The sequence below is a fragment of the Polypterus senegalus genome, chromosome 17 (assembly GCF_016835505.1).
Source record: "Polypterus senegalus isolate Bchr_013 chromosome 17, ASM1683550v1, whole genome shotgun sequence".
Lineage (NCBI taxonomy): Eukaryota > Metazoa > Chordata > Cladistia > Polypteriformes > Polypteridae > Polypterus > Polypterus senegalus.
In genome coordinates, this window is record NC_053170.1 from 86,010,591 (window position 1) to 86,063,825 (window position 53,235).

The following is a 53,235-nucleotide window of genomic DNA, read 5'->3' on the forward strand; positions in this document are numbered from 1 at the left end:
TATTACGGGCTCTACACACATACACACATCCCTGTACCATTTAGGTGTCGACAGTTTACCTAACACACACAGACACACGTAGAAGAAACTCGGAGGAGAAACCAGGTGGACACAGGAAGAACATGTAGACTCCACTCAGATGACTTCTGGGAGACAGCGAGATGTGAATGCAGAATTATTAAGCAGCAGTGCTACCCACTGCACCAGTGTCCCACCATAATCTAAAATTACAAATTCAAAACCTATGTTAAATAAATACATTTATATGAAAAAAAACCTTACACAATGCTGCATCAGGTGGACACCAGCCAAAGGTACCCTGAAACACTGAAAGCTGTTCTTATGTTGACATAAAGCAGACATCGTGGAGATCTCTCTGCATTACACCTCCTACCCACCATGTCACAGCTGAGATAACTACGATACTTCAAAGTGCTCTCATCATGGCCATGCCTAGACCAGGTACTCTCAGGCTTGTCACGTGCCCACCAGACATCCCGCCTCAGCAATGGATGATGCACCGTGAGGAAACATGTGCCGTCTTTGCTCAGGAAACATCTGGCTGATGCTCCAGTTCTTAAACAGGTCAATGATTCAGGAGGCTGTAGAGCCATTTGGCAAAGACCACACACTAAGCAAAGTGGACTGCTGTCAGAATCAACGGAAGTATCATCTCCTTCCCTAGGGGGAAGCCCATGAGTACTTCAGAGGACCACGTGGCCCGTCTTATGGTGTGAAAGTGAAAGAGAACCTGTCACACCGGCGAGCCTCAACAAGAGAAAAACTGGGTGGGTCGCCTTAGGCTGAGCAGCATTTGTTCACCTTCCACGTCTTATGTTCTCAGCGATCGCACAATCGTGTCACTACCAGTTTTAGCAGAAACCTGAGATGCTGACAAGTTTGTTGCTGAAGTGGAATTTGCAAGACCCGTTCTGTCCAACTGTTTTTTAATCCGTTTCTACATTTCCAAAGTAGACCACTGCAGCTCCTAAATCCCATTACGATCCTCACATAATCAACCGACTTTTCTCTTCTCAAGCAGTACTCACTCTTCGTTGTGATGGAGAAGCACACAACCTGGCCAAACACAACTCTGCTTTTCTACATAAAAGAAAACCTGTTGCCATCAGAGAGTGGTTAGGCCTTAACTTTTTTAGCCTGTCATTCCAGGAAATTCTCACAAGAGCTTTCCGTAAAAGGAGTCATCTGAAGAAATTCTTCAGGTAATGCAACAAGTCAGGAATTTGTGGCCACAGAACTTGAAAATGATTAAAACACACCCGTACCACGTGATGAGGTTTCCTAACCCAATTTTTAGTGATAAGGATCAGACGGCTTCTGTTACTTCCTTATTGTGACCACCAGAGCCCCAAAGCCTTGACACAACTCCACAGACACTAGTCCTGGGTTCAAACCAAACACCTCCCACAGACTTTCTTTTCAATGACACAGCAATGCACAGTCATCTTCTGTTTCTGTTCAATTCTTCCACTTCTCCCAGGTGAGCCTCATCCTCCTCCTCCTACCTCCTGACTCCGACTCCATGAGTAAGGCAGAGCGACAGTTTTTATGCCAGATTCCTCGATATTTCACCCAGGATGCATTTCTGGGTCAGGCATATCTGTCAAAAAACAAGAAAGTCCTCTCTCAGCAGCAGGAGGAACCCAACAAGGTTGCCCTCCAGGAAAACGGGTGTCCAAAGCGAAGCTGCATAAGAGGTACACCACCACCTAGCCTACAGCTCAAACAGCGGTCTACCCATGCGCTATTCCTGCCCCCCAATTGATGCAGGGAGAAATGCTCATCCAGGTCAGGATGCCCATCCACCCTTCCCCAGTCAAAGAAACACCACACAAGATGGAGGGGACATCTGTCCCACCAGTATATTGTCCTTTCATACCAGCATCCTAGTTGTGGGACACAAAACTACACTTCTTCTGCAAGATGCCATTCCATCCACTTGCATTGTCTATCCTCATGGCCTCCTAGCCTGGTAAGGGTATACCTGCCACCAGCCCATCCATGCCACTATAAACAAGAGGCATTCTTATTTAAGTTACCACCAGTGTGGGTGACGTGATGCACGTTAGTCACACTGCCAAGTAAGAATTTCATTTTACGTAGTACGTGAAACAATAATCTTGTTATGAACAAGTGCACACAAACCAGTGAAAAGGGCAGGAGGCCTCCAAAAGACTAACAAACAGGGCTCACCCCAGGCAGCCTGAACCAAAAAGCACCACATGCAGGTTTCAGGCTCCACTGTCCCAAAATGGTGTAAAGGCTTTACAAATGCAATGTACTTAAAATTTCTCAAAATATAGAAAATACCTCTCAACCTAGAGGAACCATGAAAGCTCTGGCTTGAAGACAGAATTGAAATATCCAGAAACTGGAAAATCAATGCTTACTCAATAATGTGCGTAATACTCCCAATATAACAAATCCTGCAGGTCTTTGAGATTGTGAGTACGCAGAGGATGAGAACATGAGAGCAATCTGGATGAGAACAGGCCATTTAGCACAACAGTGCTCGCCAGTCCTATCCGCTTCATTCCTCTATGATAACATCAAGTCAAGTTTTGAGGGTCCCTAAAGTCCTCCTGTCTACCACACTGCTTGGTCACTTATTCTGTGAGTCTGTGGTTCTCTGTCTAAAGAAAAACATCCTAATGTTTGTGCGAAATTTACCCTTCACAAGTTTCCAACTGTGTCCCCGTGTTCTTGATGAACTCATTTTAAAGTCACCGTCTTGATCAGGAGTGATCCTGGTGGGCCGCAGTGACTGCAGGTTTTTGTTCCAACCTAAATGCTTAATTAGAAGCCAATCATCATCACTAACAGATCTTATATTATTTCATGTCTTGTTAGTGTTTTAACTCATTCTTAAATCATCATCTAGTTTCCTTTCTAATGATCCATGTATCATCCAAGTGATTTGAAGTCTAAAACAGGGGAGTAATTTTCAGTTCTTCACTTTCTCTTCAGTTTCCTTCTCAGCAAACAATTAAACCAAATAGTGAATGATGAAGACAGATGGGTAGAAATGGAGACAAGCTAGATGGAGAACTGCTGCTTCCTTTGTCATTTCCATCTTTTTTGCTAATAAGCAGCAGTTAAAACAACGAAGACTAAAATAAGCACTTAACGGGTTCAACTAAAATGAAGCAGAAAAATGTCACTTGAGCAGTAAGAGCTTCATCAGCAATGAGCGATTTCTCAAGAAGCAATTGGGTTGGAACAAAAACCTAAAGCCACGGTGGCCCTCCAGGACCGACGTTTCTCAGCCCTGATTTAAAGGGTCTGAGTCTTAAATAGAAGAATAAAGGAAATGGAGTAAATTAGTAACAAAACGAGTCACTAATTAAGAAAATGGTTAGAATGAAAGCCTGAAGCCACTGTGGCTTTCCAGGATTGGAGCTGACCACCCCTGGTCTCGAGTCACTGGACTAATTCCCTTCATCATTTTAAAGACTTCAGTCAGGTCTCCTCTTAATCTCCTGTAAAGGCTCAGTTCTTTTTATCTTTCTTCATAACTCATCCTCTGTAGCCCTGGTATCAGCCTAGTTGCTCTTCTCTGCACTTTTTCTAGTGCTGCTATGTCCTTTTTATAGACCGAAACTGCACACAGGACTCCAGATGAGGCCTCACCACATGCATCATAAAGCTTCAGCAGAACCTCCTCGGATCCCCACACAGATACAGAATGTGCAAAAATGGAAAAGTCAGAGCCCAGACAAGACTGCAAATCAAGGGCTGTCAACCAAACCAGCCCCACCAGAATGCACTTGTGGAAAAACCCGAGTGAGTTCATTTTGAACTTCTCCTCCTTAAGGCATCAGACAGTTAAACAGGAAAAACAAGCTGCCTGAAAACAACCCGCTTAGAAAAAAAAAACAAATCTGTATCGCTGCTGCCTTTTTGAATTAGCTGTTATTTGAAATACGCCAGGTTTTCCTGTTTGTTCCAAGTAAACTTCCAGCATGTAAACACTGGTGTTTTCGAGTTTACAAAAAGCAAAAGGCAGTTCATTTGGCAGACACTGGAGCTCTTCAAAAGCTGGATGCAATTACTCAAGAAAAAGAAAAAGATGGTGTGCTATCACAATGTTTGAAGTGCAGAAAAGTGTTGCAAAAGTTGAGCAATATGATGAAAGCACTCTCTGCGCCATATAAGTCGGTAATAAAAACTGCCTATGATTAATTATAAAAGGTCACTTTTTATCAGGAGATCCAAAAAGCCTAGAGGCACCCGGCTGATATTAAGAGTCACTTATCAGGCTATTCTGAAAACGAGAGGCTCCAGAAATGACATGAGTGCTGCAGTGAAGAGAAAAGACGAGGCCGAGCGATGTGGTGAATTTATATTTTAGTGACAGGGAGAGGGGTCAGAAAAACAGGCAAGACTCACTAACTCGAGATCAGAATTTCTTATTACATGTCTAGTATTCACCCCCTTGGAGTTTTTCATATTTTATTGTTATACAACATTGAATCCCAGTGGATTTAATTTGACATTTTTGACACTGATCAATAGAAAACGACTCTTCAGTGTCAAAGTAAAATCAGATCTCTGAAAAGTGGTCAAAATTAATTACAATTATAAAACACTAAATAATTGACCCTGAAAGTGTTCACCCCCTTTTAATACAACACCCCTGATTCCACCCCTGATAGTTCAGTGATAGATTTTAGTTTTAGATAGATTTTAATTTTAGCATAGTAGGCAGGATAAGGAAGATAGATAGATAGATAGATAGATAGATAGATAGATAGATAGATAGATAGATAGATAGATAGATAGATAGATAGATAGATAGATAGATAGATAGATAGATAGTGTGGAGGATGGCCGGTCGTTTATCCCGGCCAATACCCCCAAGCCGACAGGTGGAGTCCTCCTTGCAGCATGGAGGTCCCCAGAAGACCAGCAGGGCATCATGGACAATGGAGTTTTTATGCACCGCACTGCTGGATGCCATGGGGGCCACGAGAGGGAGCTGCAGGGTGGACCGAGGAATTCTTCGTGCCCTATGACCCGGAAGTTTGTAATAGGAAGAGCGACGGGTTTCCGGGTTGAAAAAAAAAATACTATTTACCCTGACCCGGAAGGAATAAGAACTTGTGGACTGTTGGCTAGGAACACTTCCGGGTCAGGGAGTATAAAAGGACTGTGGGAGCTCCCAGACGGAGAGCTGAGCTGGGTGGAAGGGTGGCAACGCGTCTGGGAGCTGGAGGATTGTTTATTGATTGTATTGGTGGGATTTATGAGTATAGTGGTGGAGAGTTTCTTTTGTACACTGTGGCTAATTAATAAAGTCAACTTGAGGACTTTTACCTGGTGTCTGGAGTCGTGGACAGGGGTTCAAGGGAGCGAGAGCACCCCCTATCTACCACAATAGATAGATAGATAGATAGATAGATAGATAGATAGATAGATAGATAGATAGAAAAGCACTATATAAGATAGTGAGATAGTCATATGAAAAAGGTTGGGAACCCCTCTTAATTCTTTGGATTTTTGTTTATCATTGGCTGTGCTTTCAAAGTATCAACTTCCTTTTAATATCTGACATGCCTTATGGAAACAGTAGTATTTCAGCAGTGACATTATGTTTATTGGATTAACAGAAAATATTCAATATGCATCATACCAAAATTAGACAGGTGCATAAATTTGGACACCGCAACAGAAATATTACATCAATACTTAGTTGAGCCTCCTTTTGCTCCTTTGAGTCTCTAGACGTCTCCTATAGCCTCCATTCTTCCATACAAAATCTCTCCAGTTCAGTTCAATTTAATGGCTGCTGAGCATGGACAGCCTGCTTCAAATCATCCCATAGATTTTCGATGATATTCAAGTCAGGGGACTGTGACGGCCATTCCAGAACATTGTACTTCTCCCTCTGCATGAATGCCTTTGTAGATTTCGAACTGTGTTTTGGGTCATTGTCTTGTTGGAATATCCAACCCCTGCGTAACTTCAACTTTGTGACTGATGCTTGAACATTATCCTGAAGAATTTATTGATATTGGGTTGAATTCATCCGACCCTCGACTTTAACAAGGGCCCCAGTCCCTGAACTAGCCACACAGCCCCACAGCATGATGGAGCCTCCACCAAATCTGACAGTAGGTAGCAGGTGTTTTTCTTGGAATGCGATGTTCTTCTTCCGCCATGCAAAGCGCTTTTTGTTATGACCAAATAACTCAATTTGTGTCTCATCAGTCCAAAGCACTTTGTTCCAAAATGAATCTGGCTTGTCTAAATGAGCATCTGCATACAACAAGCGACTCTGTTTGTCACGTGAGTGCAGAAAGGGCTTCTTTCTCATCACCCTGCCATACAGATGTTCTTTGTGCAAATTGCAATGAGTTGTAGAACGATGTGCAGGTAACACCATCTGCAGCAAGATGTTCTTGCAGGTCTTTGGAGGTGATCTGTGGGTTGTCTGTATCCATTCTCACAATCCTGTGCATATGCCGCTCCTGTATTTTTCTTGGCCTGCTAGACCTGCAGGGTTTAACAGCAACTGTGCCTGTGGCCTTCCATTTCCTGATTATATTCCTTACAATTGAAACTGACAGTTTAAACCTCTGAGGTAGCTTTTTGTAGCCTTCCCCTAAACCATGAGACTCAACAATAATTGTTTTCAGATCTTTTGAGAGTTGCTTTGAGGATCCCATGCTGTCTGTCACTCTTCAGAGGAGAGTCAAAGGGAAGCACAACTTGAAATTTACCACCTTAAATATCTTCTCATGATTGGACACACCTGTCTATGAAGTTCAAGGCTTAACGAGATAATCCAACCAATTTGGTGTTACAAGTAATCAGCATTGAGCAGTGACAGGCATTCAAGTCAGCAAAATGACAAGGGGACCCAAAATTTTGCACAGCCAGTTTCATATAACTAAATACTACTTCACTAAAAATCTTTATTTAGAAAACACCCCGGTACTCAGATGTTTCTAGGAACTGAAAGACATACCACTGTTGTCTTTTTTGATAAAAGTAGAGTAAATTATTATGCAGGCTGAGAGGGGTTTCCAAACTTTTTCATATCACTGTAGATAGATAGATAGATAGATAGATAGATAGATAGATAGATAGATAGATAGATAGATAGATAGATAGATAGATAGATAGATAGATAGATAGATAGATAGATAGATAGATAGATAGATTTGCTTAGTTTTGCTCGTTTGCCAACAACAATCCCACTTACCTCTGGCAGTAACTGATTTCAGCTCCACTCTGCGATCCTTTAATAACACGTGTGATGAGAACAGGCCATTTAGCCTGACTAGATCGTTGATCCTATTCACCAAGTTTCACCAAAATAACATCAAGTCCTGACTGAAACATCTCTAAAGTCCTCTCTCACTCTCTCTCTCTCGTTTAATATAACACAAAAAAAAACAACAACAAAACAAAGCTGTATACAACTGATTGTTTATTATCAATATATTGATCTCCATCTGTTCACCCATTTTCTGACTTCAGAGAACCCCAACAGTGTGATAAGCAGAATCTCCAACCTGTGTATGGCATCAACTACTTCTAGGAGATGCTGGAGTGATGCACAGCCTAATGTGTAGCCCCTCCATCAAACATGAGAGGGTGGACTGGCTTTCTCCATAAGCTGCACCTCTCTTGCAGAAGTGTGGATGTTATTACAGTAAATTGCATACATTTATGTCTAATAGCCATTTTGATGCCACTGTATTAAGCCACATTTTTTTTTGGCCACTACCTCAAACTCGATGTGAAGGGGACTCCTGCTCGTGATCTATTCATCATCTCATATTATAAAATCCATCATAATTGATTACCAATGCCTACATGTCTTGTTTTCAATCAACATTCTAATATGTAAAAAAAAGCCGTCAAGTTAAGCAGTGAGCACAGAAGCAGTGTTCACTTGCTTTGTGAGATATATTACAAATCTATGAGATTTGAGATACAGCATTTCAGGACAGCCAGAAGCACACAGCCCCACAGCAACCCAGCCAGAACACTTCAAGCTGCTCACCATGCTTTAGAGAATACAGTACAATCTGGCTCGTCACTCCAAACTGCAGAGACAGCAGCATTTCCCACAAAACAGAAATACAAAATCTGCCGAGCTCAGTGCACTCTGCAGAATGGGCAGGCGAGTCTGACATGACTTCTCGGCCACTAGCTCCCCGCTCGCTGTTGAAAGGCAGCATAATTCTTACAGGCCTTCTTCATGTCCGTCAGGAAGGAGGGCACACCGCTCTGTGGAGGCAAGAGAGAAGAGGATCAGCGAGGATCATCGCTGCCGCTGCTGTAAACACCAAGCAAGCAAGCAAGCCACCATACCCCTGCAGCAGACTCTACTCCCTAAGGGGGGCAAAACGGGCCAAATTTCAAAGGACTGCCAAATGAAAACAGCTGGACACCCTCCACTTAGGATTCAAAGGCTGCTGCTTGGCAGATGGGGAAGAAGTCAGGAAATCCGAGGATAAAGGACAAGTCTCTGGGGGAATTGCTTGCTTTTGACAATCTTTCACACTCAAAACTGCGGCTTAAAGGGCATATTAGCAATTCATTATTTTGTGCTCCTTGTGCACTTTAGTGACAACCGATGGAAATGTAAAACATCAAAACTATCCAGGTGGTTGGACCCTTTGAAAACAGCTCTTTGGATGCCATCATGCACCTGCTTTCATATGATCATCTGCACAGAAATTCAATTTGGCAGGGAGCAATAAAAAAACTGGCACAAGAGGAAACACCGACCTAAAGTGCCAAAGTATCAAGTATGACATGGCATGTCGCTAACTGGTGGTCTTAACGGGTTTTAATGGTTTTCTATGCTTACTTTGTGGGCACAATTAGAGGTGATCACGATTGTGCGCATGTGCAGTCTCCTTTAAGCGACCAACAGCTGATTGAGGGACGTCAATTGATGCGCTTAATCTGTGGTGGTGGCTCAGGGTTAAACTGGCACACATATAGAGAGGGCATTGTAAGAATAGATAATAAAGAAATGGAGAATGAAAGTGAGGAGATGGTGAAGCCCAACAGAGATCAGGAGTGCAGACAGAAAGGAAATAAATGAAGCGAGACACTAATGGACTGAATTGGTTGTTCTCTCCTTAAGTATGGATGTCCAAACTGTTCTTTATACAGCTTCCAGTTAATTCAAAATGCTGCTGCAAGAATTATTACAAGAACAAGAAAATACAAACACGTAACTCCAGTTCTTAAACCCTTACACTCGCTCCTGGTTAAGTTTAGGGCAGATTTCAAAATCCTCCTTTTATCATATAAATCCTTAAAAGGTCTGGCTTATTTATCTGAACTTATCATGACTTACAAACCAGAGCGTACATTAAGATCTCAAGATGGCAGTGTGCTTATGAATCCAATGATTAATAAAATAACAGTGGGAGGTCGAGCTTTTAGTTACAGGGACCCTGAACTGTGGAGTGGTCTGCCTGCTACTATAAGGGATGCCCCTTCTGTCTCAGCTATCAAATCCTGGCTGAAGACTCACTACTTCAGTTTAAGGATACCCCGACTAGAGCTGCTGATTAACTGTACAGACTACATCTCTGTTGTTAGTCATTAGCACTAAAACATAAGTAACATGATAGTTAGAATTTGTTACTAACCCTCGCCTATTCTGTTTCTCTTCTCGGTACTCAAATGCCGCACTTGGCGTTTTGCCTGCCTAAGGTAAAGTCATCCTTGAAGGAGGATCGCAGGAATCATTGGGTAGAGGGGTCCTTTCATAGGATTGGCTGGCTCAGCACTGACTCAGACATGGATTGACCAATGGGGGAGGCAGCTTGATGGCCGAGGTCTCCAGGGCTCTGAACAAATCCAAATCGTATTATGTGATATCATCTACCATTTAATTCTGCTCTGTACTTGTAATATTTCTATTGTATTGAAGATTACTTGTGTCCTCTTCTGTGTATTGTTTTGTATTGACCCCCTTTTTTTGACACCCACTGCATGCCCAACCTACCTGGAAAGGGGTCTCTCTTTGAACTGCCTGTCCCAAGGTTTCTTCCATTTTTTGTGAGTTTTTTCTTGTCTTCTTAGAGAGTGGGGGACTGTCAAAAGGCAGGGGCTGTTAAAGCCCATTGCAGCACTCCTAGTGTGATTTTGGGCTATACAAAAATAAATTGTATTGTACTGTATTGTGTGGCATCCATGAGAGCAGGGGTCAAAGCTGCTGAGAGCGGGGGTGTAATGAGAACTCTGCGGGTACCGACTGGAGGTGGCAGAGAGTGGAAGCCTAGGATTCTGAGGTCGACGTAGGGACAGAGTCACGTCTGCTGACACAGAGCAGAGGAAATGTGAAGTTGCAGAGTGGAATGTGACGTGATGATGGGGTGAGATGGAGTGAACACAAAGGCCCTAGTTTTACTTGTCTGGTAAACATAATGGTTGTGATGGGGCTTCATGCATGGACTGAGGGCCTGGGAAAATTTGCTGCTCTGTGGATAGACTGTTTCTGTTCTGTTTCTTCAATTTGTTACAGCAGGATTTAATTTAATTGATTTATGTTTCTATGTATGACAATTTAGTAGTCTCCTGAAGGCTCTGCTTATTTAAGACAACCTGATTTGCACAGTGACACTCGCTTATGTCAGGAATAAACTTGCACTTTTGAATAAGTCTAATCCTGCCACTGTGTCTCTCTCTCACTTCTGATCCACCAATGAACTACTAGGGCAGGGATCCCCAACCTGGAGAACCCCCCACAGAGCCGCCAAAAGGGGGAGGCAACCACGACACTTGTCAGGGGCCCTGAGCAGTGCGAGGCTAAAGCTGCAGCAAATGAAATGGAAATCCCTGCAGTGTTCAATTCAGGTCAGCGTCACAAAAGACAAAGACGTCTCATTGAGTCTGATGGATCTGACGCAGAAGCAGATGATGAGGAATCCCAAGATCCAGAAGTAAAACTCAAAAGAGGAACGTTTTATGTTATGATGGATTTCTTAATTTCAGAATTGTCCAAGCGTTTTGAAAGCCTAAACAACATATGTCGCCTTTTTTTGTCCAATTTTAAACTTTAGGAGCACCAGCACGTAGGAGATCTCAGCCTCTTGTAAAAATTTAGATGCAAAATATTCAAAGGGTCTGTCACATCATTTGAAAGATGAGGCGATTCACGCCAGGAATGTGTATGACTTAGATGTTAAGGTGGGCATTGTGATCGTATATATCATATCATGAGATACACATACAGAAATAAAAACGTTGCAAAAAGATATGTTGACTCTGTTAGTAATTTTAATTCAGAGCTACCAGACCCTCCACGCATCATGAGACACGACATGCATTTCGATATTATATAAATTTAATTACGGTTGTGCGAAATTTTAATGTGATTGATGTTAAGCTTGAGTTTAGCATTGGCACATCACTTGATCAGCTTGGGGAGGCAAAATTATCGTAGTCCGGAGCCAGGGGGTCCAGGTGCTCAGCCATAATTGTCAGGGGCCCTAGATTTTCAGGCAACGGGACTGACATCCAGAGGGTGAGGGGGTCTGACAAAGAGGAAGGCTGCATCGCAGTTCACCAAAACAGAGTGAGGTGCATTGTCTGACATTCCCATGGTGCAATTGGTGTCTTGCCGTGTGCCGTCACTTACAGGTCATTTATTAGTTTGTGCTCCTGTTCTATGATAAGCATTGCACACACAATAGTCACCTGTGAAAGAGCTGCAGTACTAGGGGGTCCACGACAACATCTGAGTGTCAGGCATTTCCTAGCATGGTGATACCTGACATCAAATTCTGCACTGTTGTAGCCATCAGTTGGAAACCAATGTGAAGAGGCAAAGCACTCCACACCCGTTCTCAGGGGACTCCTTGCTGCAGGTCAAGCGTTCATAAAGGTGAATAACTTTTTTGTAAGAGAAAGGACTTTGGACCTTGAGATGATCCGTGGAGATGGGTGAGGTCTAGTATTGATTTCTGTGCAATGTCACACTGAATTGGATGCAACACCTGCTGCTTACCCTCAGCCCATCTCTCTTGCTGGCGGGCCCGGCAGTAGCGCAGCAATGTTAACTGTGTGGCACATCTGTTTTTGAGCTGCAGTGCAGGTGTCATCGGTGGAACAAGACTTGTCAACTGTGTTTCATTGCTTAGCGAGGGTCTCTAATCACTGATCGTAAGTCAGTTCCTCGTGGCATTTGATGCTTCATGGGATACCCCAACCCCCAGATGGAGTATCAAAGCTTCATGGTGGAGACATTTACAAGTTTATTGAGATTTATAAAGGTAAATTGCTCAATTTATATTTTAGTTATAAGCTTAACTTTTTTAACTTCAAATTGTTCACCTGCAGTAAGTACTGTATGTGGTTCAAAAATGAGAAGTTTGACTTCTTCATCTTCAATTGCGATATTACTTTTATAGAGGGGGTTCATACATAAATCAAAAATTTTCTAGAGGTACGGGGCACAGAAAAGGATGGGAACCACTGTACTAGGGAGTCCAAACAACATCAGAGTGTCGGGCATTCCCTGGCATGGTGACACTGGACATCAAGTTCTGGACCCCAATGTGAACATGCAAAGTACACCGTGCAGAATAAATCGAAGTGCTGCATCACGAGATCTTCCTTCAGCTCATTAAATAACCTGCTGAATTGGAAATGTTCACCTGGGGTGCCAATGCATTACAGGGCACACTCATCCAGCCGGTTCAGAATTTACAGGTAGCCTCAGTTTAATTCCTTTGGCATGTAGAGGGAAAGTCAGAGAACCCACACAGACACGCCATGTAGGTAGCAACCAGATGTGGGGCTCAAAAGTGAGATGCTGGATGTGTGAGAGAGCAGCCATACGCAATGCCCCTCAAATGACGAGGGTAAAATATAAAATGTATAGAATGTTTGACTGGAGGAGTCATTTAGAGAATGTTTTTTTTTGTTGGTCAGTGTTAAAAGCCAAATCAAATCCACTGAGTTAATGTTGCAAAAACATAAAATAGGAAAACTTCCAAAGGGGGGTGTAGCTGTATATGGATCGTCTCATAGTACCCATAACCACATGACAGTACAACACAAAACTAAACAGCACTGCAGGCAGTCACAAAAAAGTACAAATAAAGCTGCCTGTTTTGAGATGCAGAGGAAGTTTCATGGAAGTGGACTTTGTGGTTTCTTTCTACTGACCTTGGCTGCCCAATTTATAAGCCACGATGGGATCATCCCTCCGGGGTTATCAAAGTAGTTCATGTATACTGCAAAAAAAAAAAAAATAATAAAAAAAAAAAGACACAGATGAAATCATCCAGCCATAGTGGCCATTGTCACAAATCAAATTTGGAGTGGACTGCCTCCAATCCCAAAGACCTGCATTTTACACCAGTTAAATATTAGTGTGCCTAGGGTCACTTCTCGTCCAGTCTTGAGGGAACCGATGTGATTCTTAAACGAGAATACATGTTTGAGGACCACCGGTTAAAAAGTGTGTAGTGAGTAGCGGTGAATTCCTGCACTGCAAAGACTTCTTCCTAAGCTACTACTACGATCCATTCAGTCGTGTCTGACTCTTGGATACCCTATCTGCCATTCCTTGCCATGCTTCCATGTTTATCCACAGCTTCTTTCAGTTGTTTGATGTTCATTCCCGTGTAATTCTTGATGGCATCCAGCCAATGGGCCTTTGGTCTCTCTTGCTTCTCCATTCCGAGTAGCACCCCCTTTTCTAGGGAATTCGCCCTCATCACATGTCCAAAATAGGTCAGTTTCTGTCTGATGATCTTACCTTCCAGGGACAACTCTGAATGTATATGATCAAGAACATATTTGTTGGTGATCCTAGCTGTCCATGGGATTCATACAAGTCTTCTCCGGCACCACAGCATCGATTTTTCTTCTATCTGGATTAAAGAGTGTCCATATGTTATGAATGAGAACACAATGGCAATGATCAGTCTTTGTTTGATGGTGACTGAGACGTCCTTGCACTTCCATATTTGGTCCATGTTCACCATTGCTGCGCGCCCCAGTGCTAATCGACGCTTGATCTCTGTTGTCGAACCACCAATGTGATCAGTGAGGGACCCAAATGAAATGAAGCTGTCAATCACTTCTATTTCTTCACTGTTGGTCTTTATTTGGACGTTCTCATTGGCAGTAGTCATGATTTTGGTCTTCTTGATGTTCAAGTAAAGTCCCATCTTCTCGCTTTCTTCTTTCAGCTTCTGCCTAAAACACCCGCTAAATTTCTCCAGTCCATGTGTTTCAAAACACTGCTAGGGTTTGAGGAAGAGACCTAAAGACACCGAACAAAAGATTAAACACCTGAAATTGCTGTTATCCATTCAGGAGCTCAGTAGCACAAGATGACTACAGCCTAATAATTAATTTGCCTGTTGTAATTAGCACTGTGACAATGGGGACAGACACACACATGTAAGTAACCACTGCTACGATATCTTTGTGTCATTTTAACTATTTTATCACTATATGACACAACAACAGGAAATAGATTTTAGATAAGCTTTTCGGTCGATGGATATATAACATGTTAAAACGCTGCAGCAATCTTGTTGCAGCATGTTTGCATTTCCAGTAAAGACAGTGATGTCAGATTTCGTTAGTTACTCATTTAGACGTGCAGTCAGAATGTGGAAGTTGTGCTGCCTTGTCGGTGCTTTACTGGTGTTGTTAAGCAGATTTGTGTGTTTTGAGTACTGAAATCTGCATCTCCTGTGGCTCTTCATATTCAGCTCTCTTAACAGCCGTCCTTTTGATGGAGTGTAGCACATCGTTTACTTCAAAGGCTTATTTTTCAGTTCGTATTTTCACAAGCATAGACGTCAGTTCTTTCAACCATACACCGACTCCTATACTATCGTCGTAACAGCAAACAACAGCAAGCACACACAGCACCAGTAACAGCGTATCATTCACGTTTACCAGTCATCCATTGACGCCGTAGAATGCCAATCTATAATCGGATGCTACGGAAAGGTTTAATCCTTTGCATCAGGTTATGCTCTGCACATGCGACTCAGATTTATATGTCTTAAAGAGATTTTTACGAGACTTACTGACTGATCACCTTGAATAGAAGTTTGCTCTTCATCGGACCACTGACCAACGAGCGCACCAATGATCTCTGCAGTTCAAAATCCCCGCCCCTACTTTGAGCGCCACCTTCATGAGGCATTGGATTGGTTTAGAAATGTGCAACTCAGTGAGCCATCCAATTGTCCGATACCAAGCAAAATTCACTCCCAGTTGTCACCAGACGTATATATTATACATCTGGCCTCAGCAAGACTAGCTCTCTTGTACCCAGTCGTGCCAGCTGAGCTTTCTGTGATCCTGTAATAGGAACCTCCAAGATGAATGGTCCCCACATGGCATGATGGCACCAGAATGGAGATTAGAGGAACAGACGGACAGGCAGGATGTTTACTCACGGATGCCTAGTCAGGTACTCACCCTCTACCAGAGGATGCACACTGGCAGCAAGGACTCTCTGGGCTGGATGAAGTCACTAATGGCACCACTTTCTGTGCAGTTTAGCTGAAGGCAGCTTCCTGCATTAGAAACAGATGCCACATGAAAAAGGCAGCCAGGCTATAAAAAGGTTTTCTTTAAATAAGTGGTCCAAGGGTCAGCTGGCATCTCTCGAAAGTGATACAATAAGTTCAATAGGGATGGCACAACGGTTACTGCCATTGTTTTTCAGCTCTACAGACGTGGGTTCAAATCCTGTCTAGGTTAAGGTTGTATATTTTCCCAGTGTTCACTTGAGTTTTTCTCCATGTTCAATGTCACTCAAAAGGGATGTTCAGGTTAGCTTAAATGGAGACTCTAAACTGGCGTTGCATGAGTGAATGTTGGTACATGAAGGAGGGTGCCCTTTGTGTGGACTGGCCTCCAAATACAGGTGCCAGCTTTGTATCCAAAGTTGCCAGCTCTCCTAACCCTGAGGAAGAGTTAGGAAACAGATAGGTGGAGTACATTCAACAGAAGTGGACACTGAGAAGCCCTTATAGATCAAATGGTTTGCAATTGCACTGAAATTTAGGATAATCAAGATCAAAATAATTTAATAATTAAGAATTGAAAACCAGCAGGTCAGATGCTTTCCCACCCATTAGAGAACAAGGAGGCAACACATCCACACGGAGGTACTGGTGTGGCAACCACTACCCCACCAATACCACCATGTTTTCTCAACTCCCTTCTCCTGCAGCAAAGGTTCATTGTTCTGTCAACACCAACCTCTGGTTCCGGCCTCGCCATCGCTCTCCATCGCAAGGCTCTGCTTGTAGTCTTGGACTCTTATGACAGGGGGTTTCTCTAGACACTGAGGGATGGACACACTCTTCGCCAAAGTGACCCAGATTCTTCTTCCATTCACCTTCAGCTCCCGCATCTCACGAATATAAGTGTACTGTGATAGGCAGGTAAAGGAAGTTTGTATTTTTAAAAATTATTTAATGATATACAGTTGCTTACACTAGTTTTATTAACATCTTGTCATGCCCAATGGATGAATACCAGCAAGGCTATGGTGCCCATGAAGAAGATACAGTAGCTTCTCCCCACACACTGCTCAGCTCACAACAGTCAATGAAAGTAACATACAAGGCAATGTTGGTGCCCAAGATCTAGCAACTGCTTCCTGAGCCCCACCGCGATCAACTCAAAGTGGACTGTTATAATGACACTTCACTGGTATAACACAAAATTTATAAAAGCCTTCCAATTCATAAAAGTCTTCCAATGATGTCTATGCTAATGTCTCACAAATGAAGCAACTAAATATACCTAAACTTGCATTGTAAAGATCTGTAAATGTTTAGTCCTCATCAAAAGTTTTACTTAGCAGATAATTTTAAAGCAACTTAATTTACTGCTACTGTAAAAACAGCCACAGTAAGAATTAGAAAGACCAGTAGATGAAGGCTAAGGACGATCAAAAAGTCAGAAACAAGGAAAATCAACTCACTAAGGAGGCACAGCCAAAACGCATGACACAACTCGAAGTCAAAGAACAACCGTGAACGAGATACAAAAACTGAGAAAGATTTGCACTTAGGAAAAATACTACTCATTCAGAACATTCAGGCATCGACCATCTGCAGCCCATGATTTTACCCTCGCTCTTCTTACCGTTGCTTCACCCTTAATCCCAATGGTGGTCACCTGAACTGAGGCTGTGCTCCTGCAGCTTGCTGAATCTTCATAACACACACGGTCAGAACATTCCAATTAACTTTTCCTGGGTATTGTGTCATCTACCTTTCATTTTCAAATAGTTACAACTGTTTCAGTTATATAAAGGTTCATAACAGCTTTAAAATCGAGTCAACATTGCTTCTTTCATTAACCATATAAAACTGGGCTTTCATTTTGGCACATCAGTTGTGGACTTTGTGTTTGTGTTTAATTTGTTTTAGATGTGTAGGGGTGGTAAGGTTTTACTGGGGGATACAATTTGTTTTGTGCATTGCTTATGATTTGTTTATATCGATGCTTGTTTTTATTTTTATACACCAATCTGCCGCAACATTAAAACTACCTGACAAATATCATGTAGGCCACCCTCGTGGTGCCAAAACAACTCTGACCCATTGAGGTTTGAACTCCATAAGATCTCCGAAGGTGTCCTATGGTATCTGGCACAGAGACGTGAGTAACAGAGCCATTAAGTTATGTAAGTTACGAGGTGAGGCCTCCATAGATCGGACATCCCACAGATGCTTGATAGGACAACTTCTGAACAATTTTTGTAGTGTGCCAGTGCGCATTGTCCTGCTGAAAGAGGCCACTGCCATCAGGGAATACCGTTGCAATAAAGTGGTGTATATTGTCTGTTACTAACTTTAGACTATGGTATGTATAGTGGTATGTGTCAAAGTAACATCCACGTGATGGCCAGGACCAAAAGTTTCCCTGCAGAATATTGTCCAGAGCAGACCTATAAATACCTGGGAGTGCAGCTGGATGATAAAATTGGACTGGACTACCAATACTGATGCTCTGTGTAAGAAAGGTCAGAGCCGACTATACTTTCTTAGAAGGTTGGCGTCCTTCAACATCTGCAATAAGATGCTGCAGATGTTCTATCAGATAATAATAATAATAACAATAATAATAATATGGTTGTGGTGAGTGTCCTCTTCTAAGCGGTGGTGTGCTGGGGAGGCAGCATAAAGAAGAAGGACGTCTCACGCCTGGACAAACTTGTTAAGAAGGCAGGCTCTATTGTAGGAATAAAGTTGGAAAGTCTAACATATGTAGCAGAGCGACGGGCACTAAGCAAACTCCTGTCAATCATGAAGAATCCACTGAACAGTGTCATCTCCAGGCAGAGGAGTAGCTTCAGTGACAGACTTTTGTCACTGTCCTGCTCCACTGACAGACTGAGCAGATCATTCCTCCCCCACACTATGCGACTCTTCAATTCCACCCGGGGGAGTAAACGCTAACATTACTCAAAGTTATTGTCTGTTTTTACATGCATTTTTTATTACTCTTTAATTTAATATTGTTTTTTGTATCAGTATACTGTTGCGGGAATATGTGAATTTCCCCTTGGGATTAATAAAGTATCTATCTATCTAACTATCTATCTATCTATCTATCTATCTATCTATCTATATCTATCTATCTATCTATCATATAGTTCATTTCACATCTATCTATCTATCTATCTATCTATCTATCTATCTATCTATCTATCTATCTATCTATCTATCTATCTATCTATCTATCTAGTGCTATCTATCTGCCTATCTCTCCTCCAGGTAAATGGCTTTTTTCTGTAGTGCATCTGGCTGCCATCTCTCCTCCAGGTAAATGACGCGCACGCATCTAACCATCTAAATGATCTAAAAGAAAATATGATTCATAAGAGCAGACCATTTTCTTCCATTGCGCCTTGGTTCAGTTCTGACACACACGTCTATTGTAGGCACTTTTGGCGGTGGACAGGGGCCAGCATGAGCATTCTGACCAGTGAGCAGCTACACAGCCCCATACAAAGCAAGCAGCAATGTATTCTGTGTTCTGGCACCTTTCTCTCATGGCCAAGATTAAGTTTATCAGCAATCTGTGCTACAGTAGCTCTTCTGTGGGATTGGATCAGACCACTCCTTATGCCCATTAATGAGCCGTGGGTGCCCATAACTCTGTTGTCGGTTCACAAGTTGTCCTTCCTTGGATCACTTTTGGTAGGTACTAACCACTGCATATCAGGAACGCCCCGCAAGCCCTGTTGTTTTAAAGATGCTCTGATCTAGTCATCTAGCCATCACAATCAGTCCTCTGTCAAGGTTGCTCAGATCCTTACACTTGCCCATTATTCCTGCTTCCAACAAATCACCTTCATAAGCTGCATGTTCACTTGCTGACTAATATATCCACGCACTTTACGGATGCCATTGTAACAAGATAATGCACGTTAGTCACTTATCAGTGGCACCTATCAGTGCTTTTAATGTTGTGGCTGATTGGTATATATATTTATTAGATATATACCATATAATATATAATAAATATCATAATATATTAGATATATACCATATAATATATAATAAATATCATAATATATTAAATATATACATATATTGTCACACACGTGAGTTTAGGAGACAGTTTACAGGCTCAAATAGATGCAGTTACGAGCCGAACTAGGGGTTGGTGCTGTCCTCTAACTCTTTTTCCTCTCTCTATTGTTGTTCTTCAGAACAACTGAAGAATCCACCCAGTAACATCACTTCTGGTTCCCATCTTCAAGACCTGCCTCCTCATGATGTCACTTCCGGTTCCAACCCTCAAGATCCCACCTCTTCATAGCATCACTTCCTGCAAACTCTACTTTATACACCTCCCTCATTTTCTCTTGTGCCAGTTCCAATTTGAACTCTGAAAAGACATCATTTCCTTTTCTGGTGCAGCAGTACATGGGCGATTCCCCCAAAGCTTTGATTGTGTTCTGTTTATTTTATAATATATATATATATATATATATATATATATATATATATATATATATATATATATATATATATATATATATATATATATATATATATATATATATACAACGTGATGGATGGACGGCCAACACCCCCAGGACGCTAGATGGTGACTTCCCTGCAGCTTAGTGGTGCCCCAGATTCCCACAGGGTACTATGGGAGATGGAGTTCAGCTTCACAGCCCTGCTGGGTACCGTGGGTGCCGCCAGAGGATGCTGCAGGGAGACACTGGGATTTCTGTTTCCCATATAGGACAGAAGTACTTCCGGGCTGAAGAAAATACAAGTCTCCATCTGACCCGGAAGTGCTGAGGAATCACAAGGACAGAAGGACTAGTGGAGACGCAGCAAGAGAGCCAGAGTTGGGAGGGAGTGCGACGGAGCTGCTGGGAGGAGAATTGTATTAGTTATTATTGATTTATTGTTTATTGTGGTGGTTGTGGTGCTTTGGGGCACAAAAAAATTATTTTTAGTACTTTTAACCTGTGTCCAGTGTGTTTGTCTGTTGGGGTAAAGGTGAGCAATAGTGCCACCTAGCGTCCATGGTGTGACTATATATATATATATTATATATATATATGTGTGTAAATGTGTATTACTATGTTTTGTTAAGTATCCTTTCCTTTAATATACTCTCTCTTTTTTACTTTCACTCTGTTAATACTTCTTTATCTTGCTGTTGAAGATGGCTGATATTGGCTGAGTCCAAACATACAGTAAGTTCTGATTCCCACTGGAACTGGGCAGTGTAGCCACTTGTTTGTGTTCCCTTTTGAGTGAGCCATCATAAAATAACTCTTCTCTTTTTAAGTTAAAAATATCTTTTTGTGACTGAATTTACGGAGATCTTATGAGGGCCTCTTTTGGATCTGGAGACCCCTGTCCACCGGATAAGAATTGCACGGGCATCCTCTATGCCAGTGAGCATCATGAGTATAGAGAAGGGCAGCCACCAGGACCCAGTTTTTTATGTTTCCTTGCCCATCCCTGCTATAGATTTGCTTCGACGCTCAAACACCATGCCTGTTTGGAAGGATTGCTTCTCTGTCAACTGTGTAGCTGACGTCTCTGAGTAAGTCTCTTGTCAACTGATCATCTTCCAATGAGCATTGGCCAATTAGATCTGAGGTGGACACTGACTGGCCATTGTCATGAAAGAAGCCAATGATTCAACTGTTGACTAAAATCAAGAAGACCTGAACGCACACCAAAAAGCAGGAAGTCTGGAGGTACAACAAAACCTTCCACTGGCATAATGAAGGGAACACTTGATCAACCAGCAGGGTGCAAGAGAACAATTGTGAAACAAAAAGGGCCTGGCAGCCTCCCCTTCAGAAAAAAGATCTTCACACCAGAGGCACCCTGAGCTTTCAGCAGCGTGAACTCAGAATATCACGTAAACCACAAAAGGATACATCTCTGTTCGAGAGAGGAAAGGGATATTTGACTTCCCAGTATATTATGGTCTGTCCATCATAGACTTTTTCTGAGAGTTCTGGAAAACCAAAAGAAAAAGACCAACTTAGTCTCTCATTGGAATCACATGACAATGCATTCTGGTACAGAAGCTAGAGCAGAATTACGTTGCACTAGAAGAAGACACTTTCAGGAGCAGCCACTAGCCCTGTAAGTATTGAAATCTGCATTACTGAACAAAACAGCATAAGCAGTTGTTCATGAGTTCTCACACCATCAGTCCCCAAGTCACAAAATGCCACCGGTTGTGACTGGGCTGTTAGCTGGAAGTCTGAGCCCGTGATGGCAGATGCTTTGTTGCATTTTCTGTGCCTTTGTGTGTTGAGACCGACACAGACGTAATCCACAACAAGGAGCCTTGTGCACATCTTTGAGTTCAATGGTCGCACTCATGTTCTTGAAGATCAAAGCACATGTGACATTCAAAACTAAAGTCCTAACAGACTCATTATTTTGCTCAGTTTGTGATCATTTCTTGCAGGACTCTAATGACTGCCGCCAGTGTTTCATTCTGGTCTGTTAACTCTCTGGAACAGTAGAGTGCCAAGAGGACAGAAGTGGAACTTACTTGGAATGGATGCAAAACACTAGGCTGGCAATCTAACAGCTAAAATGGGCACCTGCCTTTGGGCTCAGAGTGGCATTCAGAGCTGCAATTCCTCCGTGCGCAAATAGAACATAAAATCCATGAACCATTGGAATGGGTTTCTATAAAAACTGGCACCATCTATCAGATGAGATGTAAAGCCGGGCACCTGACTACCTGTTGCCATAAAAGATTTCAAGGCATCTTTGAAAAAGAGCAAGGTATCCCATGACAGCCTGGCTAAATTACCCATCACAGCCTTGTACGTATTAGCCCCCTAGTCATCCGCTGTGCCTTATTGGCTAGCTATTTCTCTCACGGGGGGTGTGAACATAAAGGAGCCAAAAAGGTATCCGAGCCTAGAGAGGCGGGGCCACCTGAGGCTGCAGCTGTGGGACCGCCCCTATGCTATTTAAGGTAAAGCAGCTGTAATTATAGCCACTTCGGCACTAAGCTTGCACTTTGTGCTTTTATCTTGTTTCACCTCTGCATTGGAGTTAAGCTACTATTTCTGTTTTTTCTTTTTTCTGATTTGTTCACTTTCAAAGGCAAACCTGTTTTGTTCCTTGTTACTTTTGTGCCTGCATTTGGTTTTAATTAATTATTTATTAAAAGGGTTCAAAAGGATTAAAGTTTGGACACCTCTGGCCAAATTACATACCTTGTTGGTATTTGAAGTAAAAAAAATAGTAAATGAAACTTCAACAGTAAACAAACTAAAACAACAGCATTTTTATAAAGATGTTATTGTAGAGTTATGATTAAGATAATGAACTGAAAAAAATGAAAAAATAAATTTGCAATAGTTTGGGCATTCTTTCTGTTGTAAGTTCTCAGAACTCCTTAATCCATTCGTCTGGACTTTCTTGGCTCACTAGGCGTTGATTCTGTCTGGTCAGAAATGATCATTAGGAATTACCGGCAGATGACAATTCCAGAGCCTAGTAAATTCTTTGACTCTTTAAACATTGTGCAGACCTCCACAACCATGGACTCCTCTAAGCAACTGACTGAGGATCAGAAAATTAAACTAATCGAGACGTACCAAGCAGGGGAAGGCTATAAAAAGATCTCACAGAGCTTTCAGCTAGCAATATCCATGGTCTGAAATGCAGTCAGGAAGTTGTAGTTATGGGGGAACTGTCAAGGTCAAGACAAGGCTGATAGACAGAAGAGCTTATATACAGTACTGCAGCGTTTCTCAACCTTTAAATATTTGTGACCCGAGTTTTCATTACAGTTTTTATCGCGCCGCCCCCCTAACATTTTTTGAAAGGAGCCCACTAATACCAATTTATTCTTTTTTAATTAATGATATATCATAGATGCATATTTTACTCTACTCTATATTTACTTTTCTAGTATCAGAATGCAGTTTAAGTTAATTTGTTTTGGTTTGAATAGATGTATTTTTCACATTTTCGATTCTTGTTTTCTTTTTTTCACATCTTCACACCCCCGCCTTTTTTTACTTTGCACCCCCTAGGGGGGCCCGTTCCACAGATTAAGAGCCACTGCAGTAGTTTAATACCTCACTTAATGAAGTAGAGACGTTCCGAGAAATTACTTGAAGAGAGAGGCAGAATTAATAATGGACGGAAGAGGGATGTGTTCTTACACTACGAGAATAACACATATATCCATCCATCCATTTTCTAACCCGCTGAATCCGAACACAGGGTCACGGGGGTCTGCTGGAGCCAATCCCAGCCAACACAGGGCACAAGGCAGGAACCAATCCTGGGCAGGGTGCCAGCCCACCGCAGGTCACACACAAACACCAAGCACACACTAGAGCCAATTTAGAATCGCCAATCCACCTAACCTGCATGTCTTTGGATTGTGGGAGGAAACCCACGCAGACACGGGGAGAACATGCAAACTCCACGCAGGGAGGACCCAGGAAGCGAACCCGGGTCTCCTAACTGCGAGGCAGCAGCGCTACCACTGCGCCACCGTGCCACCCACATGTATACAATAAACAAAAATTAAAATTTATTCTAAATGAAGCAAACAACATTCATTTTTGAAAAAAATTTCTAGTATTGATTGCTTGGATTTTTATTTTCTTTCACATATGGATTCATTTTGAGAAATTCCGTTGGCCACTTGAACATAAACATTTGCGGCTTCACCCGTTAATTTAACACTATGAATTTGAATCAACCACGAGACGCCACAAACTTTTCTGTAAATTCCTCTATTTCTTGCTATTTCAAATGATTAAACAAACATAATTCTTTTTGTTGAATTAGCGCTTGACACAGAGGCATATGTCGTTGTGGCACATCAACAGTCCAAAGACGTAGCATTTTCTCCATTTTATTGTATTGCAGTACTGTGCGTGTGAGTTAATTTTGATGCGGTGACATCAGCACACTTTTCTACAGACTTTTTAACTTTTTCTGATTGATTTTGGATAGTTTTTAGAGTGGATTGAGTCAACCCCATTGATGCTGCTACATTGCACATTTTTCTTCTGGCGTCTGTGCACTTAAAAATCTTTAACTTCATTTTGAGCAAACTTACAGTTCTCTTTTGTGTTTCTGACAAACTAAACAAGTAAAATGAATAATTATTAAAACACATAACACTGTATTTATCAACTTTCAACATTTTTTCAAATGTCAACGTTTTAGACCTCTTTTGACTTTCTTGTATACGAAGTATAGGGAAAGCATTGGAATCCATATCGAGATTTTGATGAACCTCGACGTTTTAGACCTCGCTGAGTCAGAAAATACAATTTTTGGAATTATGTCTGTGTGTCTGTCTGTGTGTGAGTGTGAGTAAACATGATAGCTTGAAAACACTTCCACTTGGGTCAACCAAATTTTGCATAAAAGTATTAAGTACAAAACATAGATTTCTATCAACTTTTGGGCTATTTCTATTAACTGAAAGTGGTACTTTACCTTTTATTCATGCAACTGCAGAGTCTGATTTATTCAACTTTACTTTTATAATAATTGTTCATTATATTATTAATTTGATTGAATTTGTTGTTGCTGGTTCTTTAATGTACATAATATAAAATATAATCATTGCCTTGCAGTTTACTCCTCAAATATCCATCACCAAATTTGAGTAAACGAGAAAGTCGAGGGTAGACTGGAAGATGTTCTTTTTTTACTTTCTCGTATACAAATTATAGGGAAAATATTGTAATTGTCCAAAAAGTCCATTTCGAGATTTTGATGAATCCCGACGTTTTAGACCTCCCCGAGTCCAAAAATATCATTTTTGGAATTATGTCCGTCTGTGTGTGTGTGTGTTTGTGTGTGTAAACATGATAACTTGAGTATGCTTTCAGTTAGGTCAACCAAATTTTGCATTATTACAATTGATTTCTATCAACTTTTGGGTTATTTCTGTTAACCGGAACTGATACTTTTATTTATGCAGCTGCAGAGTTCGATTTATTCAACTTTACTTTTATAATAATTGTTCGTTATATTATTAATTTGATTTAATTTGTTGTTGCTGGTTCTTTAATGTACATAATATAAAAATATAATCATTGCCTTGCAGTTTACTCCTCAAATATCCATCACCAAATCTGAGTAAACGAGAAAGTCGAGGGGAGATCACTCCCGATTTGATACTCTGGATTACAAGGGAGGCGTGTCTCTGAAGACAAACTTTTTTTTTGATTGACCGTTGGACCAGTAGGACAGAACATTTATGTTCTTGGCATCAGCTTCCGGGGTCGTCCATTGGGTTTCCAGCGTTTCACCATTCTCTTGAACTGTAAAACCAATAAACCAATGTGTGGTGATTTGGGGGAATCAGGTTATCTCTAGCGAGAGCGTCTCTCACCCTAATTTGTGAATGTTTGTCTTTAGTTCTTGTTATGTACTTATTGTGTGTTCAATATATAATTTATTTGATTTGATGTGTTGTTGATGTTTCTTTAATGTACATAATATAAAAATATAATCATTGTCTTGTGGTTTATTCCTCAAATATCCATCCCCATATCTGAGCATACGAGAAAATCTAGGGGGAGACCACTCCCGATTTTTTATAATGGATTTCCTCTTTCCCTCTTGTGGACATTTTTGATAATTGTGACTTAAAAGCCTTTGCCCCATTTTTAAGCCTGTGCAGGTTGTAAACCTGCCTTTGGATTTTGGGGGCCAGGCTACCCGGTGGTGAGGCCTACTCTTTAGGGTGTCAGTCCCAGGGTAAAGTGCAGGTTTGGCTTTTGCTTTTTTTTTTGAGGACAGCACCAGTTTTTTGAGCTTATTAATGGCGCTTTTCCACTGCATAGTACGGCACAGCACGGTTCAGTACAGCACACCTTGGTTCGGCTCAGTTCGGCTCGGTTTGCGTTTCGACTGCAGTTTAGTACCGCTTTAGAGTGGGCGGGATTATTCACTTGTCGTTATAGTTGCGCCTCTACTGCCGTGACACCGTGGAATTTTACAACAACACGCAGACAACGACAACACTTTAGCTCGACGAGCGCAAGGGTAAGCATCTAAAAAAAGCACATCACTAGCTAACTTTTATCATTGTTGCAAAGCATAAAATGAACTTAGCTGTCAGTGTAACATTAAAATTCTGATTCTGTATATTACAGATCTTCCACATTTTGCAAAAAAGTCGCTGCAACAGACCATCTGTTTGGACATTTAACCGTGCTTCAGAGTGGTGGGATGTGATTGTTCCCGGTTTTACAAACACTCAGTGGCTGGAGAACTTTCGAATGTCTGAAGAAACATTCATCCACTTATGCAACAAACTGCGTCCAGCGATGGAGAGACGGGACACAAACTTCCGCGTGTGTGTACCTTTAAAGAAAAGAATAACCAGTGACGCAGCAATGACGATTTTCTCCAGCCAATCAGTGACCAGCAGAGTTTACACGTCACGTTTTGGTAACGGTTCGGCGCGCTTGGAACCTCGGCTGAGGTGGTACTAAAAAAAGGACCAGGTACCAGGTACTGTTACCAGTGGAAAACCCCCCAAAAGTGAGCTGAACTGAACCGTGTCGTGCCGTACTATGCAGTGGAAAAGCGCCATAAGATGCAGGTTCACAAAACTGTGGGTAGACTGGAGATTTGTTTGACATACTAATGTACATTCAGCTTTCCTCTTCCCTTCTGCGAAGTGTATCTTGTACATTTATAGCTTTCATGCATATGATCTACATTTGTATGTTGGTTTTTACTTTACACACATTGCTGACAGGATAAGAGCTGCTTAGGGAAATTAATGGATGGTTGGCTACTCTTTATCTGTTCCACCCTATGCCTTATTTGCTTGGGACCACCTTTCAACTGGGCCCCTCAGAGACATCCCTCGACTTCTGCTTCGAAATCTACAATTTAATCTCCTGATTAGCCCTGAGCGCGAGACAGCAGTCTCTGCGCCCTCAAGAGATCAGCAACACTTGGAATTCATGCTGACAGAACAAAATACATTTGGGAAGAGTCATTTTTGACTAATTATGTAAAGTGTATGACTCATGCAGGACTGAGCAACTTCTGGTTACGGTAAGTGATGGGAAATAACAGAAAACCTTTTCCATTATCTGGGGAAGCTAATTGCTGGGAGGGTCTGGAAACACTTGTGATCTAAGTGTTTCTTGTCACAAACTAAAACGGCACGCTGATACTGGGCTGTGAAATTCTCATTGGAGCTAAACAAAAGAGTTTTATCTTGAAGAGCTCGATGAACTGATGTCAGCAATTTCTTATGCCAAAGAACTTGGAAAGCCTTTTCTTTTTTATCCCTTGGACATGTCTGCTGAATCCCCAAACATTAACAGAGGATAAATCGTCACCATGCTATTGTTCAGTAATGCAGTCTTACTACCCCGTGGAGTTAACATGAATATACACCGCAATACAAAATCATGCAAGGGGCAATGAGGCTGACCTGTTTTGTGGGATTGATCCAGTTCAAACATTGGTAAAAACAGCTGAAGATTAACCGTAGATGGCAGGGGTTACGTTCAATGTGTGTACAGAGTGCAGTGCAATTCATATTGGCATGTCTGGCCAGCATGTAACACAGGGGTGTCAAACTCCAATCCTGGAGGGCCACAGTGGCTGCAGGTTTTCATTCTAACCATCTTCTTCATTAGTGACCAGTTTTTGCTGCTAATTAACTTATTTTGCCTTTGTTTTAATTAGCTTTACTCAGACTCCTTAGTTCTTTCTTTTTCCTTAATGAGGAGACAAATAATAATGAGACGCAAAACAAGCTGCCACATCAGCAGCTAACCACGTTATCTGAATATGAAGAAAGGCGAAGGCCTCAGTAAGGTTGATCTCTCAGGTTGACGGTGTTCTTAGAAAAAAAAGAAAATCAACAGTTTTGGAAATGTCTGCTGTGACAGAATGAGAGCAGCAACAAGTTGTGGAATTAAATAACGGATTTAATTAACAGCAAGAATTGGCTTCTCATTAAGGAACTGGTTGGAGTGAAACTAGAAGGAGTATGAAGCCCCAGTTTAGCTGGTCATCTGTTGGCTCGTTTCACATCTCATTTCTGTTTGGCTGCCATTTAATGAAGAAAAGGATCAATTCAGAGCACTGAATTCTTAAAAACAGGGCTATTAAAATAAAGGGAAAATGAATTAATTAGCAGTAAAAAGTGGTCAATGACTAGGGAAAGGCTTAGAATGAAAACCTGCAGCCACTGTGGCCCTCCAGGCCCGGAGTTCGACACCCGTGATGTAACATGTTCCCACTGTCCCAATTACCCTGGCAGAAGTGACTCCACAATATCAAATGTAACAGAATGGCAGTGGTGGACTAAAGGCTACCTGTTACAAGTCTCCCAGACAGCTAGGGTGTACCGTACTCACACTGGCAATTCGTTCCGTACCTGAACACATACGTCCAGATGTAACCCCACAAAGTCTAATTCGTTTGACTAGTGTGATCACTCCGTGCCGGGTCAACCGTACCGTGCCCTGGTCCACTTGGAAAAGGTGGGCCCGAAAACGGTCCAGTAGCACTCGGGAACAGTGTGATCGCTAAATGTGCCTGAGCATGGAAAAGGGCATGATGTCAATGAAGCGACAAGTTAGTGAAATTCTATTTTCCTTCAATATCCTTTGAGTTAAAAGCAGGTTTTTATTCTCACCTTACACATGAACGTGAATTGTAGCTGGCAAGAGAAGCTACAAATTCCTCCCTTAACATCATTTGCCACCGTAAGAATCTTCTTGTATGTGCAGCACGATTAAATCTCAATAAATCTATAAGAGGGTAGAGTGTTACCCCGCCCTTCACGACTCCAAAACAACCACAAAATAAGCAAAATTGGTTTGACATGCATGCTGTCAAAACGTGTTTGGATCTTGTTTTGGCTTTACACAAAGTCACATGATCATGACGAACACGTGCCAGAGCCCAGAACTTTAAGCACAGTGTGTGTGCAGGCCAGTATGGGATTAGGAAGGAAGGACGGTATGGGACAAATGTGCCTAGTATGAGTACAACCTTAGTGTGTTACATGCGAAACCCTGCTACAAATAAAGAAGGATGGGACAACTAGAGCAAGATCTGGGGACACAGACATGGGGTTTTCAGAGCACATTTCTTTATACAGGAGTATAAAGCCACTTCTTCTTCATGGGGAAAATTGTGCATGGAGCTAAAAAGTGGAGCAAGGCAAAGCAAGAGCATGACTGGTCATAGAAGAGATCTACAGAAAGAGAGACAGTGGGAGATGAAAGTGAACATGAGCAGGCTTTGGAAAACGGCATTGGGTATGTGGACTGACAGCCTAATGGATGCAAGGCTTGTGCCTGCTTAGTTAAGCCTAGAGAGAAAGCAGCTGTTTATTATATTCATTTGTATATCAGGTATTTTGCAAACTTTCTGTATTTATAAATGACTATTTTCAGGTTATCCAATATATAGGGTCTCAATGTCACGTTCACCCACAAACCCAGCGTAATAAAAGATCACACTATGAAGGATTCAGAAAAGTTTGTGCATTTTTATAAATTAGAATTGTCAGCCATACTGTCCTGTTTCAGACAGAATTTCTCCCCTGGCTGGAGTTCAAAGTTGTGTGTTTTGTCTAATTTAGTATAATTTACTATTATTAAATAACGGATTTAATTAACAGCAAGAATTGGCTTCTCATTAAGGAACTGGTTGGAGTGCTTCTCTTGTTTTTTATGTAAATTATTCCTTGTGTTTATTTGATTACGTCTCATATGTTTTGTGGGTGGTTCCCCAAGGGGCGGGGCCACCTGCCAATCACTGTCCACCCCCCCCACCCCCATTTATGGCAGGGGCCTTACATAGTACCTGACAGTTTATTTCAAACCCGCTAGGGAGTCGGGTGTCATTTGTGTGTTTGCTGTGCTTTATTGCTTTTCGTGATTTCTGAATGTTGAAACCGGTGCTCTGTTTTTGACTTGGCCTTTGGATTCTGTATTGGGATTTTACTTGTAGTGAATTTCCTTGCCTTCCCAGGCAATTCTTTTGTGCTCTTAGGAGCTTCTTGGATTACTGAGCCTTTGTTTAAAATAAACCTTTTATTTTATGAAGATTTTCCTGCGCCCATTAGTCTCTAATTAGTCTCCTGCCCCAAGCCTGTGTGGGTAAGTTTGAAAGTATTTTTGGGACTCCTGAGTCACAACAGAACGAACCACCTAGGAACTGTGGAAGATCCAGCAATATACAGGGTGGAGGGCAGTTCCTGACAGTGATTGGCAGGCGGTCCCACCCCTTGGGGAACCATCCACAACACACATGGGAGGTAATCAAGTAAACACAAAGAATATGATGCATAATAAGCGTAAGAAACATCCATCCATCCATTATCCAACCCACTATATCCTAACTACAGGGTCACGGGGGTCTGCTGGAGCCAATCCCAGCCAACACAGGGCGCAAGACAGGAAACAAACCCCGCACACACACACACACACATACCAAGCACACACTAGGGACAATTTAGGATCGCCAATGCACCTAACCTGCATGTCTTTGGACTGTGGGAGGAAACCCATGCAGACATGGGGAGAACATGCAAACTCCACGCAGGGAGGACCCAGGAAGCGAACCCGGGTCTCCTAAATGCGAGGCAGTAGCACTACCCACTGCGCCACTGTGCTGCCCGTAAGAAGCATTAACACAAATAAATGATACAAAATTAGATGAAACAGACAAAAAACACAACTTTGAACGCCAGCCAGGGGTGAAATGCTGGCTGAAAACATACATCTTTACTTGCAGATTCTCTTTCAAGACTGCTCTCCATAACTAATGACCAAGTGAGAAGACAACTTGGAAAGACCATGGGACCAGACTGAGTTTTTCCTCAAGTTCTTAAGGCCTGTGCTGTCCAACTTTGTGGTGTTCTCTGCTCCCTATTCAGTCCATCACCAGAAGGTGCCACTGCTGTGGAAGACATCCTGGATTGTAAGACAGGTACTACCTCTTCACCTAATTACCACAGATCAGCGGCCCCTACGTCTCATATGATGAAGACTTTGAGAGGATGCTGATGGACTTTATGAGTTCTCTTGTGAAAGACCACTTGTACCCATTTCAGATTGGTAGAGTAGAATGGAAGAGGCACTTTTCTTTATGCTACACAAGTCTGGACAAAACTGTCAGCACTGTGAGGATTATGTGTTTTAATTTCTCCAGTGCCTTCCAGTGGATGAACCTGAGGTATCCTGAATAATGGGCCATCTGTCCTACAAAACGCAATTTGTGAGGTTCAAGGACTGCATCTCTGATGTAGATGTGAGTAACACTGAAGCACCAGAAGGAACCGTTCTGTCACCTTCTCTGTTCACTCTGTACATCTCGGACTATAAATATCCCACCAGGTCATGTCACTTGCAGAAATTCTAAGATGGTTCTGCACTAATGGGGTGTGACAAAAAGGGTAAGACAATGTACAGGAGTCAGGTGGAGAACTTTAAGAACTGTCTGCAACTCAACAGAGAGCAAAACCAAGAACTTGGTTATTGACTTTAGAACCTCTACACCCGGTCACTATTCAGGGAGTGGTTGTAGTGGTGTTGCAGTGCTACAAGTACCTGAAGGTCCACATCAGTCTACAAGACAGAAGACCACACCTTCTTGATGTGACTGCTTGTCCAATAAATATAAAATCATGATTCTGAGGCCTGAAAGGGAGGTGAAGCAACTGGTCAAACATGATCCCAAGGTTCGTTTTGGAATGTTGTTTTCCTCATCCTCTTCTTGTGTTACACTTTTTGCAATTAAGCAAAAACTGAATGTAATTCCACATTAAATAAAATATTGAAAGAGACAAGAGATGATTCAACCAAAAACCACCACGTCTGCTTTGAGTTGATATGAATTGATCAGATGATGCCAATTGCCTGTAAGTGAAATTAAACAATCTTAAATACAAAAGTTCACATGTACGTAACACAAATTTCTTATTTGGGTCTGGGTCAGGTTACAAACACATTTCTACTTTTTTTTAGGTTATACATTTGACAAAGGGCTGAAGAAAAAAAAGCATGTGGGTAATCACAAGGCTCTAATTGGGCAATTGAGGGAGGAAAATACAGGAGATGCTAACATTATTGCACAACACTAAGGATGCCAGAGAAGTTGTTACCTTTTCTTTATAAATGAATGGTTTGCAGCCTAGTGATAAATAAACAAACACACAAAAAATAAATTAATAATTGGTAAAAACATTTGGCAACCAAATATAAAATACAAAAGCATTTCATAACATATGCACAATGCTTGAGCACAACCCAAAAGCCACGCTCTCCTTTTATCTCCCCAGTATCCCTTCAATAACTACCACATGATTGGTGCAACCTGTCTACTCAGCTAGGTGGGTGGGGTCACAAGCGAGGAGCATGTGAAGGGAATGAGGCCAGTCGTAGGAGATCTCATACAGCCACTGAGGACCAGCAACCGAGGCCGAGCTCAACCATCCCGACTGAACTGAACTGAAGTGCCTTCCTGCAGCAGGACTCAGATATCCTTATTTTCTTCCTACTACAGATTTAAAACTCACTATATGGTTATCTCAACTTTCATTCCTTCTGACTTAATATACAAAATCTTCTTTACACTCCCTAGATTTTCCATTTCAACTGAAACTCGAACATCTCCTCATGCTCAATGTCACGAATATCATTTGGTGTCAGTCTACTGTCTTCTTTGATCAATTTCTGGTATACTACTGGTCACTATTAGACTGAAGAAATCAGACATCTTTCTGCCTGATGCATCTGTAAGCATTAATGGTAAAAATGTGTGATGCTTTTGGCTTCTCTCTTTCTTACGAGGCAGCATGAATAATGAAGCACAAATAAGCTTAGATTCTTAGATTTTGGATGAAGGATGGATGGGTTGGGATGTGCAGCCTTCTCTACTCTTTTTATTAAATTTCAGCTAAACTATTACTGTTTGTGTTATTTAATTTAACAAGGACATGCTAGGCTGGGTTAGGAGGAAGGAGTTTTTCATGATTCTGTGTGGAAGAATAATTTTAGGGTAGCATGGCATTCATCTTAAATAAATAAGCATAAAGGGTTAATAAATGTTAGAAACCTTTACAGGCAGATAAAGCTCAAGTGAACAACAAAATGTACTGAAAGATGACTAAGAAATCAGCAGATGTCCTGTAAAACAACCAGAATGGACAGTTGTTATATGCACAGAAATGTCAAGGGTGCTGGCTCAACTCAAAAGGTATAAGAAGAAAATGTAATAGAACAGACTTTTATTTTATATACAGTAATCCCTCCTCGATCGCGGTGTTTGCGTTCCAGAAACCCCTGCGATAGGTGAAAATCCGCAAAGTAGAAACCATATGTTTGTATGGTTATTTTTATATATTTTAAGCCTTTATAAACTCTCCCACACTGTTAACATTATTAGAGCCCCCTAGACATGAAATAACACCCTTTAGTCAAAAGTTTAAACTGTGCTCCATGACAAGACAGAGATGACAGTTCTTTCTCACAATTAAAAGAATGCAAACATATCTTCCTCTTCAAAGAATGCGTGTCAGGAGCAGAGAATGTCAGAGAGAGAGAGAGCGAGAGAAAAGCAAACAATCAAAAAATCAATACTTGCTTTTGGGCTTTTAAGTATGCCGAAGCACCACAATAAAGTGGCATTTTTTAGAGGAGCGTCCGTATCCGCTAGGCAAACAGCTTCTGTGCAAACAGCCCCTCTGCTCACACCCCCTCCATCAGGAGCAGAGAGAGTGAGAGAGACAGAGAAAAGCAAACAATCAAGCATCGCACGGGAAGCATATCGTGTATCATTGCGGAGTTTTATTTAATACGTAATACATGCTCTGATTGGGTAGCTTCTAAGCCATCCACCAATAGCGTCTCTTGTATGAAATCAACTGGGTAAACAAACTGAGGAAGTATGTACCATAAATTAAAAGACCCATTGTCCGCAGAAATCCGCGAACCAGCGAAAAATCTGTGATATATATTTAGATATGCTTACATTTAAAATCCGCGATGGAGTGAAGCCGCAAAAGTCGAAGCGTGATATAGCGAGGGATCACTGTAAGTCATTTGTGTATAAACCAACGAACCAACCAGGGCATAATGTATGCTTTCATTGGCACTGTATGCAAATTCAATCTTTATATATACAAAACTAGGGGGTTCCCCACTGCTTGCTTCGCTCGGCAGCCCCCATCACACCCCCTCCGGCCTGCACTACGCGCCAGCCACTCGCATCTCCGCCGTTCACATTGTGAAGAGGGGGGCTGAAAGCACCCCAAGGAAACACAGTCACTCATCCAAAACCCCCTCTTAAACGGTGATACAATGGGAAACAAATATAGTTTTTTTTTTACCTCCTCTTTGCTTGATCAGCTGATGCTGCTGCTGCCGTGCTCCGTGATCTGCATCTCGCACAGCACTTCAAACATTTTAAATCCTTTTATTTCCGGCCCCGGCGTAGTTAAATCTTTTGGCACAAATTCTCGTTTTGCGGGATGTGAGTTCTTGATATTTTTTTGTTTATAACTTAAAAACAGAATAAGAATCTGAAAATCTAACAATATCACATTAAAGTTTGATAAATTCTGAAAAGAATGATACCAAACATATATATGTAGGTTTTAAAATAAGCCCAATTTAAAGCGTGACAAAAAAGTGACATAAAAACGTCACATAAAATCGTTGCACAAAATCGTTGCACTTTTAGGCTTAGGATTTTATATATAGAGAGTAGATTCAATGTCTGTTTGTCTGTCTGTCTGTCCACTTTTCACGAGAGAACTACTTAACAGATTTTTTTTCCTATAATTTGCTTGAATATTCTGATTCTGCGACTTTTCTCATCGTGCTAAGTTTCATAGTTCACTTACGGTACCAATTTATTTGTGCGAATCTGAGAGAGACGCAACGGGCTGAGGGGAGGGAGGCGGGGACCTCCTCACTCACGCACCAGCCTCAGAGCGTACAATGCCTCCGCTTAGGTAGCAAATGAGAAAACTAATTAACGGATTTAGATCGATTTTTTTTTTTCTGTAAGTTGCTTGAACATTCTGGTTTATTTTGCGACTTCTCTCATTTAGTTCGCTTGCAGGAGTGATATATTCACACTAATCCGAGACAGAGGCTGTAGGACAAGGGGAGGGGGAAGCATGATGTCAGGAGTGGGGAGCCGGTTGGGGCCCTCCTCACTCACGCGCCAGCCTCCGTTCGAGTCGATCTACCTCTACGTTTTGGAGCATATTTTGCCTCCATTTAGCTAGCGATACCCGTTTGTTTATTGATTTTTAAAGTTTGTCCTGTTTCACTACTACGTGGCAGAGTCAGAATCACTAGTAGTTTATAAAATGAGACAGCTGGTAGTTTATAAATGTTCCATCTAAGGCATTTTGCCGAGGAATAATTCAAAGATACCATGAACAGCTTTTCTCCTGTCTGATAACTGATTTGTCCTGTTAGAGGATGTTTCTGTCTTTAAAAAGATGTTAAATGTCTACCACATCTGTTGCCGTACATAGGGTTTTTGTTTTTACTGATTAAAATGTGTTGGGAATGATATATTGGCATATACAGGGGAGGACATGTGGCTAGTGATATCCCATAATATGTTATACGGTGAATTCAGAAAGCATTCAGTCTCCTTCACTTTCTGCACACTTTATTGTGTTGTAGCTTTAATTTGAAACGAATAAATTTGCCATTGCTGCCACTCAATAACCCTTAATGACAAGGTGAAAATTTGTTTTCAGAAAGGTTTATAAATTTAGTAAATTTACTAAAAATCTCTCATTCATAGAAGTATTCAGACTCTTAATTCAGTAATTCATAGAAGACCCTTTGGAAGCCATTAAAGCTTCAGGTCTTCTTGGGTAAGTCTCTGCAAGCTCTGAAAACCTGCATTTGTTCAGTCTGTAGCAGTTGACACATGTGCTAATGTCCCTTTGTTAGTTTGCGTCTCCTTAAGGAGTACCTCAGGAACTGGGTTGCTGAGGGTTCGCCGAAAATGGGGAATTACACCTTTAAGGGGAAAGACACAGCGTGGACAGGGCGGTTGGGCTGAAGACGATTTAACACGGAAAGGAAGAGAGAGAGAGATCAAGCAATGAAGCAAGGAGCGACAGCGCGTTACCGCCGAGAAATCACTTGTGAGCCAACTGCTGGACGATGTTCTTTTTTTATTTTCTCGTATACAAATTATAGGGAAAATATTGTAATTGTCCAAAAAGTCCATTTCGAGATTTTGATGAATCCCGACGTTTTAGACCTCCCCGAGTCCAAAAATATCATTTCTGGAATTATGTCCGTCTGTGTGTGTGTGTGCGTGTGTCTGTGTGTGTAAACATGATAATTTGAGTACGCTTTCACTTAGGTCAACCAAATTTTGCATTATTACAAAAGATTTCTATCAACTTTTGGGTTATTTCTGTTAACCGGAACTGGTACTTTTATTTATGCAGCTGCAGAGTTCGATTTATTCAACTTTACTTTTATAATAATTGTTTGTTATATTATTAATTTGATTAATTTGTTGCTGCTGGATCTTTAATGTACATAATATAAAAATATAATCATTACCTTGCAGTTTACTCCTCAAATATCCATCACCATATCTGAGTAAACGAGAAAGTCGATTTGATACTCTGGGATGCAAGGGAGGCGTGTCTCTGAAGATAAACTTTTTTTTTGATTGCCCGTTGGACCAGTAGGACAGAACATTTATGTACTTGGCATCAGCTGCCGGGGTCGTCTGTTGGGCTTCCAGCATTTCACCGCTCTCTTGAGCTGTAAAACCAATAAACCAATGTGTAGGTGGTGATTTGGGGGAATCAGGTTATCACTAGCGAGAGCATTTCGCACCCTAATTTGCAAATGTTTGTCTTTAATTCTTTTTATGTACTTATTGTTTAAGCTGTTTCGCCTGTTCATATGTACACACACTTTGTTTTTTCCTTTCCTTGCTTTAATGCTTTTTATCATATGCTGATCTGGGGCATGTGGTGAGTGGGTCAAATAGGACAAGCATTGGTCACGTAACCCCAAAAGACTTCTATACTCTAGCGGTATTCTGATCGTGTGGCAGCCCTGGGCTTAGTTGTTCTCCCGGAGCGGCGGTACAAATATATCCCATTGTTCATGGTAGACCTTCTCACGCTCTGTTAGTGTGGATACATAGTGTTTATAAACGGCCATCTTTTGGTCTCCCCACAGATGGGGTTTAAGTTCAGGTTGTGGCTGGGCCACTCAAGGACAGTCAAAGACTTGTCCTGAAGCCACTCCTGTGTTGTCTTAGCTGTCTGCTTCAGGTCACTGAACCGTCACCCCAGCTTGCAGTCACAACTCTTTATTTGGTCAATCCTCAGTCCTTGCCAGTTTCCATGTCTGTGCTGCTGAGAAGCACCCCCATAGCATGATGTTGTGACCACCAATACTGTGGGGATGGCATTAGGCTGGTGATGAACAGTACCTGGTCTTCACCATAAATAGTGTTTAGAGTTCTGTCCAAATAGTTCAAGATCTGCCTCATTAGACCAGAGAATCTTTCTCATCCTGCTGTTCAAACTCTCATAAGCCCTTTACTCAAAAGTGTCTTCTGTAATTGCCTGAGTGATGGAGTGCTGCCGAGATGGTTGCCCTTCCAACAGGTTCTCCCATCTCAGCAGAGGACTTCTGAAACTCTGTTAGAGTGACAATCGGGTTCTTAGCCACCTCCCTGACCACAGCTCTTCTTGCGTGAATACTCAGTTTGGCCAAAACAGCCAACTCTAGAGTGAGTCTTGTTGGTTTCAAGAATCTTCCATTTCCCAATTATTAAGGCCACTGTGCTTAAGGGAGCACTCAAAGCTTTAGGAATGCTGTGATCTGTGCCTCATCAGAATGTGATTGCAGGGGTCTACGGAGAGTTCCTTGGACTTGATGGCTTGGTTTTCATCTTGACACGCAGTGTGACTTGTGAGACCTCATACACATATGTGAGTGCCTTTCTAAATGATGTCCACTCTGCTCAGTTTACCACAGGTGGACTCCAATCAAGTTCTAGACACATCTCAAGGAGAATTCAAGCAAATAAGAAGGCACCTCAGAACAACTTGGAGTGCCACAGCAAAGGGTCTGAATGAGAAAGTTCAGTTTCTTAACAAATTTATGCCCCTTTCAGAAAATATGTTCACTTCGTCATTATGGGTTGTTCAGTGTACACCGATGGGCAACAATGGCAAATGTATCAATTTCAATTAAATCTACAACTCAATAAAGTGTGTAGCAAGTGAAGGGGTCTGAATACTTTCGGAATCTGAACTTGTTTTCATTTCTTAACCATAAATAATTCATAGACAAGACATAAACTTGAACCTCCAAAGCTATCCACCTAAATGACAGATCTGTTGGATTGCTGCTGTGATGTAGAAGACATGCGAGAGCACACAAGCATCCATAGGCTCCAAACCAAACCTCTTCCAGTCTATCATAGAGCGGACACCTTCCTCAAATAACATTGAAGGTGTGGGGTGGCCCAAATGTACCCACCTTTCACATATCCATCCCAGTGTTTCCGATATTCTAAGTCCATGTAAACAGCTGCACACACATCCGGAGGATAATCAGCGAGGCTTCCAAAAATTTTGTATTCATAAAGTCCACTGTCCTAGGGATCAGAAACATAAGGTGGGACAAGGAGGTAAAAAAACATAAAAGGAATGACCGTCCACTCTTTAAGACATAAGACTTTTATTGAGCTCAATGGCCTAATTTGATTGCTTCTTGCTTGCCTTAAATAATCAACCATTTTCTAAAGATGATCGAGAATATTAAAGTGCATTTTTGTTGTCACTTCTTCAGAAGACCCACTCATCTGTGACTAAGTAATCCACAAATCAATCAAACAATCAATGTGGAAATTTAAGGTCTTCTTTATAACTACATTTTTGGTGATCCCACCACAATCAGATAGCACTTGACCACATTAAGATCCCAACATAAATGCACCTCTGCTCAGAGTACTCAGACTATTTTCAGAGGGGGTCGGAAATTAGTGGTGACCACACTTAACCCAAGTGTAAATGCTAAAGCTTTTTCTTTAGGCATCAAATTAGTGAAATTAATTTAGTGCAGGGAAGGCCGCATCGAAACTATTGAAACACAGTGTGGACAATGAAGTTGCATTTTAATGCCAGGTATAAATGAAATCTGAAACAATTATATAAAAAACATGTTAATACAAAGTGTAAAGGGAGCCAAAAAAGTCATAAATACCACTTTAAAAGGAAGGTGGCACAGCTGTTAGTGCAGGTACCTCAACTGTAGATTCCCGAGTTCAAATTCCAGGCATGTGCACCTTCTCCTCATTTCTTTTTACTTTCTCATGTATGAGGTATAGGGAAAGTATTTTAATCTCCCAAAAAATCGATGTTAAGATTTTGATGAATCTCATCATTTTAGACCTCCCAGACTTTCTGGTATACAAAGTATTGGGAAAGTATTGTAATCGTCCAAAAAATTAGATGTCGAGAATTTGATGAATGTCAACGTTTTAGAAATGCCTGAATCTGAAAATACAATTTTTGGAATTAAGTCTGTGTGTCTGTCTGTCTGCATGTGTGTTTAAACACGATAACTTGAGTACGGCTTCACTTAGCTCAACCAAATTTTGCATACAAGTATTAGGTACCTTTTATTCATGCAGCTGCAAAGTCTGATTTATTCCTTTATTTTTATAATAATTGTTCAATATATTTTTAATTTGATTTGTTGTTGATTGTTCTTTAATGTACATAATATAAAAATATAACCATTGTCTTGCCGTTTACTCCTCAAATATTCATCTCCATATCCTAATATACAAGAAAGTCTAGGAGAGACCACTCACAATTTTTTTTTAAAGGCATTAAATTTTTATCTTACGTCCCAAAGACATGCAGGTTTAGACCAACTGCTGGATCAAAGTTGCCTGAGAGTCAACATGACCTGTGATGTATTGGTCCCCATCTAGGGTCAATTCCAACTTTGCGTCCATAGCTACTGGAACGAACTTAGGCTCCCCATCCTCTTTAAATAAGTGAGCTAGGAAAACAAATGAATGCTTGAGTGGGAAGACAGAAATTCAGTTTTGAGGTTCATGGTGGTAGGGTACATCTTGCCTGAAGAAAGGGCCTGAGTTTCCTCGAAAGCTTGCATATTGTAATCTTTTCAGTTAGCCAATAAAAGGTGTCATTTTGCTTGACTTGTCATTGCAAGTTTTGGGTGGGAAATTCATATGTAGTTTAACACACACCTTTACAAGAAGAGCTAACATTGTGGCAGTGTCAGTTCATTTCTGATACTGTCTTTTTTAGTAGTGTAGCTTGAAAGCCCCAAAAGGTCTTCAAATCAGCTACTGCTTACTGGCCCACGCGGAAGCGGAGGGTCAATCGTGCCTTTGTGGCGGCTACTCTTAAACTGTGGAACGGCACCCTTATTCACTTGTTCTTAAGCTTATGAGTTTGCTTGTTTAAAAGTTTCTATTCATATTGTTTATACTGTGTTCATTTGTTTATTCTTGTGCATGTATAAGTTATTTATGTTTGAATGTTGGTGTACATGTGTTTATGTATGTGTAACTTTTTCAATTTATATACAAATATATACTAGCCGTCCCCCGCGGCTTTGCCCGCGTAGAAGTGAAATATGATAGCAAGGAGGGCTCCGTCCGGCTCCCTACTCCTGACACCATGCTTCCCTTCCCCTCAGCCCGCAGCCTCTGTCTCGGATTAGTGCGAATATATCACTCCTGCAAGTGAACTATGATACTTAGCGCAATGAGAAAAGTCGCAAAATCAACCGGAATGTTCAAGTAAATTATAGAAAAAAAACAGATCTAAATCCATATAGTTGTTCTCTCATGAAAAGCGAACAGACAGACAGACAGATAGTCATTGGATTTTATATATATGTGCGATTAGGAGACAGTCAACAAAACCCACGGCGAGTAGACGGTCGAGAGACGGAGGGTTAAAAAAGGGTACTGACCTTTCTCTTTCTTTCTCCACAGAAGTAAGGAAGAAAAATTAACAACGTTTCGCAGACCCAAAATGGCCAAAGGGTATTTTCCGGCCCTTGATGATGACGTCACTCAGAAATGAGAAACAAGACATCACTTCCCACCTTTAATTTCCTGTAGCCATGTCTGTTTCTGTATAAATACCCCCCCGTTTTACTTTATGAATTGTTAAATGTTTCCGTTGAACCTGCTTGTTTCAGCAAATATTTTGACCAGTCCGTTGAACATTATACGGGGCGGTCCCTAAAAACTTTATCTGACTGGCTGTCAAATTTTATTTTTCCACTATATATATATATATATATATATATATATATATATATATATATATATATATATATATATATATATATACAGTATATATATATATTATGTACTAGCAAAATACCCGAGCTTCGCAGCGGAGAAGTAGTGTGTTAAAGAAGCAATGAAAAGAAAAGGAAACATTTTGAAAATAACGTAACATGATTGTCAATGTAATTGTTTTGTCACTGTTGTGAGTGATGAGTGTTGTTGTCATATATATATATATATATATATATATATACATATATATATGTATACATATATATATACACATATATACATACATATATATATATCTACATATATACACATACATATGCATACACACATACATACATACACACACACATATATAAACATATATATACATATACATACATATCTACATATATACACACACAGCTATTTCGTATCAGTGCAATACGCTGCTTGTTAAAACGGATGACTCCCGCTCTTACGTGCAAGTCTGCGTGGATATTATGAACTATCGTATTTGTTCAAGTTCTATTTAAATTTTAAATAGAAGGAATTTTTATTTAGTCGACAGAAATATCTTTGGTAGGAATGGTAAAACAGACAGGAATATTATTCGTGAATAAATCAACTCAAACCTTAAACAACTTATAATATTTTGCTCTCCATAAAAATATATCCTGTCTAAATTATACAAGTTAGAAATAAAGTAAACGTTAAAAGAACAAACATTCAAATTTCTTTACTCTTATGTAATTTTATATAAAAAATAAACTTAGATTTTAAATATCCCAAAAGATTTTGCTCTCCATAAAAATATATCCTGTCAAAATTATACAAATTCAAATATGAACATGCTGCATAACAAAACCTGGAAATATAAATAAAATGTGTTCCTTTCAGCAATAACAAATCAAATCATTCAGTTGTCTTTGCTCATATGTCATTTTAGAGCTGGACGCCTGGCATCTTTTTGGCACAGGTTCGTTTCTGTTTGGTGTGAGGTTCTGTGTTGTGGAGATTCTCAGGATGGATTGCAGGTGCTCATCAGTGAGGCGACTCCTGTGTGCTGTTTTGTTAGTCTTTATCACTGAGAAGAGCTTCTCACACAGATATGTGCTACCAAACATGCACAAGGTTCGAGCCGCATGTAGACGGACTTTTTGTTCTTCAAAGTCACCAAAGCGCCGTGCAAACTCAGTGCGCTCAGTTTATCAGCAAAGTGCGATTTGGGAACACCGTAGTGACGACTTGGTTTAACATTACTTGGCAACAGGGAAAGTGGGGCAAGGTGCACTGGTGCATTTGTGTCTCCCATAAAAGCAGCTTCACTTGAAATCACTTTGTGATTGTGCACGGTAAAACGTCCGCTGAAGTGTCAGATTCTTATTTAATTCTTCTGCTTTCTGTATCTTCTGCATTGCATTCAGGTTACCCTGATGTTTTGTCTCATAGTGCCGTCTTAGATTAAATTCTGTAATTACAGCCACATTAGCTCCACAAATGAGACACACGGGTTCAGTAAACATATACTCAGCCTCCCATCGGTTTTAAAGGCTCTATTTTCAGAATCAACTTTTCTCTTCAGCATCGTGTGAGCTAGCTTCGCAATAACTTGCAGCATCATAAGCTAGACTTGATTAACGCGTAAGTGTTGGCAAGGCAGCTGAAGCGCTGCATTATGGGATCTGTAGTTTATTGTGTTACCAGCGCTTCATATACCCGGCCATTAATAACAATAATACAGTATATAAAATGATCTCATGGGCGGATATAATTACACCGGGCGGATGTGGCCCGCGCCCTTGAGTTTGACACATATGGACTAAATAGAACTTGAAAAGATATATTTTTTCAAATGTGATCGCAATTCAGATAGAGTTGACGCGCACTACAGCCTGCATGCCTCAATAAGTCATCCTCCCTCGCTCTTACTTTTTACCGCTCATCTAATGAATACACTGAGTATGGCTTTACCAAAACAATCATTGATGGCGAATAAAGTATCCATTATTCGAGTATGTAGATCGGGATATATATATATACATATATATATACCCGCATATCGCAGCGGAGAAGTAGTGTGTTAAAAAAGCTAGAAAAAGAAAAGGGAACATTTTAAAAATAACGTAACATGACTGTCAATATACAGTATTTGTTTTGTGAGTGTTACTAAGTGTTGCTGTCATCAAGGATTTGATTATCATTATTTCTTTCAATCAGGTTCGTATTTGTAGGATGTGTTGTGTTCAAGTTACATTCCGTGTTTGTCAATCGTTGTAAAGATGACAGGTTTCATTCATCGATTCGTTTCTTACTGCATCAATAAACAGCTCGTCTTCTTCTTTATCTGAGACCTGACACACTGCATGCACGGGTTTTTTACACTGTCTTCCTTTAGCGGGACATTGACTTTTTCCACCGTGTGCTTTGTTTCCGCAGTAGCTGGATTTATGAATATGCTTGTATGTATCAGACGCTTCATATTTTTGCTGCCTTTTCAATTGTGTAATTCGGTTTTGTTCAGCTCTTTGGAACTGTTGCTTTTTATCTGTGCACTGCGTCAGTTCACGTGAGCCACTTGGTGTACATGCATCGAAGGTTCCCAGCTGTGCTGGTGCCATCTCGTGCTATGTCCATGGCTGTATTTAATGTTACCTTAGTCCTGGCACTTAAAACTTTCTCTCGCAGTTTCGCTGAGTTTGTGTCAAACACCACCCTGACCATCTCATCTTCCTCTCCATAAGCACAGTCCTTCACCCGTGAATATTTAGTGGAGTTTGCTATTGGATTGCCGCTGACGGACGGCCTTATATGGGCAGGCACTAAATTACAAACGCCAGCGGCAGCCTGTCCATGAACTTAATTTAAAGTGTAGGTTTACATCGTGCTTTGTTTCAGTAGCAGAACTCATGAATATGGTTGTATATGTCATTCTTTCGCTTCTTATTGTTTCGCTGCCTTCTCAATTATATAATGCATGTTTTCTTCAGCGCTTTTTTGAGGTCTTCCTGGTTTTCTATGTACTGCGTGATTACGTGGGAGGTGTGATGATGTCACACGAAACTCCGCCCCCACGGCGTTCAAGCTCATCTCCATTACAGTAAATGGAAAAACAGCTTCCAGTTATGACCATTACGCGTAGAATTTCGATATAAAACCTGCCCAACTTTTGTAAGGAAGCTGTAAGGAATAAACCTGCCAAATTTCAGCCTTCCACCCACACGAGAATTAGTGATGAGTCAGTGAGTGAGTGAGTGAGTGAGTGAGTGAGTGAGGGCTTTGCCTTTTATTAGTATAGATCTATATATATATATATATATATATATATACACACACATATATATATTATATATATATACACACATATATTTATCATTTTGTATCTTGCTTTTATTTCTGTTAGCTTTGATTCTATTTACAGCACTTTGATCAACTTTAAGTTGGTTTAAATGTGCTATATAAATAAATAAATAAACTAAACTGAACTAAAGAAATATAAAGACCCCTATTAAACATATATATGTGTGGAGAACACATAATAATAATAATAATAATAATAATAATAATAATAATAATAATAATAATAATAAAAATAAAAGGTTGCACTTATAGAGCGCCTTTCACAAACCCAAGGTCACTTCACATACAGAAAAAAAAATAAAGAAAAAATCACACAAGTTCATCGAAGAGGAAAGTTTGGACTTGAGATGTAAAGGTGGAGAAAGAGGAGTAATCATGGAGAGACTTTGGAAGAGAGTACCAGAGTTGAGGGACCATAACACTGAAGGACCTGCCTCCCAGGGTGGAGAGTCTGGTGCATGGGACAGTAAGAAGATGACTGTTCAAGGACCTGAGACAGCAACAAGGAGTGTAAGGAGTTAGGAGCTGAGTGAGGTAGAGAGGGGCAAGGATATGTAGGGCTTTGAAGGTGAGAAGCAGAAACTTAATTAAATCCTTGATGGAACCGGTAACCAGTGAAGATTGCAGAGAACAAGGGAGATGTGAGCAGAACAATTTGTGTGGGTGAGGACTCTGGCTGCAGGGGTACTGTATCTTCTGTATAGTGTGAGCTGGAGGGCTGATCGCACCCCAAATAGAGACAGACGCCCCTGGGAAAACCACAAACCCTGAAACACTGACTACACATTGCTTCTTATCCTTGCACTATAACGCGTAATACAAGCCTCGCGCGGTACTCCGCCGACTTATAAGCCTTGCGCAGCGCCTGTCAGTTTTGGAATTGATTGTTTGCTTTTATCTCTCTGCTCCTAGCGGAACTGTCATCTCTGACTTGTCATGGAGCACGTTTAAGCTCATGTGTTTGCGGTGTCTGAATAAAAATCCTTCTTTTTTTCTACAACCTTCTGTGTCTCTGTGCAAATCTGTGACCCAAGCGTGACAATAGATTTTGCATGGAGGCCGATGAAGAGAGAATTACAGTAATCAATACGCGACATTATGAAACAATGAACTAGAGTCTGAGTATCATTAAAGGACAGAAATGGACGGAGTTGGGCAACGTTACGGAGATGACAGAACGAAATTTAAATTTAGGAAAACACTTATTGTGAAATCAGATCATACACTGGGTCAGGGATGCCAGGGGCTATGACCCGCCGGGACGCCAGGAGGGACGGAAGAGGGTCAGAGCCCGCCTGATCACGTGGGGTGTGCCTTCCGGGTTGTTTTGGGAGCCACGGGTCAAGGGCTTGGAAGCTCTTCCTGTAGGGGCCCGTGGCCACCGCCAGGAGGCCCAATGCCTTGGGATTTGTTTCCCAGCACTCCTGCCACACCAGGAAGTGCTGGGGGAAGACTGGACGGTGCCCGGGGAGCAGCGGGAGGACAGCCGACACTTCCGCCACGCTGGGCGTGGCCAGAAGATTGCCGGGAACACCTGGGGCTCATCCGGTCCTCCATAAAAGGGGCCGTCTCCCGTCATTCAGAGCTGGAGTCGGGTGGAAGGAGGACGAAGCAGTGGAGAGTGGAGCGGCCCAAGAAAGGCATTGTGGCCAGGACATTGGGAGTTTGGGGTTTGTGCACGTGACTGGGTCTTTGTGACCATTGTTTGGGGTCTTGGTGACCGATATATTGTAAATAGTTTGTAAATAAGCGTGTGGTGGTGTCATAACAACATGTCCGCCTGTCTGTGCCGGGTACCGCTCACAACTGGCACTCGAAGACATCAATGGACAAGTGGCAGAAGTGAACGATGCGTTGTCGCACGTGCCGTGTGGGCTCTCTGTTCTTCAGTTACGACAATAGTGTTGGGAGTCGATATACAATTGAAAGAATTGGCAGCAATATGAATTGCAAAATATGCGTTCGAAGATAAATGATGTGTCACACCCTGTCAAGAGCAGGTGAAAAGAACCGCCATTAAGAGAGGTGATAACAAAGAGCTACAAGAGGTGCAGATTTTGGGACTCAAAACACCCAATCAGTAAATGTACCTAACGACAGAGAGACCATTCCAGCAGAACCACGGACGAGGCTGCACAGCTTCCACCTTATTTCAGATGTCAAGCTAACTTTACTTCGAACAAATAAAATAAGTTAACATTATTGTCTTATCGGAAAAGCAAGATGCCATACCAGACTGTAGCTACAGTGTTTAAACATGTCGTATATACACAGGCCACAATGCTTATTTGAACTCTACTTGCTGTTGTTATGCAATATATGACAGACAGAAGCACTTGTCAAACCCGTGGGGCCAAGTACCTGCAGTGGTCTACGTGTGTATGAGTTTCTGTCTCTTCTTTCGATGAACTATTTCAAATACACCATTAATCATGAAGCTTCTAATTTCTCGTAGGGTCAAATCTTTTGTTCAGTTTCTTTTTTTCTCTCTTCCTGTCTCCTGTCTTTCCGTAGCTATTTTATGTATTTTTCTAATACATGAGTGGAAAGGGAACACTGCAACCCTGATTGTTTAAACTACACAGACTGGAGGACATTGAGGACGGCTTTTTTAGGAAGAAACCCCATGGGCAAAGACTTTTCAGCTGCATATTTTATTCACTACAAATGTATTAACGAGTTGTCCCCATATGTGTGACCAACGATTGGGCAGCAGAAGTTAACCACCTCTACAAATCAGCTAATTGTACAAATCAAGAGGCTGTTTGCTCCGTTAGAACATTAGAACAATCTGGACGAGAACAGGCCATTCAGCCCAACTGAGCGCGCCAGTCATATCAACTTAACTCTTCTAAAGAACATCAAGTCGAGTTTTGAAAGTCCATAAAGTCCTCCTGTCCACTACACTACTTGGTCACTTATTCCAAGTGTCTGTGGATCTCTGTGTAAAGAACAACTTCCTCATGTTTATGCGAAATTTACCCTTAACAAGTTTCCAATTGTGTCCACTTGTTCTTGATGAAGTGATTTTAAAGTCACCGTCTCGATCCGCTGGACTAGTTCCCTTCATCATTTTAAACACTTCACTCAGGTCTCCTCTTAATTTCCTGAAGGCTCAGCTCTTTTAATCTTTCCTCATAACTCATCCCCCATACCCCTAGAATCTGCTTAGTTGCTCTTCTCTGGACCTTTTCTAGTGCTGCTATGTCCTTTTTGTAGCCTGGAGACCCAAACTGCACACAGGACTCCATACGAGGCCTCACCAGTGCGTTATAAAGCTTGAGCATAACCTCCTGTGACTTGTACCGCACACATCAAGGCACTATATAACCTGACATTCTGTTAGCTTTCTTAAAGGCTTCTAAACACTGTCTGCCAGTTGAGTGTGTCGAATCCACTATGACTCCTAAATCCTTCTTATAAGGGGTACTCTCGATTTTCAGACCTCCCACTGTGTGTACTTACCATGTGTAATACTTCACATTTACTGACATTAAACTTCATCTGCCAAATCCTGTATGCTATCCAAGTCCCTCTGTGAGGATTTAATGGATTCCAGATTATCTGTCAATGCACCTATCTTGGTATCATCTGCAAACTTAACCAACTTGCTCTTTATATTCCTATCTAAATCATTTATATATATTAAAAACCAGTAACGGCGTACTGCACAATAACGTGCAGTGAATACACTTGACTTGAGCATTCCTAGCTTTCCTCCTCTTTCTCTGTACGTTTATCATTCGTTTGCTCAGAGGTTGATGCGCTTGCTGCTTCCTGAGCAGCTCTTCTTTTCTCCACCCTAGCAGCCCGCTGCTTCTCTTCTTTCGTCAGCATTTTTTCGCTTTAAAACTGATTAAGTTAGTTTTTGTGTTGCAATTACTTAATTTCTTTAATTTTTCACTTACGCTGGCACTTAAGTCTTCAATCTGCCTCAAGAATGATTAGTGAAGGTGGTAGGGAATGAGAACGGCGCCCATACGCATGCGCCACACGGCCGCCCTGCTACGCACTGCCGAGAGTTGATTCTACAATTAAATAAAATAAAAATAAAAAGAGTAATAAAAATCATCACCCTGAAAGCGGATAGTAGACGTCACGTAATATATGTGTACCAAATTTCAGGTCAATAGGTAAAACAGTTTGCGAGCTACAGGTGATTTAAAATCCTGGACAGACAAACGAACAGTCACGGTAGCGTATTATATAGGAAGATAACAGAGGCCCCAGTGCTGACCCCTGCTGGTCACTACACTTAACATCAGCCAGTTCTGACCTCACACCATCAACCCTCTCTTTCTTATGACAGAGCCAAATCTGCACCCATCTAAAAACATCACCCTGAACTCCCACTTCTTTTAGTTTGAAGTAACTTTATTTAGTCTTTTAGTGAAGTAACTTATCTGCAAAAACGCGTAGGGTACAACACTGAGAGGAAAAATGAGATCTGTACATATGCCAGGGCTTCACCAGCCTACTTAAGAAGCAGCTTGTTGGTACAAACTAAGGGCCAAGTGGTGGTACTGCAGCTAAGGATCTGCTGCTGGTTCAGATCCCATTACAGCAAGGAATGTCCTACTCCGTTGGGCCCTTGAGCAAGGCTCTTAATCTTAAAATTGCTCTGGGGGCACGGTACAGTGGCTGACCCTGCACACTAACCTCCAAAGGTCACGTGAAAAGAAAATTTTATCTTGGGTATTAATACAGTATACCAAAAAGATTAGTGGGATTTGCCATCTACAGTTAAAAATGAGTTACCTGTCCAAGCCAGTGGGACTTAAACACAGATGAGAAGCCACTTAATCACACAGAATAATAGGATATGACAGCTTCAGTTAAAAAATGATCTCTGTGTGCAAAATCGGAGGTACAGCCACCCAAAAATAGGGTTTATCTATTTGGATCAGAGGGATGTGGCCACTACAAGTGAAAACAAGTTACTTGTACAATGCAAAGGGGCCACTGTTCAGTCAAGAGGTAACTTATTTCCACAGATCTGCAAAAAAAGTAGATGCCTACATAAATGAGAGATGGATCCAGGCCATCAATAGCCCCCATAAAAACAATAAATCAAGTAACTGCTTAAATCAAAGTGGTATCAGCCCAGCTAAGAAACCCCTTAACTACACAAATCATTATGACAGGACAATACTTGTTACATAATTAAAGGTCGGTCGGGGCACCTAATCCTTTATAAGGCAGTTGGTTGGGTCAGATCAGTGGCACACCCAAAATGTTGCTGAACATTTGGCAGTCCAGGGAGTTCAATATAAAAGCTATCTGCTCATATCACAGAAGGTGAAAACTATAGACGCTTACATGGACGGCTCAGTGGGGCACAGCCCAAGAAGAGTGAATTTTCCAAAAACTGGGGGTCATTTGCTTGAGAGTTGTTACAGAGTATACAGCGCTGAGGTGAAAAAAATAAGCTCAGGTGACAAAAGAAATGACAGTTTAACTACCTGAGGGGATGTGGCACCGTGCAGTACTGTATTTAATAAAACATGCAGAAGCTCCTTTCATGCTACACTGGAAGCGCCTAACATATCTGATTTGTTTGCATGTTACCCTTCAAACACGACGAACAGAATTTTATAGTTCAAAATTATACAAATTACCGGCTTTCCACTATTTAGTTCAGGTTTGTCACTAGCAGGTGTATATTTATGTTTTGGATCAGTCGCTCGAGCTCCGGAAAAGTGGGATCGCCACATTACCTGGTCGTACAGCCGATAGATCTGAATGCCCATGGAGGAGGTGAAGAGCTCCCATCCACCCTCCAGTCGGGGGTCGTCTAATTCTCTCCACGCTTCCTGAAATTGCTCGTCTGAGAACTGCAGCGCCATGCTAGGAAGGTTACACTGGGCTGATCTGACAGCCGGTCATGTGAGCTCGGGCTCGCGGCGGCAAAGCGCGCAGGGCTGCCGGGTGACGTCACTGGCGAATTCATTGGACAGCGCGGAGCCGTGCGCGGTGGGGGCCGCGTACTAATCGACGGCTTTAACTTACCTGTCAGCCGCCAAGGCGGGGCCGGGTGGAGCAGAACGAGTGAAAAGGAAGTACAGGAGGGCGAAGTCACGTCTGTGAAGTACATTTTGTGTCTGGAAAAAAATGTGCACAAAAATGAACGCGTAAAATGTATGAACTAAAAATCTAAATGTCTATAAGGGAATAATGAAGGAGAATGGCTGCTCTATTACAGAATGCATCTCGGACTATCTGCGCATTTCTAATTCTGGCTCCTTTCGCCCATACTCTTAAAAATGAATGGATTTTACTCTGTAGTTTCTCACAGAACCATTGCCTGCCAAAAAGCCATTTAATTCTGGGAAGAGTGCATTGTATATGAAACTGGTTCTCTGGGCTTTGAAAAGGGTCCCAATATGGGGAAAGAAAAATAAAATCTTTAATATCTAGTAGGCTACCCAGCAGGAGAACGGATCAAGACAACTTAAACTTAGCCTGTGTTCATATGCAGGGAGAGTCCTCGTATTCATTGGTATTTTACACATCTCTTACCAACTATTCAAGGCGATTTATGGAGCCTGTTACAAATAAAACTTCTTTCTGGAGCCTCTATATGGATTGTTCCTTTGGGGATAAAAAATGTTTCCCCTATGGCGTCACTCTAATTTATCACTCTGGCACTTTTATTTTTTAGCGTGCTACGTAGTTTTGTGTTCTGTACCCATTGCCACCGGAGTGGGCTTTGATCCCCTCATGTCTGAAATGATTTAAGCAGGCTTGATAACCAGTAAATGTCTGGATGAAAACTCAGATAGTCCTACATGATGTAATCCCAAACTAGGACTTCTAAATCATTCTTGATAGTACGTTTATACTATACTGCAATGTATGCACTCTGTAGTAAAATGGTTACATTATACTGTATACTGAAATGCAGTGTTGTATATATTCAGTAGAGAAAAGTGCATACCGTGAACAGAAGAACGGCTATTTCACAATGCCTTAGTGAGTATGGTGGAGTCATACTTGGGCGTAAACCAAAACCTCATAAGCTAAGGGAAACAAGAAGTATCTGCTCATTCAAAAGGCAGAATTTAAGGAAGAGCATTGCAGCAGGATAACAGACCTACACAAACAATACCAACTGCGACCATGCAATTGGGCAAAAAATAACCTTGACCTGAACTTCAAAAGGCACAGCCATTATGGATCCATCCATCCATCCATTTTCTAACCCGCTGAATCCGAATACAGGGTCACGGGGGTCTGCTGGAGCCAATCCCAGCCAACACAGGGCACAAGGAAGGAACCAATCCTGAGCAGGGTGCCAACCCACCGCAGGACACACACAAACACACCCACACACCAAGCACACACTAGGGCCAATTTAGAATCACCAATCCACCTAACCTGCATGTCTTTGGATTGTGGGGGGAAACCGGAGCGCCCGGAGGAAACCCACGCAGACACGGGGATAACATGCAAACGCCATTATGGATCAAATTCCTTATTCAGTTAGTGTATGGCAGGGATGTCCAGCTCCAGGCCTGGAGGGCTGCAGTGGCTGCAGGTTTTAATTCTCACCCTTTTCCTAATCAGCAAGCAGTTTTTCACTGCTAATTAACTCCTTTCCCCTTCATTTCAATAGCCCTGCTTTTAAGGAATGAGTCCTCTGAATTGCTTTGTTTCTTCATTAAATGGTAAGCAAACAAAAATGAGATGTGAAACAAGCCAACGGATGACCAGCTAAACTGGGGCTTCAAACTCAAACCAGTTTCTTAATGAGAAGCCAATACTTGCTGTTAATTAAAGCCATTATTGAATATCGTTCTGCTACAGCAGACTGTTGATTTTCTGTTTTTTTCAAAGACCACCTTCAAGATATTTTGGTGACCTGAGCAGACCAACATGACTGAGACCTTCACCTTTCTTTATTTTCAGGTTAGCTGGTCGCATGGAAGCTTGTTTTGTGTTTCATTATTGTTTGGCTGCTCATAAAGGAAAAAGAAACAACTAAGGGGGTCTGAGTCACGTCAATTAAAACTAAAGCAAAACAAGTTAATCAGCAGCAAAAACT

At 41.5% G+C, this 53,235-nt stretch overlaps 1 protein-coding gene across 1 annotated transcript; it reads right to left on the reverse strand.

Moving 5' to 3' along the window:
• Positions 1-7,438: 7,438 nt before the first annotated feature.
• On the reverse strand, positions 7,439-51,098 carry LOC120517603 (phosphatidylcholine transfer protein). Its single transcript, XM_039740013.1, has 6 exons — positions 50,909-51,098; positions 39,041-39,158; positions 21,422-21,501; positions 16,243-16,414; positions 13,171-13,238; positions 7,439-8,262 (listed from the first exon to the last, which is right to left on the reverse strand). Exons 1-6 carry the CDS (start codon positions 51,035-51,037, stop codon positions 8,182-8,184), a joined length of 648 nt encoding a protein of 215 aa, XP_039595947.1. The 5' UTR covers positions 51,038-51,098; the 3' UTR covers positions 7,439-8,181.
• Positions 51,099-53,235: the final 2,137 nt, after the last annotated feature.

Coding starts and splice junctions, on each gene's coding strand:
- LOC120517603 (XM_039740013.1), bottom strand. CDS start 51,037: ATGGCGCTGCAGTTCTCAGACGAGCAATTTCAGGAAGCGTGGAGAGAA. Junction 21,502..39,040: donor CTGGGATGGATATGTGAAAG/GTGGGTACATTT, acceptor TTGGTTTTCCAG/AACTCTCAGAAAAAGTCTAT. Junction 16,415..21,421: donor TTCCTCTCTCGAACAGAGAT/GTATCCTTTTGT, acceptor TGCCTATCACAG/TACACTTATATTCGTGAGAT.